General features: G+C 43.9%; 4 protein-coding genes and 1 long non-coding RNA gene across 10 annotated transcripts in view; 1 reads left to right on the top strand and 4 right to left on the bottom strand.

Moving 5' to 3' along the window:
- Positions 1–3347: 3347 nt before the first annotated feature.
- DHH (desert hedgehog signaling molecule) lies at positions 3348–15724 on the bottom strand. The gene is made up of 3 exons (XM_017639793.3): positions 13539–15724; positions 10539–10800; positions 3348–10258 (listed from the first exon to the last, which is right to left on the bottom strand). The coding sequence occupies exons 1-3, from the start codon at positions 13839–13841 to the stop codon at positions 9633–9635; spliced, it is 1191 nt and encodes a 396-aa protein (XP_017495282.1). The 5' UTR covers positions 13842–15724; the 3' UTR covers positions 3348–9632.
- A 98-nt stretch (positions 15725–15822) lies between these two features.
- On the bottom strand, positions 15823–27673 carry LMBR1L (limb development membrane protein 1 like). Of its 5 annotated transcripts, XR_012121508.1 has the most exons (19): positions 27650–27672; positions 27284–27469; positions 24598–24688; positions 23506–23539; positions 22342–22481; positions 22048–22151; positions 21244–21370; positions 20431–20499; positions 20227–20291; positions 19809–19881; positions 19636–19719; positions 19464–19540; positions 18846–18923; positions 18622–18695; positions 18298–18388; positions 18131–18197; positions 16611–16772; positions 16276–16417; positions 15823–15937 (listed from the first exon to the last, which is right to left on the bottom strand). XR_012121508.1 is itself a non-coding variant. In XM_017639872.3 (18 exons), the coding sequence occupies exons 2-18, from the start codon at positions 27353–27355 to the stop codon at positions 16350–16352; spliced, it is 1461 nt and encodes a 486-aa protein (XP_017495361.1). In that variant the 5' UTR covers positions 27356–27469; positions 27650–27673; the 3' UTR covers positions 15823–16349. The 5 variants fall into 5 exon arrangements, 4 of the variants coding, with proteins under 4 accessions (XP_017495361.1, XP_017495342.1, XP_017495354.1 ...); XM_017639872.3 differs by having other exon boundaries at positions 15823–16417; positions 27299–27469; positions 27650–27673; XM_017639853.3 differs by having other exon boundaries at positions 15823–16417.
- Positions 27674–27794: 121 nt separating this feature from the next.
- LOC118967231 (uncharacterized) lies at positions 27795–33345 on the top strand. Of its 2 annotated transcripts, none has more exons than XR_012121509.1 (3): positions 27795–27960; positions 29049–29122; positions 33217–33345. It is a non-coding gene; the product is annotated as an uncharacterized lncRNA (long non-coding RNA). The 2 variants fall into 2 exon arrangements; XR_005054123.2 differs by having other exon boundaries at positions 32912–33345.
- A 4803-nt stretch (positions 33346–38148) lies between these two features.
- LOC108383375 (tubulin alpha-1B chain) lies at positions 38149–41661 on the bottom strand. The gene is made up of 4 exons (XM_036992429.2): positions 41435–41661; positions 39897–40119; positions 39628–39776; positions 38149–39298 (listed from the first exon to the last, which is right to left on the bottom strand). Exons 1-4 carry the CDS (start codon positions 41435–41437, stop codon positions 38318–38320), a joined length of 1356 nt encoding a protein of 451 aa, XP_036848324.1. The 5' UTR covers positions 41438–41661; the 3' UTR covers positions 38149–38317.
- Positions 41662–63310: 21649 nt separating this feature from the next.
- Positions 63311–63602, bottom strand: part of LOC108393018 (tubulin alpha-1A chain) — a 4246-nt gene continuing 3954 nt past the window's right edge. Inside the window, exon 4 of the mRNA XM_036992010.2 lies at positions 63311–63602. This exon is cut by the window's right edge and continues 891 nt beyond it. Within this exon, the coding sequence (XP_036847905.1) occupies positions 63513–63602 (90 nt within the window). The 3' untranslated portion in view covers positions 63311–63512.

Here is a 63602-nt window from a genome sequence, read left to right as displayed (position 1 = left end):
GGAAGGGAGGGACAAGGGGGAAAAAGGGGCATTACGATTAGCAGACATAATGTAAAGGGAGTATGGGGAGGGCTGTGCAACACAGAGAAGACAAGTAGTTATTTTACAGCATCTTACTACGCTGATGGACAGTGACTGTAATGGGGTATGTGGTGGGGACTTGATGATGGGGGGAGTCTAGTAACCATAATGTTGCTCATGTAATTGTAGATTAATGATACAAAAAAAAGTAATGAGTAAAATATTTACTTTGTAAATATCTCAGATATACAAAGATCACCATTATCAGATCCAATAAAGGAAGCAAACTATCCTAATGTTAGGTAAATGGGCTTGGAATAAAATTTCTAGGACAGCATTATATATTGCTGTGTCTCAAACAACTGAGAAAAAAAATTAAAACTCAGAACTCCCAGAAAACTGTTCAGATATCTCTATGAAAAATAAAAACATTTTTACTGTATTTGCATCAGAATTATGGGTTCCACTCTGCAAGTCTGCAGGGTTTCTGGGTTCTCCACACCTTTGGTGGAGAAACAGTTATGGGTTCACCTGCCCACTGACACATCAATTATCTATTGTTGCATAAGAAACTATATAAAAACTTGGTGGTTTAAAGTAATAAACAGTCTATTATTTCTCCTGATTCTGTGCATTGTTTGCACTGGCCATTTCTCTGTTGCCTTTCTTGGACTCACTTATGCAGCTACCAGAGGCTACAGACCCTGTTGGGTGTCCTTCTCCTTCAACTACAACTACAGTTACAGCTCTTTCTGGGTTCTTGTAACCCTTCCCCACCAGCCCCTTCAAATCTAGGGCTTACCATCTGTAATGGCTCCTTACCGGTGCCAGACTCAGGAAGCTTCAGCACCCTTATGGATACTACTCCTTCACCCTGTTCCCACCTTTATGAACAGTCTTTCATTACATTGTCCTTGGTTCCTCCAAGGACTCTGAGTGGTACACCTCCGAATGTTATAGTAGGGAAAATTATCAAGCAAAAGATTAGAAGACAAAATTATATTAAGTCTCACATCACGGTATAGGTAGCTAGAAGCATACAGGAAGAAACCATTCTTCAAAGAAGATAAAGGAACAAAGGAAAGAAGAAAAGAAGAAAGGAAGTTGACTGAGTCTTTCTGGAAGGATCAGAGATTTCATACAATAATTGATAATTGAGATGAGCCCTATGAGAAAGCCAGTACCTAGGAGGGGAAAGATGAGGGCCTGGACCAGAGGAGCTCAGAGAGCGTGGTAAGGACTCACACAAAAGGCATGCTAGACAGGAGTTATGCAGCTGATTGACCTGATTAACAGGGACAAAGTGAAGGAATATGGCAATTCTATCTATAGAATTAGAGGACTTGGGAAGAAGAAGAGGAGTTTTTTAGTAGGGGCATGGGGAATATATTGAGTTAATACATTCATTTTTGACATTTCAGTTTTAGGGCACCTCCCATATGTTCATGTGTCACTAGGCCAATTAAGGATATGTGTCTCTAGGCACTCCACAGTAAAATAACCCGGTTATACATGCAGGCCTCTTCCTTGCATGTTCCTCATGTCTGGTTCTCCCCTCATTCCTGCACTTACTCCCAAGTACTGCTAGTATGGAGTATGACAAACACCAATCCATTTCAGGAAAATGGGAAGTACTTAGCTCCTCTCAGGGAACCTTGCTCAATCCAGGGACCAGCAACTCACAAAATATTTTTATTATAGCCCATCAGAGCGAGAGCATCTTGGTGATCATTTGGTATAGTTATTCTCAAACCTGAGGATGCAAAGAGTCACCTGAAGGGGTTGTTAATATAAAGATCGCTGGGCCCTACGCAGGAGCTTTTGATTCAGTAGGTCTGGATAGGACCCAAGAAACTGCACTTTGAACAAGTTTCCAAGTGAAGGTGATCCTGGTGTTATTGGTCTGAGGACTGCGCTTTGAGAATCGCTGATGATGCATGACTTCTTCCAGACCTGCACACTGGGAAACTTTAGCCTGGAGAATAAATGTGCATCACAGGCAAAACATGGTGGAAAGAGCAGGAACTTGCAAGCAACCAGAGCTGGCTTCAAAGGCTGGCTTATCACTCTGTGATCTCAGGCAGGTTACTTAATTACTCTGAGCCTCAGTTTCTCTTCCATGAGATGAATGGAACAAAATAGCAGTTGTTTGTCATTCTTCCTGAATGCTGGCAGAAAGATGGAGTTCCAGTGTGGACAGTGGCAGCAGCATCAGCTTGCTTTCCAGCATTCAGTGTGGAGGCATCTGTCTGCAAATTGCAGGGTCTAGTGGTTAAGTGGCAGTTTCCACAGCGCCCCCACTGGCTTGGTTCTGTGATTTGAGGCATTGTTTTTGGCTGCATAGCCTCAGAACCTGGGACTCCAGCGCCCCTTATGACCTGATTAAACCCTTCTGGAATCAAATACCTATTTTGCACAACTGTTATGAGATTTAAATAATGTATGTGATATCCCAATTACTCTATTAAGAAATATTTGGGACTCATTAAATTGAAGCCATCATAATAATTATCTTTATTAGTTTGGAAGTGAATTCATAGTTTGGCCCAAAAGGTATGCCCAGAGAAAGGCAGATGCTCTAGCCAGATGGACATCACCAAGAAAGATGATCCAGGGAAGAGCACTCAGCTAGCCAACTTGGGAACTAGACTTGCTCAGTTCACCTCCAAATACTCATGCTAAGAAGCCTCACAATAATATATGAGGGCCTGATCTGGGCCCCACCCCACCAATGTATCCATTGTTTTCCCTTTTCTCCACCCAGGATGCCTGTGTCCTCTTGGTGGTGTCAGACTGTTGCCTGATGAGAAGAAAATTAGGGTGAAAGGAGCATTTCAGCCAGGTCGCAAGGAGGCCTGAAGAATCATCCCTGCCCCACCTGTGACCACATCAGCACCTCCCTCCCCAAGATAATTCTGGGAACTGGTAACAATTCTGAATGACTGAGAAGTTTATTTGCTACATTCCATTTTGGATAGATTATATTATCTGATCAATTACTCTTTCTTGTTCATTTTAGATACATTAATATCAAGCAGATAAAAAGCGGAGAGAAATCTTTTTCTCCTACTTTTCACTCCCTCCTCTATCCATTCAAGCACCAAGTCCTATCAATAGTACAAATATAATTAACTCCTGAAACCATCCTTTCTTTCCATCTCCATTGCCAGTAGCACCCTTATCTACACTACTGCATAATCCTTTTTGCTTCTTGCTTTCCTCCCAGGACCCACTAACTCCCTTCTAATTCGTTCTCCACTTCGCAGCTAGAGTGATCTTTTTAAAACCCAAATTTGATCAGGATGCTCCTCTAAGCTAAAATCTAATTAAGTTAATTTAATCCATTAAGACCATTGCCATTTTCTCTAGAAAAATGTCAAAAATCTTTAGCATAATACAATGCCTGTCAGCCTTTTCAGGGGGTTAACAAATAATTGCTGAAGGGAGGTAGTCAAGTCTCTGGACCTGGGAGGAATTGCCTTGTCCTTTTGTGTCTTAATTTGCCTTGTTTAAATCTCAGAGCACCTCCTTACTTCCAACTTCTTGGAAGCATCTCATTGTAGCCTCTGGCATTTCTAACTAAGTGATTTCCTCAAGGTCACACAGCTGGTGCACAAGCACCGAAGAGAATATACAGCTCTATTGTTCTCAACTATAGGATCACAGTTCAGTGAGACGCAATCACAGTTTAAAAGTGACAGCCACCTGTAGGATGTTTGCTCCTCCTGCAACACTCCCACCAAGCTTCCAGGCCTTGGTACAGTCTTGCAAAGATAACAGAAATCCACCTCCTCACCCGCTGAATAAGCTCCTTCAGCTTTAGACAATTCTAATGGTTATGAAAATCAAACATTTCAAAGAATAACCATCCTAGACAGTTTATCAGAGGATGAAAAGGGTGAGGGAAAGGAAGATACATGACAGAGAAAGATCCATACCCTCCCTCCTGTGGTGGTCCTAAAGGGTTTTGGGCCAGCTGCCTCCAAGAGAAGAGAAAGGTGAGTGACTTTGTCTCCAGTTTAGCCAGTGAGATCCAAGTTATCTAGTCTCAAAGATTCTACGAGATACTATGGACTAGCCAGCAGCTAGAACAAGGAAAGGATGTGTGTGGAGGAAATGGGATTAATCCTAGCTCAAATGTTGGGTGGAGTCCCAGCTGCTGCAGCTGCTGAGGGCTTAACCAGCTGTTCCCTGGGCAGCTGCAATGTTCATCCCAGACGTGGCTTTCAGGGTGGCAGCTCCAGCTCAGCTCAGGGCAATCAGCTCCAAGCTAAGCCAACGCTCTGCTGAAAGAATCACTGGAAAGCAAAAGAAAATAGCAGAAAAAGTCCCAGTTCCAAGGTCTTCTGTTTGGACACCATGTGGTTTGCAATCAGACAACTGTTCTTAGGTTATGTGGTTCCAAGGAGAGAAGCTGAGAGATGGTTTGTGTTTGGGTTTCAGAGACAGCAAAGTCAGGGCTGGAGGTAGCTCCCTCAGTTCTGTTCTTATCCCAACCTGTCCTTCTCCAATTTCCCTTCAGTGGCCCCTACCATCTGTTCCCGTAACACACTCTATGTGGGGATGGCCTCATTGGCTACTTGTGATAAGAACTACCATCACTCACATGCTCCGGTGTGGACCAACCTACTTAGGAATAAAGACGACCCCCCCAAACCCCATACAATTGCCAAATTCCTATTTAAAATGCAAGTTTGATTTTCCCCCTTACCTGCTTCAAATCCTACAGTTGCTTTCGTTTAGGACAAAATTGAAAATCCTTAAAGTGGATCATGTCTCCCTCTCGCTCTATATACTGTACTTGTCAACAGTCCTCAGATTCATCTTACTCCTGCTGCCAACTCCAGGCCTTTGTACATGCTGCTTCCCCTGCTTGTACTCTCACCCATCTCTCAGGCCTCAGATTATACATCACTTCTCATCTCCTTCACCACCTTCAACAACCTTGCAACCACTTATATCTGTCTTACCAGGTGAATGGTAAGAGCCATAGCCGACTTTGTCCTGTCCCCATGGTACAGCAAAATATTTGGCATATAGCAGGTACTCAGTAAAACCTTATTGAAGATATAGCTCCTTCATGGGAGATGTTCATTTGCATGCATCAACTAAGTTATGTATAAAGAAAATAACAGGGAAAGGAGAGTTTGAATGTGCTAGTTGGTCACAAAAATCCCCCTCAGGGAAATACCCTGACCAGCCATAGTCTTTTTCCCATAGACAGCTGCTTCAGTCTCCCAGCCAAAGAAGGAAGCATTCTCCAATACAAAAGCACAGTCAGGTATAAATATGTCAAGGCAGCAAGTCAGAAATGCCAATTTCCAAGCAGAGTTGATTGTTTTCATTAAGTAAAGACCCATCTTCACATCGGCTTCTTACTTCAAACATTTCTGGGAACTTGTATTAGTCTACTGGGGCCATAACAAAATACCATAGATTGGGTGGCTTAGACATCAAACATTTATTTTCCCACAGTTTTGGAGCTAGAAAATCCAGGATAAAGGTTCTGGACAATTTGGTTTCTGGGGAGAGCTCTCTTCCTGGACTACAGGCAGCTACCTTCTCATTATGTTCTCACATGGCCTTTCCTTGTTGCATGTTAAGCAAACTCCCTGATTTCTCCTCTTACAAGGACACTAATCCTGTCAGATCAGGACTTCACTCTTAAGACCTCATTTGATCTTAATTACTTACTTAGAGGCCCCATCTCCCAGTACAGCCACATGGGCATCAGGGTTTCAACATAAGAATGGGAGTGAGGAGAATGGGGACACATCAAACATAACATAACAAATCTCAATCTCCCCTCTCCTCTACTCCAGAAAAAGCTAAGACTTTTCTCTTGCTTTCTGTGTTGGTACACCAGCCTGCTGTGGATTCCTGCCAAAAACCTGAACCTATATATACATGTTTCCTTAACTAGTGGCTAGGTAGCTTTAGTTAGGGAAGACAACCTCCCAGGCTGGAGGAAGAGCCAATGAAAATGAGAGAAACAACTGTCAGAAAGCTAGGACTTATTAGTGACTCAATGAAGGGAATGAGGAAGAGTCAAAAATAGCATAAGGTAAGACCTCATAGGATGTGACCCTATCCATCAGGATAGTTTTATTTCTTGTTTTCTTGCTCCAGTTATACCTCCTGTTAGCGGTGGTAACTTGGGCAAGTGACTTAGACCTCTTTTTGCCTTAGTCGCTTCATCTGTAATAGAATCTCATAAGGTTATTGCAAGAATTAAATGAGAATGCGTGTAAAGTGCTAGAACATGGCCTGGCAATGTAGCAAGCTCTCAGGAAACATTAGCTACATACAGTTAGATCTGCTCATCTCTTGCTCTAACCAGCCAGCACATCTTCATTCCAAATTCCAAGTTCATCTTGTTACTTCTGCCTGGAATGCCCATTCTGGTCTCAGCCACCTACACATGGTTTATCAACATATTCAGGCCCTACTTTCTCCACAAAGCCTCTCAGTACTCATATGACATTTACCATCCATGCAACTCACCCTGATTAAGTAACTATGTTGCTATGGCAGTTAACCATTGTATACCTTTATGTCTACTCCTCCCTGAAAGAAGTTGTTTCTAAATCTTGTTTTTTTTTTTCAGTGCCTCATACAGTGCTACACTGTAGATGTTCAGTAAATCCTGCTTGAAGAAAGGAAGGGGGTAAAAAAAAGTCTAGATTCTGAGTGATAAAAAAGTAATCAGAACCTTGAAGCAGTGGGCTCTCAACTCTGGTTTCCCCAGTGCTCAGAGAGGTCTTGCCAGGATTATCACAAAATGCTCTGGAAATTGTCAAAATAAGATAACTTTTAATTATACTTTAGTTCTAAAGCAAACCCAAATCTGTCACCCAGCACCTTTTGAAGAAAGGAATGTTATGAAATCAAACAATTGTAGGGACAACACAACCCTCCAAAAGTCTGGGAACCATTGATAATGATTCTAGTGGAGTAGACATTCTGCTGACAGACAGCAGAATGCAGCAAAGTCGACGAGGAATGGGTGCAGAGCAAACATTTACTAAGTGCTATTCCACATTGGGCACATACACTGACGTTACCAACAATGCTGTCAAGGTGGTATCATTATCTCTGGGTCTGCCTGACTTTCAGGCCACGCCCTTTCCCTAATCCTCATTGCCTATTTTGTTGATGAGAAGAGGCATGCAATTGGAGATGTTGTGTGACCAAGTGAATATGCCCTCCTGGCCAGCTTCCTAGAAATGATGCTCTTTGTTGCTTAAAGGCAGATAGTGGATTTTTTTTTAGGTAGCCGGGACCGGGAGGGCCTCAAGGGGACAAGGATAATGAGGGATGAAAGGTGGGCCTCAGGCCTAGGAAGACTACAGGATATAGTTTAAGGGAAACCAATCAGTTCTCCTTGTCCTCAAATATCACCGTGCCCAATTTATCAAAGTGCTAGGAATCAGCACCTTATGATCTTACGGTTCAGGCCGTATTTTCAGCAGACCTTTAACATATATGCATTATCTGGGATGGGTAGAAAAACAAAGAACTCTCAAAGAAGGAAGACTAGTTCATCAGTTCAGTTATTACCTGGAGTTCAGTTATTATAAGACACGACAGGAGGGCATCATGGATGAACAGAGGGAGACAAGGACAGGTTTAGAAAGAAAGTAGGAAAGGTCCACAGCTTGGAGGGTGTTTCTGAGATCAGGAAAGGAGCAGGAAGGTGGCAATAGGCACCTTCTGTGGGCTGGGGGAAATGGTAGGTGGCAGGACACTAAAGGTAAACTTAGCTTGCTTCTGAATGTTGCCTTTATCAAGCACTCCCTGGAACCCTAAGTATGCTTTCACCTCCAGACACTGAACTCAAACCCACAAGGGTGAGGGAGTTGAGGGGGCAACTTGGATGCATACAGAAGTCTGGACTACTTCAGGTCACAGCTATACCCCCACATTGCTTCCAGGAGCCAAAGAGCTGACCCAGGGACAAAGGATGCAAAAGTGCCAGTTTCAAAGGGCTCTCCTGACGAGAGGCAAGTGTGCTCCTCACCAGCCCCAACACCTGTGGCTCGCATAGTAGGTTCACAAGCCCTACCCTCCATCTCCAGACTAGTGAGATAAGGCTTCTCTGTGTGTATAGATTTAGTCTACCTATCCACGTAGAGTATAGCTCTCTCTTTCCTTTAGTCTGGGAGAGAACCCATTCCAAAGGCCACTAGAGGGCAGTGTATAGCAGAGACCCTGAGGGCTGTGATAGCACAGCTGTTCAGGGAAGGGCGCGCTCCTGGTGGTACCACCAATGCTCACCATCCGCCAGGCCCTGGACGCCCCTCTGTCAGTGCAGTCCAACTTCCTTGGAGCTTCCATTCCTAACTCAGGGGCACCTGCCTGCCTGGATTCCTAGTGTCTACTATGTTGGACCCCAGAGATTCCAGAGCCCTGATAATGCTAGAATGGGACAGTGAAGGAAGCCAGTAGAAACAACAATCAGGATAGAAGATCAGGAAGGGGGCTGTGGTTGTAATACCGATATGCCCTTGCCTGGAGAGCCTATTCCCCCACTTCCTTCCATAAACCTCCCATATAGGGCTGAAGCATTCTCTGTGCACAGCAGCTTCAGGAGGGGAGAGGTTCCAACCTTATGTTCCAGCTCTTTCTCTTGACCAAGAGTGTGTGGGGACTATCAATTATCAATTAGCTAGGAATTCCCATCAGTCGTCAACTTGTCCAGTGACATCCCAGAAAAAAACATTGGCCCCATCTAGACCCTGACACCAGGATGGGGTGGCGGCTAGAATGATTCATTTCATGGACTTGACAGAGGGACCAGGACTTCAGGCTAACAATTGGGGTCCAGAATTCTTTCAGTATCAGTAGGCACAATGGCCTCAGCCTCCACTAGAACCCTATAAGCAGAGAAAAGGTTCACACAGGCCATCTCCCTCCTTAAGACAACCTGGCTCCTCCAACAGCCGGCATACAACTCTACTGATGGAATGCTGAATGCTGGTCCTTGCTGGGTGGCAGGAGGGACCAGTAACCTAGAAAAGAGCATGACTCTTCAGGTCGAGGTTGCTGAGCTATTGGGACACTCGCCTGAGATGTGGAAGCAGGCAGGAAGGCCTGCGGGGGAAGGAGGGAGGAGTGGTAAGTAAGGTATTGACCTCGGGGTTGGTCCCCTTTCTCTCTCCCTCTGGAGATGAATCACCCTCTGAATAGAGATATTTTCCAATAAGCTCCTGGATGCCGTCCCTTTATTAGCCCACCTGTAGGATAATGTCAGATGTCAGATTGACTGGCTGCATCAGACAGTGTTAACGCCGGGCCCCCGCCCCTCATCTTGCCAGGCATGGCAAGCAGATCATTATATTACAATTTATAAATAGAAAATAAAATAATCAGGTGGGGCTGAGGCTCTGGGGAAGAAGAGACAAAATAGTCCTAGTCAAAGGAGTATCCACCATCAACCGACTTAGGACCTGGGATCACCTCTTCTCAGGTAGTCACCCTGTCGCCTCCATTTTTCTCCCCATCCCTCCTTCCCTTCCGAACAGCATCGCCTGCTGCCCAGTCTCCAGGTCTCAGCCCGCACACTCCCTTTTCGGTGGATGCCTCAAGGTTTCTATGCCTGCCTGCAATGCTCAGCCCAGCAGCTCCTCCGCCAGGCGATAGAGGAACCGAGAGTACCAATGCATGCCAGTCGGCTGGACGGCCCCGCCCGGAAGCAGCGCCCCTAGCGCGTGCAGCAGGCGCAAGGGAGCAAAGGCTCGGTGTGCCCACTGATGACTCTCCAGAACCGCGTAGCAGGAGGCCAGGACGTCGTTGACCAGCAACGTCCCGTGCGCTGTGAGCGGCGCGAACACGCCGACGGCTTCCTCCCGTGCTACGCGGGCCACGCGAGCCGGTTGAAGCGCGTCCCCGCCGGGCGCCAGCACCGAGTCCCCCGCCCGCAGCCTGCGCGCAAACACCGGTGCGAAGTCGCCTGGCGCGGGCGCCGGCCCTCGAGCGGCGAACACCAGGTGCCACGGTGTGAGCAACAGCTTGCGCGGGGGCCGCTCGGTCTCTACAGCCACGAAAGAGGCCCGGCGCTGCAAGTCCCGGTCCAGGAAGAGCAGCACCGGCGTGGGCACCACCCGGCCCGCCGCGTCTGCTGCCAGCACCCAGTCTCCGCGATGCAGTTCGTGCAGCCCCTTCCGCTCGCCGCTCTGCAGGCGCACCGTAGCATTTCCCGGAAAGCAGCCTCCTGCCCTGACCGCCAGTGAGTTATCTGCAGGGAGCAAACAGTGAGAGGATTGAAACCAAGACCAGTGGTTGCGTCACATTGGTATAGAGTCTTAAAGATGTGAGTCAAGCCCAGCGCAGACCTCACCAGTCCCGAGATAAGTAATTTCCCACGGATCTGGCCCCAACTTGGGCAAAAATGAGAAGATGGTTTACAAAACTAACACCCATTTGGTCTTCCCTAGGTCTCAACAGAGACCGTGCAGCTTCAGTTTCCCGGAGGGAGCCCCCTATGAGCGGACCTCACCACACCCCCCCTACTATACCGGCTTTGACCGACACGTGGACGTGGTTGCGCGACTCATAGTAGACCCAGTCGAAGCCGGCTTCCACTGCCAGGCGCGCCAGCAACCCATACTTATTGCGGTCGCGGTCGGACGTTGTGATATCCAAAGCACGACCTTCGTAGTGGAGTGAGTCCTGAGCATGGTGGCCGTCTTCGTCCCAGCCCTCGGTCACCCGTAGGCGCACTCCAGGCCACATGTTCATCACCGCAATGGCCAGAGCGTTCACCCGCTCTTTACAACGCTGGCGGGGAATAAAGGAGTCAGTCTCCTCACTACCGCTATCATCATCGTGGGGCAAAAGGGACCTGAACGAGAGGGTCAATTCTTTTGTTTTCCCAGCCCCACTCCACCCACTCCCAGCTTTCGAATGTCTTGGGGAAATGAGAATCTGAATAGGTGTCAAACAGTGTGCAGATGAGTCGCCAATGTCACTCTCTTTCCAGAGCATCCTTTGGGAACTGTGGGGTCACCTCGGAAGTTGAGATGGGGCTCCTACACCTAGCTCTTTCTCCATTTTTTAAGTACGTTCCTCTTCCCTACTCATTCTGGGACCTCGGATCAGTTTGGGAGAGGGCGATGGAAGCTTGGTTAGGGAGGGGTTGAGCAGCCTGCCTCCCAGAGAAGAGCCCCAGTTTGAGCCTGGCCCCCACCCCAAGCCCCAGCTGCCCTCCCTTTGCCTGATTCATCTTTTGTTTTGTTGCCTTCCCTGGCACTGGGCATCGCTTCCTTCCTTCCTTCCTCCTCCTCCTTTCGGCTACCAGTATTAACCCCTTCGTGGTGAGAGTGCCCCCCACAGAGGTGCCCAAGAAGAGTCGTGCAGGATCAAGGCTTCTGGAAAAAGGGTTGGGGTGGCGGGGGCTGCGCGAAGTACAATGGCCATTCTCCGGGATGACTTAACCGAACGAGAATCCCGGGCCGAGGCCGGGGACGCGCCCGGGAGAAGCGGACTCAGCAGCTCCATCCACAAAGGCGCTTTTCAGCCGCCCCGGCTCAGGGAGAGGAAAGGGCAGAAAGCCGCGCCCCCCATGCGTGCTCCAGCCCGCTGGGTCCCCTCCCCCAGCGCGGCCAGCCCTCCCTATTCCAGCTCAGGCTCTGCCAGCCCTGGAAGCCCCAATCTCTCCATCTCTATTCTAGATGCAGCCCAGAAAATAGTGGGAGTAGCACCTGCGATTAACTGGAGCTGCCCTAGCGCGGATCTGGGGGGTCCCCTGCAGGGTGGGAGTGGAGAGGAGGAAAAGCAGCCGCGGCTGGAAGCCTGCACCCGGGGGAGTGAGACCAAGGTTATCTCAGCTGCTCCAGTCTGGGAGCCGGAGACCTTGGCGCGCACCATAGGACCGACACGGTGGGAGGAGGTGCAGGGAGGACAGTTACCTTGGGGTGGGGGCCAGTTCTCCCCCCTCCGACTTTTCACCTCAGATTTGATTTTCTCCTATGTATCAGAGGGACACTTTCTCCTATTTATCAGAGGGACACTCTCCCCCTTCTCTTTTTCCCAGTCTTCTACACCTCCGCAGGGTTTGAGAGGAGGGGAGGGGAAGACAGGAAAAGTGGTAACTCCTTCCAACTTTTTGTCGTTTTGTCCCCTGAGGAGGCCCTGAGGCCTTGACCTGCGGGGGCAGCAGTCCAGTGCACAGCCAACTCAATGGAGGCCTTTTGCAGCCAGGGTATGGGAGATAAGCAGGACTGAGGGGGTTCCCAGGCCTGTCAGAGCCCTTCTAGGTCTGTCCCTCGTTCTGCCCCCTCTGCTGCAGGTGGCAGTCAGAGGAGAGGGCCACAGTATTCCATGATCAAGAAGGGAAGGAGCATCTCCTTCCAATCTCTGGATAGGAGAAAGGCTTCAGGGCAGAAACAAGAAGGAATTCTTGATCCCCTGGACAGGTCTTCCTAACAAAGTAACCTGGAAAACTATTGCAATTAATCAGAGGAAATCCGTACTCCTCCCTCTCCCCCTACCTCCCCACTCTGTACACAATTAGGTGGTGTAATGGAAAGTGTATAGGACTGAGAATCAGGAGTCCTGAATTCTGGTCCCAGCCATGGCACTAATTAGTTTTAAGACTTTGATTAAATCGCTTTTCCTACTGGGACCCAGCTTTCAGCTGTAAAATGGGTGGTGGGGGGTGGAGTGGCGGGGTGGAAGAATGTGGTCTCCAAGTTTCCTTCCAGTTCTGACATTTGAGATGACTGGCCAGAGGTGGTCCTTCCCTGCCAAAGCATTGCTCATCTCACCTTAAATTGCTTAGGTGCTAGTCTGCAGCAGATGCTCAATACATGGTAGTTGAATTCATTTTAATTCTTTAATTCCAAGGAAAGCCCCTGAGCTAAGCTGAGTTTGAGGGATGCCAGGAACCCTTTGATTCTCAGATGGGCCCATCTGTTCTTGCCAGTGAGGACTGTTTTTCACCCCTAAGACAATCGGTTAGACTTTAGAACAGCCTGGTCCTGGTTCCAAGACACCTTCCCCATGCCAAAGACCATTCTTGCCTAGCCCCTCCTCAGGTAGATGACCTGGTGACTTAACCCTTGGCCACCCCTTTCCCAGCCCCCTTCAGTCTCTGGCCCACAGAGCTTTACCACAATCAGGTCAGGAGCCAGGCTAAGGGTAGAGCTTTCTGTCTGCTGCCCAGGCAGCTCCTGGCCCCCAGCTCACCCCAGCCCTTCCTGCCTGGCTCAGTAGCTGACCCCCGGTCCACGCCTCAGCCATTTCCCGTCTCGCCTGCCGCCATCCTCCTTTCCCCGCCCTCTCTGTCTCCCAGCTTCACTCTCACTAGTCCCTCCTCCCCCTCCCTGCCTCTCCTTGTTGGGATTCCTCCTGGTCACTCAGTCCAGCCTGCAGAGGCTTTTCTAGGGGTGGGGTGGGGTGGGGAAGGTGTGAGATTAAGGTCTGTATGGATGAAGCCCAGCTCACCCTCCTAGGCTGCCACAGCAAAACAGAGCTGTGGTGGTTCCCTAGCACAGGTAGGTTAAGGCCCTCCTTACCTCCGTCATCAGGCGGTCTGCCCCACTGTTCTCCTCATCCTTGAAGATGATGTCGGGGTTGTAGTTGGGCACCAGGTCCCGGAAGCGCTCGGAGCCTCGTGCCACCCTGCCCTCGGCCGGCCCACTAGCGCCCAGGGTCCGCTCGGGCACACTGGGCACAAATTGTTTGTAGAGTAGCGGCACCAGCTGCTTGCGCACGTAGCGGCGCCGGCCAACGGGTCCCCGGCCCGGCCCGCAGCTCTGGGCCGGCAGCGCCAGAAGTGCTAAGCAGCACAGGGGCACCAGACTGGCCGGCAGCGCCATGGATGCAGCGGACTCGGGTCAGAAGGGAACCTTCTTGTCCTCACCAGCTGGCCCGTCAGTTGGGCATTTCCCCAGGCACCAGAGAGCGCAGCAGGCAGACCTGCCCCCAGGGTGCCCTAGAGCGCCTGTGGCTCTGCGCACCTGGTTGCCGCTAGCTCTGCCTACATGCCCCCGGGGGGTCTGGAACCTGCTACTGACGGGCCATCATAGCAGGGAAGGGGGGGTCGTGGATGAGTGCCAGCCCCGCCTGGCTCCTGCGCTGCCAGAACGCCCGGGCTCCGCCTTAAGTGGCCCCTGGCCCCGCCCTTCTCCCAGGACCGTCCCGCCCCCTCCCACCGGGGCGGGGGCTCTAGCCGATCACCGCTGGTCCATTTCGCGACTTAAGTGTGTCCCATCCTGGAACCCAGGCAGGCACCTGCCTAGGAAACCCTAGTAGCTTTACAGTCCGCTGCTGCCTGGATAAGCATCCCTCTACCTCCAAGCCTTCGCTTGGCACCAAACCACCCTCCTCTGATACTTAAATTGGGTCTTTGCTTTCGCAAAGCTTACCCTGGCAGACCATGTCCTCTGCTATCATCCACGAAGTATGGGTTCCAGTTTCTGCCCAAGACCAGCCAAGTCCTTTGGGCATACAAACCTCTTCCCTGGGCCTCCTCAAACCTCCCCCACTTCCATTTCCCCTCACTGGCAGTAACCAGGACTGGAAGGGGTGGGTACCAGGAGACTATTTTCCCTGGTACCTTTGCAGCCTGCTGGCTGCTTCCCTGGGAATGAGGAACAGAGCTTCATAGTTATAGTCTGGTTTAGGACTTAAAATTTTGTCCCCTCTTTTCCTTGCCAGACACCAACAGCTGCTTCTTTTCAAATGAGTAACTTGTCAATTGGAAGCTGCTGGAGGGCAGAGGGTACTTAAGAGTGATATTCTCTAATAAGCTAATGGTCGCTTCCCTTTACCTCCCATACAGGCACCTCTCTAGCCTTAGCCCTCTCTGAACCCTGTGGGCTCTGCTTCTGGCCATTCAGTTCTCATCTCAGAGTCTTGAGCCTGCAACCCCTCACCCACCAATCTACTATTGTTTAGAAATCACTTTCTCTGAAAAGCCTTCCGCAATGCCTTGACACTGTCCACCCATTACTTTAAGAAAGTCATTAACTGCTATCCATTGTGTATGATATCAGAATTATGACCCTTACGAGACAAACCAATTTATAAGCACAAACTTGTATATTATGTAACTCTGTGGCTAACTTAAGTACCTGGCCAACAAGTATATGTGGCAGTTACACTTTTTCTGTATTCCATGCTCTCCCATTACTCAGCTCCATGGCTAGCAATCACAGCAACTTTGTGTACATTAGATAAAAGCACCCTTTCCTCAAGACATCTGACTGGCATTTGCAATAAAACAGTCATAGTAACTATATATGAGACTATATGATGAATGGTGCTCCCAGATGTGCAACGCACAATTTGCATAACCTTAAACGGAAACTTTGCCCCTACCCCCAACATAGCAGGGGGGCTTGCACGGTATTCTAAGCACTGACAGACTCTGGAAAGGACTTCGGTTCTTCTCTGAGGAAGGAATCACAACTCTTGTCAGTCAGCCTCTTCTTCTTTCACTCTATATCCAATAGCCAAGTCGGAGAGGACAGGGCTGAGGGTATATGTGTATATAAAGGAAGGTTATCCCATTCTTACATCTGTGCCCACTTACTCCCAATAACCAAGGCACAGAAACAAGGCCATGGGCATAAGGAAGTCAGGGGACAGCCAGTTTTAAACAAGGCTAAGGGAGGAGAAGCCTCCCACTGCCTAATTTTACAGCCTAACACCAACCCAAGTCCCCAAAGGACACTTAAGAATGCAGATGGAGGGGAAGGGAAGGGATAGTGGGCAGGACCAACACCTCTGTTTCTGTCAGTTGGTAAACTCAGGATTGGTGGGAGTAAGGCTGTACAAACAGACACAGAGACAGGCCCTTTAAAAAACCCTGGGATTAACTTTATTGCTGACGGCTGTGGCCTCTTCCTCCCTATGCCCTCATTTCTCCTGTAGTCCAAAGCTCCTCCAGGACAGCACAGTGCTTTAGGCTCTGTTGGGCCAGAGGGAAGGGAGACAATCTGCCTCCTAAGTCGGCCCCTGGCTCAGTCCCTCCCCTGTCCCTACCCCACCCTATTGCACATCACATCATGTAAACATGGTTATGGGCATGGCCCGAACAGCAGTGAGGCAGATTGATGTGTAAACAGATTTGGGACCAGGAGCCAGACGCAGTCACCCAGTGCCACCCCATGCTGAGACCCACAGTTAAATCTGGAAAAGCAGGGGAGCCTGGTCCCAAACTCTGGCTCAGATTATGAAACAGTGCAAACGGCTCAGCTCCCCTCTACCACCCAGCCTCGCATATTCCAGGTCCAGAGGTCCACCCACCCCCTGGGCGCTCCTCCAGGCCTGGGCAGCAGATGGCAGTGTCCAGTTTTCTCCCTCCCACCCTCAGCTGAAGGTCACTGATGCTGAGTCTTCCTAGATGCTTGGGGGAAACCAGAGACAGGTAACGGCAGTCTGTCCAGCCCTGGAGAAGAGGAAAGGTGGGCAATCAAAAGTAGGACACCGGTCCAGTCCTCAGGGAAAAGAACCCAGCCACAAAAGGGGAAGATGAGGTATGTTTCAAAGAGGACAGCACGCTATCTCCTCTGCTGGGATGATCACTGTTCCAAAGGGCTCTGCCTCACAACCACCCCACCAGCCTGCCCACTCCCTCTCACCAAAGGCCCGGATCAGCTCTGCCCGTACAGCTGCAGTGAAGGTGTTCACCAGAGAGAGAGTGGTGAGACCCGCAAAGGCTGCATTGTAGAGGAACACGATGTAGAAATTGCCCAGCCAGTTGAAGCGTCCAAAGTCACCCAGCAGGTCAAAGCGAGTGAGCCCTAAAGTATAAAAGGCCAGTTGGGGAGGTGGGCTCCCCAGCCCGCTTCCGGCCCAGAGCCCAGCTTTCTGCTGCCTTCTGGTGGCCACATCTCAACACTACAACCAATGGGTTAGCTTCTCTGCATTTATTGTTCCCGCACCCTAAACTCCGTCTCAGGACCAGTTCAGGGCTGTTGAAGAAGGTGTCAGCAGGTAGGCTCACTTCAACTTTCTGAGAGTTTGGAATCTCCTCCAAAGTGGTCCCCTCTTGCTCCAGATGTCCTGAAAAGTTCCCTGGACCCGTTACTTTTTCCTGGGCCAGGAACCTACAGGCTGGTCACCAAGTGTTTTTTAGTAGACAGAGCAGTGTGGAGGCTAAGAGCTCAGACTATGATCAGGCTGTTTTGGTTCACATCCAAACTCCACCCCTAACTGTGTGATCTGGAGCAAATTCCTCAAATATCTGTGCCTCTGTTTCCTTAACTGTAAAGTAGGGAAAACAATGGGACTGTGAGAAGGAACTGAAGCAACACACATAAAGCACCATATGTGCCAGGCACTATGTGAACAGTTATTGAGCACTTAATAATAATGTCATCAAATAATATAGATCAAAACTCTGGGAACCTCCCCTTAAAAGAAAAAAGTCCCCTAACTGCATCCAATCTAAAGGACCCACAAGCCTAATTTCCTACTGTATCCCCATGGCATAAGTACAAATGGTATGGGGAAAGAATATGAACTGAAGAACTGAAGAGAACTGAAGTAAGTACTAAATCATTTCTGATACATGGACGATGATGATGTGGGAGTATTATTCATATGCTCATACTACCTTGGATGAACTAGTTACACTTGAACATTTTTACCAGGTAATTCTAGATCATAGCTTTAAAGATGGGAGAAGGACAGAGTGTATTTTTTGAGGTTCCAGTGTGTGGGAAAGCACTGGGACTAGGGTTTAGGGGAGAAGGGCTCTAGCCTGCCTTGGCCATGCCTCAAACTAGCTATATAACTCTGGGTAAATCAATTACTTTCTCTGTTTCTCATCTTTAAAATGTGAATGTTTGTGAGATGGTCAAGCCCAAAGGAAGATGTAGGGAAAAGTGGTATTTCTCCACCAAAAAAATGGAAGTAAATGTGGGAGGCTGTGTGGGAATATAGCAAATGGAGAAAGTTGAGCTTTGAAGCAACACTACTCTGAAGCTCAGCAGAGGCATTTCACAGAGCCTCAGTCTCTCCATCTGAGTAATGGGGATAATACCGCCTCATAGGCTTGTTGTGGGAATCAGAAAGAACATGTATATACAGTGCCTTTTTAGCACCAGAAGTTAACTATCAAGAGAAGTCAGTTCCCTTGCCTCCTTTTGCTACTTACCCAGGGTTCGTGAGAAGACGGGAAGTGCTGAGCTTAGGACCAGGAGACAGACACAGTTCCCAATGATCTGGGTGAGAGTAAGGACAGGGGAAGTGAAGGTAGCAGAACTGCCAGCACCTTGTACCATGCATGCCACGGGGAAGTTTCGTCTATTCCCTCCTGGCTACCTGTGTCATGGCTGTGTCGTGCCATCTGGGTTGCAGGCCCCGGAAGAGTGGAGAGCTGTAGAATCCCACAACAGAGGATACCATCAGGTAACTGCCACTGGGTTAGGGAAGAACTGGCCCAGCTCCGGAGGATTAATGCCTCATCTCAAAGAGAACAGACCTCTCCCTGCAGCCCTCCTTTCAAATCAAGTCTTTTCCTTCTTTCTGAACCCCAGGTTGGTGAAGACTTGCCCCCTTCCCCATTACTCCCTCCACAGCTCTGCCAGAGTCCCAGAGGAGATAGGTTCAGCAAACAGAGGCAATGGTGGGTTTCTGAAAGGATACAAGATGAGTACAACCTGAATGATGGCACCAAAGGATCCCAGCTTGGAGAAGGAGACCTGGCCCAGGGAGGCACCCTGAGAGATGGAGTGGTGTCACTGTGGAACACTCCTCACCATCAGCACCACCCAGCACGCAGCCTTCCCTCTGGCCTCAACTTCTGCCCCTTCACCTTGCCCTTCTTAGGCTTTTCCCAAAAAGGACATGGTGGGAGGGCAGCCCACTACCTGCATGCCCCGGGGCATGGCAGCCTCATCGATGAGCAGCTCCAGGATGTGGATGGCCACAATGAGCACAGACAGGCCCTGGGTAAGGCAAGGTCATGGGCTCTAATCCCTGCTCCAGCCCATGTTAAAAGCAGACACTCAATATTTTCTGTTTCTAATTAGCTGTATGGGACCTCCTCAAGGCTGTTGCTAAACAACAGAGCACTTCTGGGGGTTTATAAGATACACCATCTTTTCCAGGTGGAAAAGGATTGCAGAAAGGCTGAATAGAAAAATGAACCTTTCTCCAGACTGGTAAGACTTATTTTCAAGTCCAAGACATGGCAAGTCAGGGAGTTGGACTGGATTTTGACCCTTATTTTCACCCCAGAGAAAAACTTGTATAACTACTCAGTGGCCCTGTGTGGCCTTAGCTAAACTCCTTAACTTCTGTTTCTTCATTTACAGAATGGGGACTGATGTTCTCAGTACAGGGCAGGACATACAGTAGGCACTCAGTGAAAGGCAACTACTATTACTGATGATAATCAGGTCCTTGCACCTCTTCCCTCTTCCTCAGAAGGTCTCAAGTATGCAAAGGCCTGAGACTCCCCAGCCCACCATGGCTGGGATACCTACAGTCAGCACCAGCAAACACAGCATGGCCAGGGGATAACCCAGGTTCCGCTGCCACGCTGAAGCCTTCCGCCGCTTCTCTGTGCAGAGATGGACAGTTGTTAGCAAAGGCCTGGAATGAGGGGCTACTCTCCTTGGGGGAACCCAGGTGTCCCAACCCTAGCAACCCTTATACCCAGAAGGACTCTCTGTGTCTGCAGAGCCAGAACCTGTCTGTGCAGCAGCTCCATGTCCAAAGGCAGCCAGCAGGAGGTGGGATCTGAAGGCAGAGAAGATAGTCCAGCCCCCCGGGTCTTGCAGCCCCTGCCCATGCCATGCCCACCATCCCAGCTGGGAAGAACAACTCACTGCAAATCCTGTGGGTCAGAGCTGCCTCCTCAAAGGCTGAGCAATACAGCTGCTCCTCAAGGTCTTCTAGCAGCTGGGGGCAGAGGCAAAGCGGGGACTGACTGTCAGAAGTCCCCTGATCCCAAGGGCCCTAGGAGAACCCTGCTCACCCCAGGGCTCCATAGTCTCATTCCTTCCCTGAACCTTCATTTACCACCCATGGCCAGCAACTTTATGCAGCCCCTCCCCTGCCTTGTGTTCCACCATTATGTCTGGGGACCAGTTTCAGATGATGGGGGTGATGAATACAGGAGCAGCCAACAATGGCTGTGGTCCTCTGCAAGGTGAGCACTACACAACCAGGGCCTGTTTCACTGTTTGGCTCCAGCGTTGCAGGAAGCTTGCTCTGCAGGATCAAAGGGCAAGGGGCACTACATACCCGGGGCTTGACCAGCAGCTTCCCAGTGACTGAGAACATGCGGGCGAGACCTAGTGGAGTACACACTGTGGGAACAAGAGTCAGTCACTTGCCAGACCTTTCTTTCACCATTTCCCCTATCCACAATTCCATTCCCTCTCCTTCCACCCTGGTTCCTCTGGCTCAAGAACATTTCTCATTCCCTCCAAAACCCTGAACACTCACCCAGGAGCAGCAGGACCCCGAGGAGGGAGATACAGGAGTAGAGGTAGGGGAGGTAGTACTCCCAGAGGTCTGGGATTAAAAAAGAAGTATGTCAGCTAGTCTCTCCTCTAACTAGAGGCTGATGAGCCTCAGAGCAAGGACACAACACAAAAGCCCACAGTGGGTTAGGCAAGTAATGCAAGTGAAGCTGACCCAGAGTCAGAAGAGGGGGTAAACTATAGCACACTGGAGATCTTAAGCCTCTCAAAAAGGCACCACCACTATTCAGTCCATCACTGGGGACTAGTGTGGCCAGATCCTCAACCTTGTCAGGCATAGCCAGAAACCTGGATATTAATGTGATACCTCCCAACTTTAACAGGTCAGCAATTGACATATATATATATATATATATGTGTGTGTATGTGTGTGTGTGTGTGTGTATGTGTTTAGTTGAAATACAGTTCATATACAATACTGTATTGGTTTCAGGTACACAACATAGTGAACTGACAATTATATACATTTTTACAACTATTAAATGCTCACCATGAAAAGTGTACTTACCATCACTCAGCATACAAAGCATACAAAGATATCACATTATTATGTTCCCTATGCTATGCTTTTCATATACATTTTTAAATCACTAAATGAGTTCAATGGGACATTTCTGCCAGTGGGATTTGGCTTGAAGTCCATCACTTAGAAACTTGAGTCTAAGGCAGAGTCCCAACCTTCTCCACCATAGAGGGACACAGTTGTTCCAGGCAGAACATCAGCCAACTGAAGAGTCACCTGGCCTGGAGGGTGGAAGGAAGCTGGCGCTCTCACCATAGAGTGACTCCCTGCTGGTCTTGTCATTGTCCACAATGGCAGACGCTACCCACACCATGCCCAGCACCAGCAGAGTGAGAAGCATCAATATCACCACCGTCTCATAGACCCGGCCCAGGACACCCTACAGGAGGAGGCAGCAGGTGAGGGGAGGAGGGCATGGGGGTCAACACGAGGGCAGCGTGGGGAAGGGAGGAGACAGATGGCACATGGCAGCCAGGCTGGACTGGGTTCCCGGGACAGGGAAGGGCATTTCCCTCTTATTCTACTAAGTCACTCTATCCTCCTACCCCACAGTCTGGAGCCATTCCCTATACTAGATCTTCATTTGCAGCCTCCTCCCCAGATTCCTTCACCATCCTTATTTTGCCCTGGAAGGCTCCCCTCAAGGCCTGCATCACACAAGCTCTTTGCCCTCTGGTTTCCTGTTCAGCTTGGGAAGGCCCAGCAGGGCAGTGGAAGGTAGGAAGAGGGAGAGGGCAGGGTATTTTTGCTGTGTTTCCTCCTGCCTTTGGCATCATCATTTTGGCAGTGGCTGCAACACTAAGACAACAGCTCCTCTGCTGGGTGGCTGCACCTCTCTAGCTTCAACTATCAGTGGGTCCCAGAAACTATTTTTTCCCTTGGATCCCACAGGCTTAGGGGTGATAATGACTTCCTGCTGTTCTAGTGCCTCAAATTCCTTTTGGTTGTCTTAACTCTGACTAAATCTCTGCAAATAGTACCTTCATTAAAATCTTCAGCTGAAGCTCTGATTGGAATTCTGCTTTGTGCCTGAATTGATTAATATACCCCGCTCACCTTTCTGGAGCCAGCGAAGCCCTCAGATTCAGTGAAGAAGTATGCAAAGGGCATGAGAAAGATGAGGGACAGGTTGGAGAAGAGAAAAACAAGGTTCCAGAGGCCTAGAGCAAAAAAGGAAAAGCAGAGCAGGTCAGTAAGGTGGGGGAGGGCTCAACCCATTGGGGACTGAACATGAGGAGGGTGAGTGTCAGGGATGGGTACTGAATGACTGATTCACCCAAGGCTGCTGGTGTCTGCCTGACTCTGTCTGCTCCCTAACCCCACCCCACGCTGCAACTAGGAGCCACACACCATGGATGAGGGAGCCATTGAGCCACTGGATGTAGTAGTTCCGAGGCAGTGAGAGCAGCACCTCATTGCTGAGGATGGAGAACGGCAGGAGCAGGACGGCTCCCAGGGCGACCGCCAGCGTGAAGGTGCAGAGCTCCAGCCTGGGCGGAGGAGAAGTAGTGACCTTGCTTAGCGCAGACACTCACTCTCCTGGGGCCCAAGAAGCCCCATTCCTCCCTGCAGGTACCCTGGCTTTTCCTGGAAGCAGCCATAGCAGGACAAACCTAGGGAAGGCACTGTCTAGTTGGGGCTCTACCTACTGCCCCCACCCCCAGTCCCAGCTCTCTCCTCCAGGGAAACTTTGACACATGGGATGGGCACACTCAGGCATCCATGGGAACCTGGTCACCTGCCATGTCACTTGCCCAGACTGTCCCCAGGAATGTGATCCTCCCACACATGCCTGTAGGGTATGCCAGGCATGATGCCACACTAAGGGGCCTGGCTTCTCTTCTCTGCTCAGTGATGTGGATTTCTGAGCTTGCCTTCCTCAGCCTGAACAGGAGCAGGGTCACCCCATGTGGCTATGCCCTGCACAAGGGCACCATAGCAAAGGGGAAAATGGGGGAGCTCAGAGCCAAAGCCTGTGTCCTGGGCTGTATTAGCTGAAAAGAAGGGACACTTTTATCTAGTTAGTCCATCAAGGGGTCAGGGTTGGCTTCTTTTAATTTGTTGACCCAGAGGGGTCATCTCTCTATTTTTCTCTGCATATGCTAGTGAATACTAATGGCCTGGAGTAAGAGCCATCCTCTCAGAACCAATCATGCCCGGCCCTCGGGACACCACCTTCCCCATCCCCTGCTCTGGTTTTCATCCCCGCCCCACTCCTTTCCTAATGGCCGCTGGGAGGTGAAGCCAAGCTGGGACCATTTCCGGTGACTCAGGCCCCAGCTGACAGCTCCTGGCCAAGAGGCTCCCAGAAGCTCCTGGCTTAACCAGGGAGACAGGAACAGCAGCTTTTCCAAGCATCCCCAGGGTGGCGTAAAGCCAGAAGACAGAAATGGGGTGAAGCAGAAACTCTCTTTTTACTGTGTGACACCCTACTCTCCTCCTGGCTCCAGGGACCTCATTAGATACCAGTTTCTATAGGCTACTAGTACCAGGTGGGTGCTGAGGCATACTTACGCAATCTTGTTGACGGTGGCATCTTCATCATCCACTACGAGACAGAGCCATGGGCAAGAGGCAGGACATCAGTGGATAGCTCTGGGAGCCCTGTGTTTCAGTGTACCCTCCTGCCCCCTCAAAGAAGGACCTGGGCCCAAAGAGGCAGAACTGGACAGGAGGCTCTAGAAGAGCTCACATTATGAACCCCACAACATAGTCTCTGGCCAAGGTGGCATCTTAAAGACCAGTGGTCCCAGGTAGAGAGAGTATAGGCTAGAAACTCCCCCATTTCCATCCCTCCCCATCATCTCTCCCATCACAGGTTCCTCTTTGTAAGCTGAAAGTACAATAAACAACTAGTCTGTGAGGTTGGTTACATCAGTGGCTGGGTGCAGCAAAGTGAAATGAGGGGAGGAAGAGGGGGAGATTCACAGAGAAAGTTCCCAGGGGAATTACACTAAAGAGTAGCTGCCCTTTTGGGTGGGGGCTCATGAAGCCATCCAGAGGGAAGGAAAGGCTAGGGTCAGAACAGGATGATCTGGACAGGCTGGGGCTACCAATACTGAGGCAAGCGTGTCCCCCCAGTCACACAATGCCTACAAGAAGGAAAGCTCCAATCTGAACACATTTAGGCTCTCTGTAAAGAGAAAGGCCACCATCACCATGTCCTGGGGCACCAGTGGTCAGGGAAGTCTCTGGTCTTGGGTGTGGGAGCACTAGGAGAGGAGATGACAGAGCTTGTACCCACTATAACCTTTACCCTGCAGCTGCCCACTTTAGGTTCACAGAGGGCTTTTGCATTAAGCATCTCATTTAGTGCACACAATGTCAATGGACTAGGTAGAGACTGTTAGGCCCAATTTGCAGAGGGTGAAACTGAGGGTCAGAAAAGTTACATGATTTGTCTACTGGCCTTTTTAGTTGCAGACACTTCCATATAGACTTTTCACTATACCACCTTGCCTGTGCTGCAGAAGAAGTGAGGCAGAGACGACAGTCTCCAGAATAGCCACCTCTCCTTTCCCCGCAGGCACTACAGGCCCATTCCCCTGAGGCTGGCCCTATGACAACAGGACACTGGCAGAGGGCTGGCAGAAGGGAGGAACTCACAGGTACCTGTGGTGAACTCAGCAGGCTTCTTGAAGCGGGTTAGGGCGATGTGGCAGAGGATGTAGAGTGTCGCAAACAGAAGTGTTGAGATCTGTGGCAGAGCGTGAGCTAGAATGAGAAGCTCTAGTCCCCAGCACATTCCAGAGTGCCTGTGGCCTTTCTGCTAATTCCATGGGGTCTCTTCCCCAAAATGAGGCCTCATACTTCAAGGGGTTCCACTTTTTCTCCCAGGTACTTCCTTCTGGTCAGAGCCTCAGGGGCCTCTGTGAAGCACTAGGGTCCTCTAAGAAGCATCAGACTATCTAAGAAGCACCGGGGGCTGCCTCATGCACCTGAGGAAACAGCTTCACGGCAAGACCCATGAGGGTTTTCTGGGAGAAAATAGCTTCAGCTGAACCCTGGCTGGTAATTGGGCAGAGAAAACTCCTAGAGATACACATGCACACACAGCTGAAATGGGCCACCAAACCAGAGGGAGTTTAATCCTATCACATTATTAGAAAAGGGAAACAGGTTTGAGGGGAGGAAGGAGATGTCTGCATTGTCCTGGCATTCTACTTCCCTGCTCCCCCACCCCTCCACTGCCACCTTGAAGCAAGCTCCAGGAGAGAATAACTAGGAACCATACTCCTAGACCAAGTCAGAACTTCTACTCTTTATTCAGGGGCTCTGAAAGATCCCATTTGCTCTGGATCAAATCAGATCCTCATTTAATCCCATGCCCCTAAGATTAGGCCTTAATTGGGACCCAACATTTATAATTTCTAGAGCCAGCAGCAGCCCCTTTAAAAGCTGTCAATCCTTGGTCCCTACATCAAGTGACTTACAACTCCAGGACCTCTCAGGTCCTCTCCCATGCCCTTAAGTGGATTGGCCCTCCAGTCATATAATTGACAGTTATGGCAGGACTTGGCAAGGTCACTCTGCACATGCATGCACCCCTACCCTACCCAAAGTAAGCTGCTGTTGCCCAGGGGAGGAGACACTGGTCAGCCTGGCTCCATAATCAGGGAGCCAGAGTCTTGAGGAGAGATGTTATTACATGAAGTGGGGCAAGAAGGCAGGATCAGTCTTGTGGGTTCTCTAGTCCCAAGAGGAGCTGATCCCACAGGGCATCTGCATACAGCTATCTATCCAAGGGTAGAAGAAGTCAGAAACCCCAGAAGAGCCATGGGTCTAAGGTAAAATCGTACCTTTTAACATTAGGGAAGCCAAGTGGAATGAGCCACTCAGACTGTAACTCCAAGTTTTTACTGCTTAGTGCTCTGCCCTGGACTTGCGTAATAGCCAGGAAGGTGGGAGGGCTCAAAAGGTCAGGCTAGAGTTCCACGCAGTTCCAGCAGAGGCTAGGTCATTCTCTAGAGTAGGATGGGAGCCAGGTGGGGGAGGTACGAGAAGCCTGCTGCACTTGGCCAGGACTGATATCCTCAGCTAATGGGACTAAAGACATGGGGGAGACATCCAGGAGGCTGCTTCTCTGTACAAGGTCTCATCCCTCCCTGTTCTTCAGAAATGTGGTCCTCTGGCCCTACACTGTTTCAAGGCCTGGGCATGCGTCCATGTTAGGTGGAACTCCACCATGTGGGACTATCCAGTCAGGAACATACAAGGAAGGTTTCCTGAAAGCAGACCTGGAGTTCCACACATGGCCTGAATATATCCCCTACTTTTTGTCCTCACAGATAAGACCAGACCTAGTTCTGTCATCGCTCACTTTACCCCTCCTCCAGTCTGAGGCTGCCCAGAGCAGACTAGAGCTTAGACTTCTCTTCCTCCAAATCTTTCCCTTTTCCTTTCCACACAGTATTTGCAAGTGAGGATTACTCTGCGGAGCTCCAAGGAAGGACACAGAGGAGGGATGAGAAATGAAAGCAGGCCCTAGGAAGATGGGGTTCGCTAAGCCCACTGGATGCCCACAACCCTGAAGCGAGGAGCCCACTGCTGTGTGGCAGGTTCAGCTGTTGGCTGTATGAAAGAGTAAGGACTGGCAGCTGGGTGTCCACTGGAGCACTGGGGGGAAATACAGGGAAAATCCCTGCATGGTTGGGAAGCTAGGAACCTCAGCTTGCAAGGTTTCTAAAAAACAACTAATACGAGGAAAGAAGGGGAAACGTTAGTTGTTCTCCATCTCAACAGAGTAGAATCCATTCCCAGCAAAAGTGGGAGACCCACCAAAGTCCCCGGTTCCTCTGGCCTGCCAACCCTACACCTCCCTAAGCTTTGTTGCAATCTAGCTCAGTGTTTGGACATTTCATCAAACATCAGTTGGGTTTGAGGGGTAAATGCAAATAAACCCTCCCCGAGTGAAGCCCATCCTCAGATTACCCGACCAAAATCTATAGACTCACCAGACCCTCGCACACACGCACACCCACTCCCAGAACACCGGAGAGTGAGAGACCGGTGGGTGGGCTGGGGGAGGGGCGGGTAGAGCGGAGGAACGGAAACCAACCGGCTTTGTTTATTTCGCAGTTACCCAGCTGATCTGATCTGGGGGGGTTCACCAGTCGGGCACCGGTCCTTCTGGTAGGACCGAGGCCCTCTGTCGCTCACGCCTGTTCCAAGCAGGGTCTGACGGCTTTCTGAGCCCAGGAGGTCGCACTCCGACCCGAATTTCTCCCTCTTCCTCAACACCCGTGCTTCTCCCCCGCTTGGTTCTACCCTCCTGCCCCGGTCGCGCACTCACAATGCACTCACGGACCCGCTCGTGGAATAGCTGCTCTCGCACGGATAGCACTTCGTAGTCAGCTGCTTCCATACTCTGCTCAGCATGACTGGGGCGAGGGTGTCTCCGGGCCCGGGGAGGACGAGCGGGGGATAAAGCCGCCGCCGCCAAGTACCCGGACCCAGCCCAGGAGTCTTGCCTCGCAGCCTGCGACGCAAACTCAAGGTAATCTGGGGCTCAGATTCAGTTGCTGGGACGCCCCGCCCTTAAAGGGGCAAGGCACCAACGCGCCTCGTTTTAAAGGGCCCCGGGGGGGGGGGGCCCTCTGCTCCCTCCCCTTTAAGGTCGGGCCTCCTTTACGTTTCAACGCAAACACCAGCCACCCACCTCGCTACTAGGAAGCGCGGGTCTGGCTTCCATCCAAGAGACTGAGTGATGACACAAGGGGTGGGTGGGTTCCTTCCAGGGAGCGGAACTCATTGGCTCGTAGGGAGCTGCCGCTCAGCACCAGAGGAACACTGATAGACTTGCCCTTGGAAGGAGGCGGGACCTTTGGAGTCTACCGGTGCTCATTTCTAAACTGAGCAACTGTCTTGCTCAGCTCGTGCTGTTGAGAAGAAATTATCCCAGCATTATAGTAGCAACCAAGACTTTAGTTTGGCCTTGGTTAAATGAGCCTTTTGGACCAGGTCAGCCAGGTAGGATGTGAGAGCACCTTGGCGTTCTGAAAGGTACCGCTGGTCAGTAATCCAAGGCCTGTAGCCCCATTTTATGAAAGTCTGTTTACGTTGGGGTTGGGGGGTCCCTCCGCCGCCAGGAGTTTTCAGTCACTTTTGTGGAAGTCCTAGTGCGTGCTTGAGCAAATAGTAAAGAGAACTGGATAGCGAACTACAGAAATATCCTTCTGTAAGTGAGGAAATGCCCACAGAGGATAATTGCTGAGTAGGGCCGAGTCAAACATTAGCTGACCACCTACTATGTGCCACTCATTTTATAGACTTTATCTCATTTTAACATCTTTTTAACCTTCCTCTTAAGGTTGTTGTGATTAGCATTTTAGAGATCAGAAAATAGTGAGAGGTTGTCAGGTGCCCAAAGTCACACAATTAAGGAATGCCAGTTACCTTCCTAAGACCTTGGTATATGTACAGTTTGGGAAGTGCCACGTCCATGGAGTTGAACCCTTTCTCTAATTAGAAAAGTAAAAGGAAATTCAAAAGGAGGGCTGAGTTTTGCAAAACACCCCACTAAACAATAAGAGCCCAATTCTAAATGACTAGACGAGCCCAGTTACTATCTGAGCAAGAGTCGGGGGCCAGAATTTACAACTGAGTTTTGTACCCTTGTAACTTCTCAGGGGCAAGGTACTTACATCTTATTTCTATTTCCCCAGTTATTTGCAGTAGGACCTTGGGAAATAAAAAGCATATACTTTTATGTATGTATATGTACACACATATACATAGCTACACATACTTGTCTTTGGTAATAGCAAGATAATGAGAAACCCTGAAGAGTTGATTTCTCTCTTAGCAGTCAAGCTTGGAGTGAACAGAGCTCCAACAGGGTGAATGGGTAGAGAGGATTACAAAGAGAAGTTAGCTGGCTAGGTCCTTGGCTCTGCTGAAAGGAAAGAAAGGAGAACACAGGGAGGTGGCTTAGGCCTGTTGAGTATGTTTTAGGAATAAACATGCTTTATTTTGTTTGGTGTTTTTAACAGATTTGAATGAACACAAATCAGGAATTGAAACCTTAAAAATTTACATTTCTATCTCTTACATAAAAGATCCGGCAAAGCTGGGCAACATGGACCTATGATTCTATGGAATACTCCTGTATTCCACAGCCCCTATCACATGGGTAAGCACTTAAGCCTCAAGAATTTTTCCATGTACGTTGTGTACGTTGTCTGCCCAGCTGTGCATTTGAATTTATGCCCTGTGAATTAGCACCTCTCTGCTGCTTCAGCTTGGCTCTATCCTCGACTTGACCTTTGGTCAGTTCCTAGTAGACCCTTGCCAAGTTCCTTCCTTCCTCAGGGCTCTGCCTTGCTGTTTCCTCTGCCCTAAAGAGCTCTCCCCTTCTGCTGCTCCTTCCCCAACTTTTGGCTGGTTGCTAGCTCCTTCACATTTGAGCTTAAATGTTACATGCTCAGAGTCTCTTCCCACTACTGTATCTAAATTTATTTTTGTCATATTATTTATTACAAGTTGCCATTATTTCATATGTTTGTATTTGCTTGTGTCCCCCGGATAGGCTCCTGATAGGAGAAAATCATATATGTTTTGAATGCAGTTAAATCCTTTGCCTTTAGCCTGATGCCTAATACATGTGGCACTCAAAACAATTACAAATGTAGTAAGAAAAAATGGCAGGCATTGTTAATAATCAGAAGAGCTGGGTTCTGGTTCAAGCACTCTCATCCTGGGCTACATTTGCTTTCATTTACAAAACTAGAAGACCCTTCAGATTATATTCAAATCTGTGAATTTAATGTTCAGTCCTTTGCAGTTTATAAAGTGCTGTGACATCACTTGAGCCACAGACTATTACATCTGATCTTACACAATTGGTTAACATAGATTCTGTTTATACATATGCATATGACTGAAGTGAAATTTAAAAGGCAAAATATCAATAAACACATGAATTCAAAATTTCATAGTATAAGACAAGCTCAACTCAAAACAGACTCCAGACTCTATGGAAAGTAGTTTTGACCCTTGTTGCTCAATCTGATTTATTTGCTCATAAGATCTTGTTTACAGATCCTTTGGAAGCACAATAACTTTCTTTCCAATACGTTTACAATTAGTGAAATCTTCTCTCTTTAATGAATTACCACTTAGAACACTACATAAAAAGACATTTCATAGCCTCTTTTTTAAAATTGAAGCATCGCTGATATATAGTCTTATATTGGTTTCAAATGTACAACACAGTGGTTCAACAATTACCCATATTATTAAATCCTCACCCCCTCTAGTGCAGTTAGAATCTATCAAAATAGAAAGATGTTACAGAATCACTGACTATATTCTACATGCTGTACTACCATCCCTGTGACCAGCTTATACTGTGATTGCGAATTATTGTACCCCTTTATCTCCCTTCCTCTCTCCCTTTTGGTAACCACCAGTCACTTTTCACTGTAATAGTCTACTGCTATTTTGTTCCTTCTGTTTTGCTTTATTTTTGTATTTCACGAATAAGTGGAATCATATGGTATTTGTCTTTCTCTGCCCGGCTTATTTCACTGAGCATGATACCCTCTAGGTCCATCCATGCTGTTGCAAATGGCAGTATTTCTTTTCTTTTCTTTATTATTTTATTTTGGTATCATTAATCTACAATTACATGAGGAACATTATGTTTACTAGACTCCCCCCATCACCAAGTTCCCCCCACATACCCCATTGCAGTCACTGTCCATCAGTGTAGTAAGATGCTGTAGAATCACTACTTGTCTTCTCTGTGCTGTACAGCCCTCCCTGTGCCCCACACACACATTATACATGCTAATCATAATGCCCCCTTTCTTTCCTGCCCCCCCGACCCGTTGTCCCTCCCTTCCCACCCATCCTCCCCAGTCCCTTTCCCTTGGTAACTGTGAGTCCATTCTTGGGTTCTGTGAGTCTGCTGCTGTTTTGCTCCTTCAGTTTTTTCTTTGTTCTTATACTCCACAGATGAGTGAAATCATATGATACTTGTCTTTCTCCACCTGGCTTATTTCACTGAGCATAATACTCTCTAGCTCCATGCATGTTGTTGCAAATGGTAGGATTTGTTTTCTTCTTATGGCTGAATAATATTCCATTGTGTATATGTACCACATCTTCTTTATCCATTCATCTGTTGATGGACACTTAGGTTGTTTCCATATCTTGGCTATCGCAAATAATGCGGCAATAAACATAGAGGTGCATATATCCTTTTGAATCAGGGATTTTATTTTCTTTGGGTAAATCCCTAGGAGTAAAATTAATGGATCAAATGGTATTTCTATTTTTAGTTTTTGAAGAACCTTCATACTGCTTTCCACAGTGGTTACACCAATTTACAGTCCTACCAACAGTGTAGGAGGGTTCCCATTTCTCTGCATCCTTGCCAACATTTGTTTTTTCTTGTGTTCTGGGTAGTGGCCATTCTAACTGGTATGAGGTGATATCTCATTGTGGTTTTGATTTGCATTTCCCTGATGATTAGCCATGTGGAGCATCTTTTCATGTGCCTGTTGGCCATTTGTATTTCTTCTTTGGAGAAATGTCTGTTTAGGTTCTCTGCCCATTTTTTAATTAGGTTATTTGTTTTTTGGTGCTGAGGCATGAGTTCTTTATATATTTTGGATGTTAACCCCTTATCAAATGAGTAATTTGCAAATATATTCTCCCATACTATAGGTTGCCTTTTTGTTCTGCTGATGGTATCTTTTGCTGTACAGAAGCTTCTTAGTTTGATGCAGTCCCACTTGTTCATTTTTGATTTTGCTTCCCTTTGCCCAAAGAGATGTGTCCAGAAACAAACTCTTTTTAAACTTACAAAATTGCCTTTGTCCAAATTCTATCTATTTCCAAGGCTCAACCGAAAGTCTTTTCTTCCATCCTTTCTTGAAGGGATTTTCACCACCACCTCTGAATTCTCAAAGCAACATCCAGCTGTATAGTTCAGTGAATAATTAGGCATGTCTGCATTGTTTTGTAACATTCGTTGTCTTGAGCTGTTATTTAAATCTTTTGTGTTGTTTAACTTTACCTCCATTTTTGTCTCTTCTCCTTTCTCCTTCCCTTCAAGGGTTAGAAACTTGTATTTGGCTTCTAATTCACCCTTTTCCTTCCAATCCCAATACCTAACCCAGTGTAGTTCTTACAGTAAACACTCAAACAATATCTGTCTATTAGATCTGCCATTCTTAGCATGGAAAGGGCCACCTTGACTATGTGGAGTCAATTTCATCATCTTCAAATAACACAGGAAAAGGAACTAATCCAGATTGAGCCTCCACATTTAAGTGCTAAACATTAACAGGTACTTTACATAGATTATCCAGTGTCACCAGGACCCTACAAAATTGTTTTATTTTATAGATGAGGAATGAGTTCTAAGAGATTAAGTAACTTTACAAGGCCTACAATAATGAATGGTGGTGCTAGGATTTGAACTCTGCCTGTCTGACTCCAAAGCCTCCCTTTTCCCCAATATTCTGCTGTTGCTTCTTAGTGATAGATGCCCTACTTCTGTGTTCCCTTCATTACTATACTGCTTAGATCAGTGTAATAGAAAGTTAAAACTTGAACTTCAATATGAACTCAAGGCCCTGGCACCCTCCCATCGGTATCTAAAGGGCTCACTGCTCTGCTCCTTCAGGTGAGGTCACCTTTGAGCTTCCAAATGATGGAAACTTACTGCTGAACAGCACCTTGAGAGGAGCAGACAGGAGACCCAGGGCACCCACTCTCAGAGGTGACTGGGACAGGAGAGGGACAAAGAGGGGAATTAGGAGACATTGCCCTTTTCTTTAAGTGAAGATTTCAGAACCTTTCCATTTTGGAAAGATTGCGGGTTATTTTCATTCTCTTTTTGCTTGCCTACATGTCTTCATTTTCCCAAAGAAAAACAGTAAGTGCAAATTCTTGCTTTGACCGCCTTCAGGGTCATTTATTCTCTGGACTTACTGGATCTTCAGGATGAATTCATCCAGCTGAAGAAAGTACCACAGGCCATGCTATGGACCGAATGTTTCCATTCCTACAGAATTTGTATGTTAGTCAATCATAGCTCAATTTAAAAAATATTCATATGTTAAACCCTAACCCACAATGTGATGGTTTTAGGAGGTGAGGACTTTGGGAGGTAATTAGGTTTAGGTGAGGTCATGAGTTAAACTCTCATGATGGGATTAGTGTCCTTATAAACACAGGAAGAAACTACAGCATAATCTTTCTCTACCATGTGAGAACACAGCAAGAAGATGGCTGTCTGCAGGCCAGGAAGAGGACTCTCACCAGACACCAAATCTGCCTGCACCTTGATCTTGGATTTTCCAGCCTTCCCATGTAACTGAGACATAAATGTTTGTTTTTTAAGATATCTCTATGTTATTTGTTATAACAGCCCAAAGTAAAAAGACAGACTGTAAACCTTCTTCCTTCTCTCTGATGAAAATTGGACCAATTCCTAGGAATGAATGAGCAACTTAAGATTGCCCTGTTGTCTAGGGTGCCAGAGAAGCCAGAAAACCAGAGGTTCCCTTTCAGCAAGGCCTCCCTGGGTCTGATCACTTTTTGTTGTTGTTGGCAGGGGTGGGTGGGGAAGGGTTTAAGAAACATGCTTTGAGAGATTCTGTTCCTTTGTTCCTACCAACTTTCAACCTCTCCAAAAATAATTGAGAGAATAGTCCTAATGAAGGAATGTCTTAAGGTAGCAGGAAAACATGTGCAATGCTAGACTCTGGTAATGGAGAGAGATCTTTGAAGTCTTCAGTTCTACCTGTTTGCCCTTCACAACATGGATGGTGTAGTGGTCCATTGTTGATGCTAGCTAATTATTAGAACATGAGCTGTCACATTCTTCCCTGTACTTTGTGGCACCCTCTGGAGTTTTGAGGAGTAAGTCTGCTGCCATTTCTGGACAGCAGCTCTTCATTGGATTTCTCTTTTCTCATTTAAACATCCTTAGTTCTCCAGGTTTCTCTCTCCAGGTCCCCTTAACCACCCTGTTAGCCCTTGGAGGAACTCTCTTGCCTGTCCATATCCTTTGTAAGTTGCCCAGAACAAATAGTTTGCATAATAAGGCAACCAGTGAAGGGGGTGGTGGGAAAGCTCACCTGCCTAGCTTTGTACACTGTTGAATAGAAGGTATACCTAATGTAATAACACGAGCCTGTTCTAGTAGCTAGGTCATACCTTGGCTCTTGGCACACATTCACTTGGGCCAGTGTGAGTCAGCAGAAGTTCCTGTATGCTACTATCATGAGACACTAGAGCTGGGCCAGAGAGGGACTGAGGGATCTTATTTATGAAGAATCTTTAGAACAGAGCAGCAACTTTTCCTTCCACCTCCATTTGATGTCACTATCCACCCTGTAGTGTCTTCCTGAGGCATCTTAAATCTTTGGGCCTGGGAAAAGAGGAAAAGTGGAAGGCAGTGGAGGGGCAGTCGTCTCTAGCTTTCAGAATTAGGATGGGTGGGGAAGGGAATTTATTTTGGTTTACAGACCAGGTGGTAGAGAGGAAGAAGCTGGCTCTTTTGTAACACAATGATGCCAATATCTACATAGTGATGTCTAGATCATCAGGGTTATTGACTTTGTATCAATAGTGAATTGAGTTCAGATTGATCTGCCAATATGCTCCTCCCTTACTATGTGTTGACCCCAAGGCCCTATTTTTATACTTATTCCACCCTGGAAAGCACCTTAGAGGCAGGAGCTGTCAAGAGATCCTCCGGCATGGGGTTTTCTGTGGCTGCCTGATTCACAATGATCTAGTCTGAGGCCCAGCTGTCTCCAGGAATGGACAGAACAAAAAGTGACAAGCATGTGAATGCCAGGGTTGCCAGGTCAGTCGTTTCCTGTGTGTTGTGTATCTTTTAGGCTCAGCTCCAAGGTGACAGTGAGGGCAGAATTCACAAATCTGAGCTTGGCTCTTGGCAGGAAACTCCTTGTTAGTGGTGCCATCTGCAGGGCATTAGGGAATTTGCTAGGAATATGATGGGATTGGAGGGGAAAATGGCATTACTTTCCTCCTTACCTCAAACCTCTTAATCTGAACATGCAGCCCTGGTACCCCATAAAGCTGAAAGACTCCTAGTCTCTCTGGTCTTTTGGCAGGCAATATTTAAGGCACCTGGTCCTACAACGTGGAAACACAGGGCAGTGGTATCACCTACCGATTAAATCTGTCATCTGTACAAAATGAGACACTGCGATCCTCCCATTTTAATGTCCCCTCAAGAAGGTTAAGAATGCTGGGTTGTGAAAACATTTAAGCATTCCAGTGTTAAAAAAAAAAGAAGTGAATGGGTATAAATAGAAAGTGTTGACAAAGTTGATAACCATTATTATCATTATCACCAACCTTGCCATCTCTAGGTAGAACCTTTGGGGGCTTTACTTATTTCTATTTGTTTTTGAAATAAATGGCTCATTTTTCCTTGGCAATGGCTCTTGGATCCAGCTGAGCAGAGCTGTCAAATCAAGTCCCAGAGTGACTTACCCTTCACCTTCCAAGCTTGGACACCCATCTGTAAACTCACAAATCCTTCCAGATGTGAATGTCCTATTTGCCAACCCCCTCTGAGAAAGGCGGGATGGAAATCTGTAGTGCAAAAGGGAAAATGGACCCAGAAGGTTAAGAGAACCTGACTAGTGATAGAACAATAAGTTTCTGAACCTGTTTCCTGGGTGTCTCTACCCTGAGACTCAACTTCTCTCGCACTACTTAAAGAGATCTGCGCCTGGGAAGGGAGTGAATACATTTCACAACTCTAGGGTTTAATGTTTATATTAAATCGAACATAAAAATCCGGCCTACGAGGGAAATAAATAATCATTGTTTCATTTCCATTTGAGCATTCTGTGGGACATAAGCACTACCACGCTACTGGAGTAGAGATAGGTTAGACTGCCGTGTCCCCCTAAAGGAATGCTTGACGGCATTTCCTGTCTGCCTTGGTGTCATTATGGCCACCTCCACCGCCATGTCCCACACTTAGTATCTCATGTCACCAAAGGCTTTGATACTTTTAATTACTAGTTGTCATCTTGACATTTGTTTAGGAACAGAGGAGACAGAGGGATGTACTGAATTTGAGCAGCAAGTTGGATCAGTAACCAAATAATTATGGCATAAAGAGGATTGGATAGTTCAGGAGTGTAGATAGGTGTCTGTTCTAGCTGAAAAGGCAAACATACTGAAATTGGAGTTTGAACTGTAGAAAATGGAAGACCTCTTCATTCTAAACTACAGGTTTCCTCCCTTTTTAAAAGTGGAATATTTCAATCATACAGGGAGGAAAAAGATTATATAATGTATTGTTCTATTTGATAGAAACATGAAAACTTAGGTTTTTGTATATAACTCCCACTGGTTCTTGCCTCCTGTCATCCTGGAGGTTGCTCCCATTTGGATAGGGCTGATGTGTGATGAATAGGATATTGTAGAAATGATAGTGTTTGGCTTTCGAGGTTAGGTCATAGACACTGAGGTTTCCAACTTGCCCTCTCTCGGATCATTTACTCTGGGGGAAGCTTGACCCACGTCATGAGGACACTCAGGCAGCCCTATGAAGTCCAGAGACCACCTGTCAACAGTCAGCACCAACTTGCAAGCATTTGAGTGAACCACCTTGGAAGTGAATCCTCCAGCCCCAATCAAGCATTCAGATAACTACAGCCACAGTTCTATTTAATATAAAATAAAGTTGTTTAACTGCAACTTAATGAGAAACCCGGAGACAGAACTATCCAGTTAAGCTGCTCCTGAATTCTTTACCCTCAGAAACTGCATGAGGTAGTACAAATGCATGGTTTTAAGCCAGTTTTTGGGCAATTTGTTATGTGATAGCTTAATAAAATTGCAAACACCTATCACCGAAGCTTGTCATCTTACCATTTTGCCTGTTTACTACAAATATTCCTTTCTTAAAAACACAGTATTCATCACCTCCCCCCCACCCCCCGCCACCAAACAAACACAAACCAAGATAGTTGAAATCCTGGCTCTCTCTACCCTGTTTTGTGCCTCAGAACTCTGAAAAAGCACCATGGCACACTGTACATTGAATGTACACTTCTGATTTGCCAACTAGGACAACTTCCGGATGCCCAAGGTTTTCTCTGCATTGGTCAGCTGCTCCTTCCCAGCCTCTGGCCTACCTATCTTTCCCTCTTGCTTTGCAGGAGAGAGGGACGTTTCAGAGGGTCTTCAGACACCAAGTTGTTCTTCCTCTGTGAGTCAACACTAACTCAAAGTGGTCAATCCCCATTTGGTTGCTAACTCAATTCCCTTCAGTGGTTAAACTCTTGGCATTTGCACTCTCCTGGGAGATGTGGTGGCTATACTTGTGTTGCTGTGCGCAGCCTGTAGTGCCACCCAAGAGCTTTTTCTGAAATACCTGACAATTTCCTTCAGGAGCTGAGAATTATTTTGCAGATTTACAGGATTTGTGGGCTAGGAAAAAGAAAACTGGGAAATCGGTACTCCCTACTCTTAAAGGCATCACCATCTTCAATAGACTTTAAACCCTAATTTGAAATGCCTATTTCCTGAAGGCTAAACCCTGTATTAGAATGTTCATGTGCCTCTACAGTCCCTCAGATGTAGCTGCATTCTTCAATGTATACTAATGCCAAGAGGCATAAATTGTAAACGCTTAAACTAACACTTACAAATGTTGCCACTCCATCTCCTTGTAAAGCAGTGCTGACAAATGCCTAGTTTATCTGGTTTTCTCCTGTAGTATTTACTGACCACCAGAACTCAATACTGCAACTTTCTCCTCCCATTATAAGGCTAGTAAGTTTGTGTATCATGTTCAAATATCCCTCTAGCCAGGTATTTTCCTATTTAAGGGTCATTTCGAGATTTTGTTACATTGATGTTAACAGGTCCCTTTAAACAGCAGTCATCTAAATGCAGAGCATTCCAAAACTCATTAGCAATTACCCAATAATCTCAAGAGCTAGTGAGTACACTGGCTGAAGTGGTATTGACAGGCTAGTGTCAGAATTTAGCTCTCCTTTCCAAACCAGTATGTTCCCTTTTCCAGATAGCTTGACAGTTGGAATCCCTGATACCACCATGTTGCTGAGACTAACCTCCAGGTGTAAAATGAGTGGTAGTACATCTTGAATTGGAGAAATAAATTTAGAAAAACCACATCAAACCTTCTTGCTTAAAGCCTTTACTTTTGACACGATGGAACTCTTAGATACACATGGAAAAGACATGATCACATTTAAAGGGGAAGACAATCTAATCAGATTAACACCTGTCAGTTAATGCTGAAGCTGAAGTTCTGAGTGATAACATGCTGCAGGGGTGAAAGGAATGGTAATTAGTATTCCTCTCCTTCTTCCTCACCCTCTCCTTCAACAGAATCCACACCAACCTCCTCATAATCCTTCTCGAGGGCAGCCATGTCCTCCCGGGCCTCAGAAAACTCCCCTTCCTCCATGCCCTCACCCACGTACCAGTGAACAAAGGCACGCTTGGCATACATCAGGTCAAACTTGTGGTCCAGGCGAGCCCAGGCCTCAGCAATGGCTGTGGTGTTGCTCAGCATGCACACAGCTCGCTGTACTTTGGCCAGGTCCCCACCAGGCACTACAGTGGGAGGCTGGTAATTAATGCCAACTTTGAAGCCAGTGGGGCACCAGTCCACAAACTGGATGCTGCGCTTGGTCTTGATGGTGGCAATGGCAGCATTGACATCTTTGGGAACCACATCGCCACGGTACAACAGGCAGCAAGCCATGTATTTACCATGGCGAGGGTCGCATTTCACCATCTGGTTGGCTGGCTCAAAGCAAGCATTGGTGATCTCTGCTACAGAAAGCTGTTCGTGGTAGGCTTTCTCAGCAGAGATGACTGGGGCGTAAGTGGCCAGAGGGAAGTGGATGCGGGGATAGGGCACCAGGTTGGTCTGGAATTCTGTCAGATCAACATTCAAGGCTCCATCAAATCTGAGGGAGGCAGTGATGGAGGACACAATCTGGCTAATAAGGCGGTTCAGGTTAGTGTAGGTGGGGCGCTCAATATCCAGGTTTCTACGACAGATGTCATAGATGGCCTCATTGTCTACCATGAAGGCGCAATCAGAGTGCTCCAGGGTGGTGTGGGTGGTGAGGATGGAGTTGTAGGGCTCAACTACAGCTGTGGAAACCTGGGGGGCTGGGTAAATGGAGAACTCCAGCTTGGACTTCTTGCCATAATCGACAGAGAGACGTTCCATCAGCAGGGAGGTGAACCCAGAACCAGTTCCCCCACCAAAGCTGTGGAAAACCAAGAAGCCCTGAAGGCCTGTGCACTGGTCCGCCTGTTAGAAATGAGGAATAGAGAAAACAGTTACTGCTTTTTGTGATACAATCATAGTAAATATATTTTCACTTTTCATACAGTTGCAAAGATACCTGACTTTGACAAAAAACACTTTTTGAAAACACAGACCTTCCTGGAATTACTCAGCATTTCTTAATTATATCTTAATTTTTATGAAATGACACCGAATGGTTCATATTTTGAAAAACTAAAAAGGAACAATTCACCTGACTCATTTTATTACATTTCAATTCTGTGTTTGAAAAGAACATATTTCAAATGTCTTCCTTGGGCTCAGTAATTGACTTTATTCTTATGATAACATACCAGCTTCCGAATTCGGTCCAAGACAAGGTCGATGATCTCCTTGCCAATAGTGTAGTGCCCCCGGGCATAGTTATTGGCAGCATCTTCCTTGCCTGTGATGAGCTGCTCAGGGTGGAAGAGCTGGCGGTAGGTGCCAGTGCGAACTTCATCTGGAAAAGGAGAGCACAGTGGCCCCGTCACTGACAGTCTGCAGAGCCTGAGAGGCCCCAGGGTGCCAAGGGAACCCCCAGGGCAGGCATCCTGTGCCAGACCCCTGGGACCTCACTCACCAATGACGGTAGGTTCCAGGTCGACAAACACTGCCCTGGGCACATGCTTGCCCGCGCCCGTCTCACTGAAGAAGGTGTTGAAGGAGTCATCTCCTCCCCCAATGGTCTTGTCACTTGGCATTTGGCCATCGGGCTGGATGCCGTGTTCCAGGCAGTAGAGCTCCCAGCAGGCGTTGCCGATCTGGACGCCAGCCTGGCCAACGTGGATGGAGATGCACTCACGCTGCAAGAAAGAAGACAGAATAGGAATTAGTCTAGAAGTGACAGTGAAGCAGAACAAAATGCTAATGGAATCAATCTAACAAATTTCCTCTTTTAAAAAGAATTGACATGTAATATTCCTTTTTTGCTAGGAGAGAACTGCTGTACTCTTTGATCTACAGTGCTTTTAGTGAACTTTCCCACTCTGTATTAGGAAGGCCTCTTTCGATCAAGAGGGCTTAGTCACAGCTTTCTCCTTTGGAGGACCAAGATATGGAAGGAGGCCATGCATCCAGAGCTCAGGCCTCATAATACCATTTTAGACTAGGTGGCCAGATTTCCGGGCAGCCAGCAGCACAGGAAGCACGTGGCCAAGGCTGTGCAGAAAAATCGTCTAGCTGCAGGGACGAGGCGGGGCTCTGCGGCACAGGATGAATGAGCAATTCAGGGTGTGCGCGCCCGCGCCCCTCTGCGGCCGGCGGGGCCGCGCAGCTGCACAGGCACGCAGCAGCCACGTTTGCAGAAGGGCTGCCGAGGGCAACCACCCTCTGCTCTCGAGGCGGGGGCTCAGCCCAGCACCTCCACATCTGCCAGGGCACAGCAGGGGATTACTGGCGGCCCAGATTTGGACTAAGATCCGATTTCCAAATCCCTCACCGCCGGCACCTGCTCCCACACATATTCCTAACCCAACAGCGAGGCCAAGGAAGGGCAGATGTCTACAGGCTGTTGGGAGCCTATTGTCCTAATACACTAACTTAATGCAGCACACTGACAGGAGACCTCCACAATTTTAATGCTTTCATTTCGAAACTCGGGGCAGGAGACGCCCTGCGGCCATAGACCCGCAGTGCGCAGGCGCAGACTGAAACGGCGGTCTCCAGCCGCTCTCTGGCGGGAAGATAACGGTCGCGCGTGCGCCTTTGTGTCTGATCCTTCCCGCCTCCGCTTTTCTCCTAGAGGAGGAAGTGAAGGCGGGGAGAGGCCGCGCGCGTGCCCGCCAAAGGCGGGGTGAGGAAAGGGGGATGGGAAGGCGCGGGAAAACTGTAGGGTTTGGGGGCGCCGCGCCTCGAGTTTAAGGGCTAAGTGAGAGCCCCACCCACGATGGAGGGGAGCCGGTGCCCTGCCACCCCTTCCCATAGGCCCAGAAGAAAACGTAGCGGCCCCAATGCCGTGTCCGGCCTCATCCGTTCTCTCTACTCCCACCCTCGCCTGGCTTTCTGCCCTCCAAATGGCTAGCGCTGGTCCTAGCCCTCTCTAGTTAAGAGTCCCTTCCGCGAACCCCCTGCTTGCTTCCTCTGGTTCTCCAGAACGAGGGCGGCACGCGGCCCACTCACCATGGTGGCTCTGGATTAGCAGGCGCTCGAGACAGGAGCAGACACCGAGTCTCGGTTACGGTCCCCGACAAGCTAAGAGTCGAGGTAAGTAACACACTGGGGAAGGGGGCGCCGCTGGAGCCACTTAAGTAGCGGTCCGGGGAGGGGCGGGCAGGCAAAGGCGGGACCACGGCCGTGGGCCTCTCCCCCGGTGCGGCGCGCCCATTCGGCTCCCGGCTTGGCAGCCGCAGAGGCGGGCTCCCGCCCCAGAAGCCCCTCCCCGCACCGGCCTTGCGGGGCGGAGTCTGCCGCACTTCGGGCAGCGAGCTCTGGTGCTGCAGTCTGCGGCGCATGGCCGCCAGGGCCTGGGCGGGGTGGTGGGGGTACTGCGGGTGGGCGCAGTTTCGGAACAAGCTAACATGGGGTTGGGAAAGGCGGCCTTTCTTAATTTGGATGAGCCCTAAGACTTGATAAGTCCACACAGTTTTAAAGATGAAGCACCATGAAATGCAGAAACTTGTATAGTTCGGATACATCAGCTGATTATTTTCATGTTGCCACAGTCAGTGAGTTTTGCCTTTTTCTTTTCTCAGTTCCTTTAAAAGCAGTGAATTTTACAGGTAGTGCGCATCAGTACTTACCTGGTAATGTGGAGGACGCAAGGTTTACAAAACAATAGTTTTATTTGGTTTACTGTAATATCTTGTTCTTTAAACGAAAGATACCTGAAGTTGGAAGCAAATAGTTATGACAGTCATTAGGAGAGTACTCCCTAAGCATTGAATATCAAAGCTATTAAAAGGGCAGAGTAGGCCTCATTTAGACCTAAACCACCAACTTTATGGAACAGCTCTAGGAGCTTTTACAGTAGATTTAAAGATGCATTTGAGAAACTGAATTGAAGAAGTGGGGACAGAAGTCTGCGTAGGGAGGAAATTAACACAGAAGGATATTAGGAAGTGGGGATTCCTTAAGTTAGAGTTTTGTAAAACTACATAATACTGATTGCTTTCTGTTATGTCAAGATTTACCAATTGGTTATAGTTTAGTGCCAGGAGGTCCAGATTATGTTGGGTAAACTTTTTTTTTCTATATTCAGGAGAAATCTACAAGACCATAAACTACATTCTAACCCTTGGAAATGCGTATGATGGTTAGTTAAGGCTAAGGTGTGGCTTTAAAATGGTACTAGCAGAAATCTAGTGCTCTTACTACACCTTTCAAAATGTCCTCCCAGTGACACTGTATTAATAACAAAAGAGATACAGATATATATATATATCTGTAATTTCCGCTCTTTTTTTATTTTGGTATCATTAATACACAATTACATGAGCAACATTGTGGTTACTACACTCCCCCCATTATCAAGTCCCCACTACATACCCCATTACAGTCACTGTCCATCAGCATAGTTCATTTATTTCTAATTAAATATTTTTTGTAGTCCTGTAAAAAGTTTTCTACTCAATCCAAATTTGCACACATTTCCCAAATTGGGTTATAAAGGGACAAGAATATAATTGAATAGCGCCTCACTTACTCTTAAAAGGAGATAGAAAATAATTAGCTTTAGCTTGACTTGATCAGAAGAGCAAACATTAGGAGACACTGCTGAACTCCATTTTGCTGTCTGCTCTGGAAGAAAGCCATTTGACAGCAGGCACCTCCCTCCTTCTAGCTCTTTGCAGAACCTTAGAGCTTTCACTGCAGAGATTTGCTCCTGTGGGCCTATATATCTCACCACATACCCTCCTAAAACCATTAGCTTTGCTATCCTTGTTATCTATGAATTCCCCTGCTGTGAATGAGGAAATATTTGAGGGTTTTTTTTTTTAAGGTCCTAAAAGGAACCTTTAAATATAATCTAGTCTGGTATCTATGCCAGAAAAATGTTGAATAATGCTATGTTAATTTTGCTACCTCTTGTTCCTGAGAAGAAGTGCTGACTTTTTTTTCCCTTTTTTACCCATACTAAACTTACATGGGTCTATTTCTTTATATCATCTATGATGTATACACTTTATCTGTATTTAACAACTAAATTGTTTTCTATGGTTGGAATATAAACACAGTATTATCCACCCATCTTAATATTTTAACTGATTATATATGTCTTTCTTTTGTTGAACTGTTTCAAGGCTTATAACTATTTGCTTTGAGGCTTAGAGGTAGAAAACCTTTTGTTACTATTTGAGCCTCTCCCATCTTTGCTAGTTAATATAGTGGCCATTTGCTACTGTTCTAAGAAGTCAGTAACATTTTTGATAGTTCCATATGGTGGTTTCACAAAATATTTTGTTGATTTAACCAGCTCTACAAGGAAAGACACAAAACCAAATAACAAACAATATACCAAGCATCAACTGTTGTCAAACATTTGGTCTTTTATTCTTATTTATTAAAGCATTATAAATTTATATATGCCATTTTGTGTTCTGTTTTCCACAGATAGATGGTATTGGGGAAAGAAAGTGCACTTTGATTTCAGATGGTATTAGATTCTGTTCTAACTTTGACAGTTAATAGTGGAATAACTTTAGACCCTTAATTATCTTTCTCCACCTTTATTTATGAATGGGAATCAATATTAGTTTGAATCATCTTTTTCTCATACCGTCACATTCAGTACCATTAGTAAATTCTTTCACCTTTATCTTCAAAATATGCCCATCACATTTTATCTGTATCACCTTATTTCATGTTTATAGAATGTCGGTTACTTTGTCTATATATCTAGTTACTTGTTTAAAATTTCCAATAAGATTGCAAACCCCATGTCTTTTGTGGTAGTCAATCTTTTTGCCCTTCCAAAACCACCTTCTTCTATTCTCTTTCTTTGCCATAAGAACATTTTTATTTTTATTTATTTTATTTTATTTTTTGGTAAGGATATTCATGTGCTCAATCCCAGGCGACAAACCAAGGGAAGTCTGTTTCCTTTTGCCAGATACTTACTCTCTCAGTCTCTTTATAATTGGATCCAGTTCTGGCCAATGGAATATAAAGGGAAGTCAGCTAGGATGTTTCTGGGAATGGTTTTCCTCGGTGATCAAAAGAGATTGTACCCTTGAGAAAGCCTTTTTGTTTCACTCATTTCCCTTGCTTTCTGCTTTTGGCAATTGCTTTTGGAAATGTTCTATGAAGGTATTGATGCCTGGAGCCAACTTAAGACCTTGAGGGCTCTTAATGTAAAGAGAGTCAGATACCAATTTAGTGCTCTGACACAAGCTGCTGAGCCAACCTTAAACCACTTATGTCCAGATTTATTATTACATAGTAGGTGCTTAATATGTAATTTGTTGTTCATTGTTGAAGTGGTGATTGGTTGGACTCAGTGTGAGAGAAACTGAGGAATAAGTAAATTTTCAGTTTCTTGGTTTAAGTAACTGCTTGAATGGTAGTGGTTTTCACTGAAGTCAGAAAACTGAAGGCAGAAGTGGATGGGAACTGAAGAAGGGACACAGAAAAAGCGAACAGTTTCAGCTTTTGACACGTTTTGAGGTTTAATTGTCTGTGGTATGTATACCTGGAGATGTCCATTAGTCATATATGCAGATATGGAGAGAGGGGAGAGATATGGATTTGTGAGTCTTCAGCAAAATAATAATTAAACTGTGGGGATGGATGAGACCACTCAGGGGGAATGTGTAGAGTGCAGAGAGTGGTGGCCTTAGTAGAGGATTTGGCATTAGTATGGAGTCTGAAGAATGATCATATTTAAAGTAGAGAAAGGAGCCTGTAAGAGGAGTCTGAGAAGAAATGCTCAGAGATGGAGAACGAGGGTCTTACAACTCCAAGGAGAATGAGTTTCAAGAAGTGGTACAATGTCAAATACTGCAGTGAGATTAAGTAGGGTAAAGACTGGAAAGTGTCCACTGTACAGAGAAAACACTATGGCTTCTATTTTCATTTATTTATTGGACAAATATTTATTGAGTGCCTACAATGGCAGTTACTTCTTTAAACTCAAATAGCAACATAGTTATAACAATGAATAAAATATGTCCTTGCCCTCATGGAGTTTATATTCTAGTGAAAGAGAAAGAAAATGACCCTATAGGAAACAGATATGAAATATAATGTTAGGGATCAGCATGGAAACTGGATGAGATCACCTAGGAAGAAAGGGTGTAGATTAGATGTCCAAGGACTGATTCCTGGGGCACTTAAACTTTTAAATATTAGGAAGAGGATCCACTAGTTGAAAATGAGTAGAACCAACTAATGGTGTGGAGCTGCCACCCTAGCCCTGGATTGCCTACTTTATTTAAATTGCAATGATCTTCTTCTTTCTTTTTTTTGAGGTGTGTGTGTCTGTTTTTTGTAGCTGATTATAATGCATGACTGATATGGTGTGTGACCTTGTGATACTTTTCTTCTGATTTTTTGACTTCTCTGTATATTCTGGATATCTTTCCATATCCATACCTGGAGAGTATCCTCATTTTTATTTTTAATCTACAGAGTATTCTATTGTTATAGGTATATCATGGTTTCATTAATATTTTGAAAGCACTGGGTTTTGCAAGAAATGGGTTTTGTTAAAGTTTTGTGGGTTCTAAGGAGCCATTATAACAGAACTTGATATTTACAGTTCATACCAGGTTCCACAGAATTGTGAAGAATGCATGATGATGAAAAAAATCATTATCTCTCCAAAAAGAAATAAGGAATTCAACCAACAATCATGTAGTGGTAAATCTAAGACAGAGTGATTAAGGTTTATCTGCCTGTGGCTCCTGAGACAAGATCCAGCATTCTCATATCTTACTCCACTGGGCCTCGGCCCTGGCAGTTGAGATGAGGATAGATCAACCAGTTCAGGAGATGTTCTAAGCAGAGAAGTCTTGTATTTCACTTTCTAACATACAGCCTGGAGAACTGCAAGACTCTTTTTTTCTTTTTTGACTTTTTATTTATTTCATTTTATCAAAGGTACATCACAGTGGTTCAACAGTCCCCCTCCTCTTTTCCCCAGCCCCCGCCCTCTCTCCTCCACGTTGGTAACCATTAGTCACTTCTCAGTGTCCATGAGTCTAATGCTGTTTTTTTTCCTTCTGTTTTGCTTTGTTTTTAAATTCCACAAATAAGTGAAATCATATGGTATTTGTCTTTTTCCACCTTGCTTATTTCACTGAGCATAATATCCTCTAGATCCATGCATGTTGTTGCAAATGGCAGGATTTCTTTCTTTTTATAGCTGAACAATATTCCATGTGTATATGTACCACATCTTCTTTATCCATTCATCTATTGATGGACGCTTAGGTTGGAGAACTTCGAGACTCTTAAAGAAGCCCAACATCAAACCACCTACTGCCTGAGCAGTAGAGTAGCCATGGCTGAGGGAAGTGCCTAGGCAGGTAAGACCAAAAGCAGCCTTACAAATTTCTCCCCCCATTCCCCAACATGATGGGCAAAGCAGTTGAGATCTCCCATAGACCCAAGGGGATGTGGAAGTTCTGAGAAGGCTGGCAACCTGAAAGAGACTTGGAACTACTGTAAGAAGGGACACAGTCTAGAGGCCAAGGCAGGAACCCTAGATATTAGCAAAAAAACAAGTGAAGACAGGTTGGGTCAACTACAACTCAGCAGAGGCTGGCAAGGACAAAAGACAGTTCAGGGATCAGATTCCCTTCCTCCAATTTGAGAATAATACCCAAGCTCCTCTAGGAACTTAGATCAACTTAGAGAAAATAAAAGAAGGGGAAGGTAGAAGAGCTTAAATATGAGTTTTGACTAAACATTTACTCAAGTGAGACTATTTTAAACAAGAAGTAACTGATTTACCTTGAAGTAGTGTTTAAGTTTTCTTCCTTTGCTGGGGGTTTGTGAGATGATGAATTTCAGTTATAGAGAAAGAAAATCCAAAGGAACAACAGATTTTTCTTTATTTGGGGAAAAGAAAATGGTAATTTCAATACTGAATGGTAATATTTGTGGTTATTTAAAGAAAAATCTTTTTTCTGCTTTTCCATATTTAACAAAGTTTCTTTAATCCAGATGCATTACTTTATAATTAAAGTTAATATAAAAAAGTCAACATAAAGTAAAATGGTAGATTAAGACATATTTATGAGGTAGAAGTATTTATTTTTGCCCTGTCCTACTTTGTAAAAAAAATAATAGCTTTATTGAGATAATTCACATTCCATAAATTCCACCCCTGTAAAGTATACAATTCGTTGTTTTTTAGCATATTTATTTAGCATATAGCTATTCAACCATCACTGCTCTGTAACTAGAGATTTCTGTCACCCCAAAAGAAACTCGGTACCCATTATCAGTCATCCCTCATTCACCCTTCCCCCCAGCCCTTGCCAACCACTTACCATCTTTCTGTTTCCCTGGATATTCCCTGGATCTGTTCTGAACATTTCATATAAATAGAATCATATAAGATGTGGCTCTTTTTACTTAGCATAATGTTTTCAAGGTTCATCTATATTGTAGCATGTATCAGTACTTCATCTCTCTTTATTGCCAAACAATACTCCATTATATGTATATACAACCTTTTCTTTATCCATTCATCGGTTGATGGACATTTGGGTTGTTTCCTCTTTTTGGCTATAATGAATAGTGCTGTTATGAACATTTATGTACACATTTTTGTGTGGCCGTGTGTTTTTATTACTCTTGGCTATATATCTAAGAGGAACTGCATCATGTGGTAATTCTACATTTAACATTTTGAGGAACTGTTAAGCTGTTTTCCAAAGTGGCTACACCATTTTGTAATCCCACTAGCAATGTTTGAGTGTTTCAGTTTTTCCATATCCTCACATACCACTTGTATATTGTCTTTTTGATTATGAATACCTGCTGGATATACACTTGTATACTGTCTTTTTGATTATGGATATCTGCTGGATGTGAGGTGATATTTCTTGTATTTTGATTTGCATTTCCCTGGTGGTTAATGATGTTGCACGTTTTTCATGTGCCTATTGACCACTTGTATATCTTTTTTGGAGAAATGTTTATTCAAAACCTTTGCCCATTTTTGAGTTTTAACTTTTATTATCGAGTTGTGATATTTCTTTATATATTCTAGATACAAGTTCTTTGATATATGACTTGCAGATATTTTCTCCCATCCCATGTTTTTTCTCTTCACTTTTTTTTTATTACGGTATCATTGATACACATTCCTATGAAGGTTTCACAAGAAAAACAATGTGGTTGCTACATTCACCCATATTATTGAGTCCCCCCCCATACCCCATTGCAGTCACTGTCCATCAATGTAGTAAGATGCCACAGAGTCCCTGTTTATCTTCTCTGAGCTATACTGTCTTCCCCATAAACCCCCATACACCGTGTGAACTAATCATAATACCCCGCAATCCCCTTCCCCCTCCCTCCCCACCCATTGTTCCCCAACCCTCCCCCTTGGTAACCGCTAGTCCCTTCTTGGAGTCTGCAAGTCTGCTGCTATTTTGTTCCTTCAGCTTTGCTTCGTTGTTATACTCCACAAATGAGGGAAATCATTTGGTATTTGTCTTTCTCTGTCTGACTTATTTCACTGAGCATAATACCCTCTAGCTTCATACATGTTGTTGCAAATGGTAGGATTTATTTCTTTTTATGGCTGAATAGTATTCCATTATGTATATCTACCACCTCTTCTTTATCCATTCATCTACTGATGGACACTTAGGTTGCTTCCATGTCTTGGCTATTGTAAATAGTGCTGCGATAAACATAGAAGTGCATACGTCTTTTTGAATCTGAGATCTTGCTTTCTTTGCATAAATTCCTAGAAGTGGAATTCCTGGGTCAAATGGTATTTCTATGTTTAGTATTTTAAGGAGCCTCCATATTACTTTCCATAATGGTTGAACTAGTTTACGTTCCCACCAGCAGTGTAAGAAGGTTCCCTTTCTCCACATAATTGCCAGCATTTGTTGTTCCTAGTCTTTTCAATGTTGGCCATCCTAAGTGGTGTGAGGTGATATCTCCTTGTGGTTTTAATTTGCATTTCCCTGATAATTAGCAATGTGGAGCATCTTTTCACGTGCCTGTTGGCCATCAAAGTTTCCTCTTTGGAAAATTGTCTGTTCATGTCCTCCAACAATTTTTTAATCAGGTTATTTGCTTTTTGAGTGTTGAGGCATGTGAGTTCTTTATATATTTTGGGTGTCAACCCCTTGTCAGATAAGTTGTTTATAAATATATTCTCCCATACTGTAGGATGCCTTTTTGTTCCACTGATGGTGTCCTTTGCTGTACAGAAGATTTTAGCTTGATGTAGTTCCATTTGTTCACTTCTGCTTTTGTTTCCCTTGCCCAAGGAGATGTGTTCAAGAAAAAGTTGCTCATGTTTATATTCAAGAGATTTTTTAATGTTTATTTATTTATTTAATTTTGGTATCATTAATATACACTTACATGAGCAACATTGTGGTTACTAGATTCCCTTCATTATCAAGTCCCCACCACATACCCCATTACAGTCACTGTCCATCAGCCTAGTAAGATGCTATAGAATCACTACTCATTTTCTCTGTGCTGTACTGCCTTCCCCGTGCCCCCCCACATTATGTGTGCTAATCGTAATGCCCCTTTTTCCCCTTATCCCTCCCTTCGCACCCATCCTCCCCAGTCCCTTTCCCTTTGGTAACTGTTAGTCCATTCTTGGGTTCTGTGAGTCTGCTGCTGTTTCGTTCCTTCAGTTTTTGCTTTGTTCTTATACTCCACAGATGATTGAAATCATTTGATACTTGTCTTTCTCCACCTGTCTTATTTCACTGAGCATAATACCCTCTAGCTCTATCCATGATGTTGCAAATGGTAGGATTTGTTTTCTTCTTATGGCTGAATAATATTCCATTGTGTATATCTACCACATCTTCTTTATCCATTCATCTACTGATGGACACTTAGGTTGCTTCCATTTCTTGGCTATTGTAAATAGTGCTGCAATAAACATAGGGGTGCATATGTCGTTTTGAAACTGGGATCCTACATTCTTAGGGTAAATTCCTATGAGTGGAATTCCTGGATCAAATGGTATTTCTATTTTGAGATTTTTGAGGAACCTCCATATTGCTTTCCACAATGGTTGAACTAATTTACATTCCCACAAGCAGTGTAGGAGGTTTCCCCTTTCTCCACATTCTTGCCAACATTTGTTGTTGTCTGTCTTTTGGATGGTGGCCATCCTATCTGGTGGGAGGTGATGTCTCACTGTGGTTTTAATTTGCATTTCTCTGATGATTAGAGATGTTGAGCATTTTTTCATGTTCCTGTTGGCCATCTGAATTTCTTCTTTGGAGAAGTGTCTGTTCAGATTGTCTGCCCATTTTTTAATTGGATTATTTGCTTTTTGTTTGTTGAGGTGCATTAGCTCTTTATATATTTTGGATGTCAACCCCTTATCGGATAAGTCATTTATGAATATATTCTCCCATAGTGTAGGATGTCTTTTTGTTCTGCTGATGGTGTCCTTTGCTGTACAGAAGCTTTTTGGTTTGATATAGTCCCACTTGTTCATTTTTGCTTTTGTTTCCCTTGCCCAGGGAGATATGCTCATGAAGAAGTTGCTCATGTTTATGTCCAAGTAATTTTTGCCTATGTTTTTTCTTAGAATTTTGTGGTTTCATGACTTACATTCAGGTCTTTGATCCATTTTCAGTTTACTTTTGTGTATGGGGTTAGACAATGATCCAGTTTCATTCTCTTAAATGTAGCTGTCCAGTTTTGCCAACACCAGCTGTTGAAGAGGCTGTGATTTCCCCATTGTATATCCATGGCTCCTTTATCATATATTAATTAACCATATATGCTTGGGTTAATATCTGGAGTCTCTATTCTTTTCCACTGGTCTATGGGTCTGTTCTTGTGCCAGTACCAAATTGTCTTGATTACTGTTACTTTTTGTGTACTTTTTATTGAGATATATTTGTGGTAATTCATCATGGTAGCTCTAGGAAACTAATACAATCATTAAAATTTTTTATCCCTACAATTTCTATTTTATTCTTTTCTAATCTGCTTGGTCATCTTTTATTTTATTATTTCCTATTTCTTCAAGATATGTTCAATTTATCTTTTATATTTTGAAATGTAGCATGCAAAGTTATTGCATAATATGGTGGGCTAGATATTCTGCCCAATATCCATTCCAATGTCCAGAATCTTTGCTGATCTATTTCTGTTTTATGTTCTTTATACTGGTTCATGCCTGGTTTCAATATCCAGATAATTCCAGTATCCAGAATCTTTGCTGATCTATTTCTGTTTTATGTTCTTTTTACTGGTTCATGCCTGATTTCTTTGCATTGTAAAACTCTGTGTGTATGTGTGTGTGTGTGTGTGTGTGTGTGTGTGTGTGTGTGTATTTCTGTCAGATGCCTGGGGCACTACCAATTTAAGATAATTTAAGACTAAACTCATGACTTTGGGACTTTTGGAATACCTGAGTTGTGTGAATTAGAGTTGCAACTGTGTGCAAGATTTGGTTGTTACAGACATTTCTCAGGTATTCTTTTTTGATTGTTTGTTTCCCCTCTTTCCCCAAGGCAATTTTCACTGGAATCCCCTGGGAGAGGGGTTTGGGGTAGATTTACTTCTGGCTCACCTCTGTACTGAAAGTTCAGTTCTTTGGAGTCCCAACTTTATGAGCAGATCCTTCTTTTATTGTACTTCTCACTTTGGATGGACCATGTGTTTTATATTCTATTTTAGCACCTATAAGACTATAGAGAAAGTGGCTTCAGTGTTGCAGTTCCCTCTGGCTTAAAGATTCCTTACTATATTATCAGCTTTTTAATGCGTTTTAGAAAATAGTTTTATCATTTTTTCCCAGCATTTTTAGTTTTTATTGGAAGGCACAACAGAATATCTAGCCCACCATATTATTAGATACCCGTTTTATCTTTTAACAGTGGATGATGGCAGGTATCAAATTATTGTGTTTTTAGATTCCATTAGATGTAACAGAATGGTATAAGTTTTACTTTAAAATATCAAAGTTTATAATATGCTTACAGTTACATTCTTTTTAACCATTTAAACTTACCTTGAAAAATTTTAGATAACTTAAAAGTGTCTGAAAAAGTTATGTAGTTTTCAAAAAAATTCAGATGGCACACAAGCAAAATTGTGAAGACCCCTGATTTAGATAAATGGCCACATAACTTGTATAAGAAGAATATATACCCATCTAGTCTCGTGGCTTTAAATATTATCAATATATTGATGACTACCAAATTTATATCTCTCACCTAGACCTTTCCCCTAGTTCCCAAAGCACATATCCAGCTGCCTATGATTAGGTGCCTAATAAGTATCCTAAATTTATTATGTTCAAAACAGAATTCTTGAATTTGATCCCCTCTCTACACTCACATGGACACAACCTGCTCTTTTCCTCTCTTAGTGTTCTTCGATAAATGGTACCTTGGTTTACCCAATTGCTCAGGCCAAAGACCTCTGAGTTATCCTTGACTCCTTTCTTTTTAAAATATCTATCATCTAATGCATCAGCAAATCCTGTCATCTCTACCTAAAAAAAATATATCCTGAATTGTCTGTCATCTCTCTCTCAGGCACAAAAACAGGCTACTCACTGCTCTCCCTGTTTCAATTCTTGCAGTCTACTTTTAAGGATGATTTTTTAAAAATATGACTTTGATCATGCCTACTCTGGAGGCTTCTTTTCATTCTTAGAATAATATCCAAATTTTTTTAAATGTATCACTGATATGCAATCTTATGAAGGTTTCACATGAGCAACATTGTAGTCTCAACATTCACCCATATTATCAAGACCCCCCACCCTTTGCAATCACTGTCCATCAGCACAGTAAGATGCTAGAGTCATTACTTGTCTTCTCCATGCTGTAATGCCTTTCCTGTGACCTACCTATATGGTGAGTGCTAATTATAATGCCCCTTAATCCCCTTCTCCCTCCTTGCACTCCTGCCCTCCCCCACACCTTCCCTTTGGTAACTGCTAAGTCCCTTCTTAAAGTCTGTGAATCTACTGCTGTTTTGTTCCTTCAGTTTTGCTTTGTTGTTATACTCCACAAATGAGTGAAATCATTTAGAATAATATCCAAATTCTTAACACTGTCTAAAAGATTCTACATGGTCTGACTCCTGGCTACCTCTCTGGCTTCATCTTATGTCATTTTCCCCCTCACTTATTCCACTTCAGTTACGTGGTCTTCTTGCTGTACCTTGAACACAGTAAGCATGCTACTTTGCCTCAAGGCTCTCTCCACTTGCTCCCTTTGCCTAGTTTGGTCTTTCCCCAGATATCTACTCTCTCATTTCCGTAAAGTTTATCTTTCCATATTATCACCTCAAAGAGACCTTGGCCATTCTTTATAAAATAGCACCTTCCATTCTTTCCTTTCCCCCTTTACCTGCTTCCTTTTTCCTCTTAGCATATTTATTGTTTATTTGCTTATTTTCTTTCTCCCCACAGGAATGTAAGTTCTAAGAGGGGAGGATCTTATCTGTTTTATTCACTGCCTTAGCCCCAGAGTCTTATGTAGTAGATGTTGAATATGAATTGAATGTATAAATGCATATCCGCAAATGTCTGCCATTGGGCTGTTATGTATTTGGTGTTAAAAAGATGTGTGATAGAGAAAACAAAGAAAAACCAATAAAAAACCGATAAAAATGTCAGTCACATTATCTAACGTAATTGCACACAGGTATTAACTTTAGTAACTCAGAAATAATAGCAGTTGCATTGAGTCGGTAGTAAATAATGCTGATTTTACCTCTGGTGTTTTTGAAAGGTGGACAAGCTGTTGAAAATGGACGAGAAGCTGATAATTTTGAAGTGTTCATTCAAGTTAAATTGCCATTAATAAAAATTTTAAACAATGTGTTTTATATATGAAGGAAGAAAATAAATATTTAGGCTAATATCAACAAAACAAGAAATAATAAGTGTTGGTGAGGATATGGAGGAAAGGCAACCCTTGTATACTACTGGTGGGATTGCAAATTGGTACAGGCGCTATAGAAAGCAGTATAGAGGTTTCTCAAAAAACTGAAAATAGAAATACCATACAATCCAGCAATTACACTACTGGGAATCTACCCAAAGAAAAACAAAATCATTAACTTGAAAAGATATATGCACCGCAAACCCCTATGTTTATTGCAGTATTATTTACAATAGCTATAGATATGGAAAGCAACTAAAGATATGGAAGCAACCAAAATATCCATCAGTAGATGGATGAATGGCTAAAGAGGATGTGGTATACCTATACAATGGAATATTATTCAGTCAAAAAAGAAAGGTTGCCATTTGCAACAACATGGATGGACCTAGAAGGTATTACACTAAGTGAAATATATCAGAGAAAAATGAATACCATGTGGAATCTGAAACACAAAACAAACAGAAATAGACTCTTAAACACAAAGAGCAGATGATTGGTTACCATGGGAATGGGGGGAGGATGGGTGAAATAGGTGAAGGGGACAAAGACGTACACACTTCAAATTATGAGATACTTTAGTTACAGGGATGGAAGTATAGCATAGGGAATATAGCCCATAATATTGTAATACTTTGTATGGTAACTACACTTATGGTGAACATTTAGTAATATGTATAATTGATGAATCACTAAGTTCATCTGAAGCCAATATAATATTGTATATGAACTATATTTCAATTAAAAAACCAATGTTCTATATAGTTTTTGGGGGCAATCATCTAAGATCTTTCTTTAAAATTAATGAGATCTATATCTCTTTGACTATACTAGTAGCTTCAATACCCCTAAACATATAAATTGGGAGATATAAAATACATACAGCTGAAGCCATATAAGTTACGAAGAATGTTGGCATATATTTAACCAACCCAAATATGATTTTGTAGGGGAAGCAGACAAATAGAGATTACACTGGGGCTGTATATCAATTTAGTGAATACTGCCATCTTAAAAATATTGTTTCCAATCCTTATACATGGAATGTATTTCCATTTATTTAGATCATCTTTAATTTCTTTCAACAACTTTCTGTAGTTATTCCATGATTTTAACTACTATATATATGTGTGTGTATATATCTATATACACACACACACACACACACACACACAACATTAGGAAGAAAATTATGCTGTGTTTAAATTTCCCATCTAGCAGAACTTCAGTTTCAGAATATTAAGTAAGGATTGTTTAAAAGTTAACTCTTTCTTAAAAAATTACAAACATACCTTGTCCCCATTTAACCTATTCTACAGAGGGTGTATTAATGCTGTTCTCTATTGCAGCTGTAGAATAAGATGTTCTACTTAATAATAAACCCAAGGGAGAAAAACCCCTGAATCTTACCATAGATGTTAAAAGCCATCCCAGTGGAAACAAGCACATTGGATCCCTGATGAGTATAGAGAATATGTTGTGCAGCACAATAGTGTTTTTCAGTAGAGTTAAGACCAAGCAAAAATAAGAGACCCAGCCTACCATCATGGGATAGAGATTTGGTGGTTCTGAAACAAAAAAATATACGATGGAGCAGAAAATTTAAATTTAAGGACTCACTAAAGTTCAAAAAGTTTTCAAGATTCCATGTTACAAATCTTCAAAATCTTGAAAAAAAGGAGACTTTAGTTGTAATTATTACTTTTTTTCTAACAATAAATAATATTGCAGTTAAAATCATGGAATAACTAAAAAATATTGTTGAAAGAAGTTGAAGATGAGCTAAATAAATGGATAGATATTTCATGTGTAAGGGTTGGAAAACTTAATATTTATAAGATGGCAATATTCCCAAATTGATGTATAGATGCAGTGTAATCCCTATCAAAGTCTCCAGCTGGCTTCTTTTCAGAAATTAACAAACTTATCCTAAAATTCATATGAAAATTCAATGGATCTAGAGTAACCAAAATAATCTTGAAAAAGAACAAAACTAGAGGATTCATGATTCCTGATTTCAAAACTTTCTGCAAAGCTGCAGTAATCAAGACTGTGTGGAACTGGCATAAGAACAGATATAGTAGATCAATGGACAAACCCATAGCTAACATCATACTCAATGGCAAAAAGCTGAAAGCTTTTCCACTAAGATCAGGAACAAGACAAGGATGTCCTCTCCCCACTTTTATACATAGTACTGGAGGTCCTAGCCATAGCAGCCCATAGCAGATAAAGGGACAAAAGGAATCCAAATTGGTAAGGAAGAAGTTAAACTGTCACTATTTGCAGAGGACATGATATTATTTTATATAGAATACCCTAAAGACTCCACCAAAAAACTGTTAGAACTAATAACTGGATTCAGCAAAGGTGCAGGATATAAAATTAATACACAGAAATCTGTTGTGTTCCTATATGCTAACAACAAACTAGCAGAAAGAGAAATCAGGAAAACAATTCCATTTACAATTGCATCAAAAAGAATAAAATACCTAGGAATAAACCTAACTAAGTTGGTGAAAGACCTATACTATGAAAACTACAAGACACTCATAAGAGAAATTAAGACACAAATAAATAGAAATACATCCTATGCTCATAGATCAAAAGAATTAATATCAAAATTACCAAATGACCAACCTTCCCAAGCAATTTACAGATTCAATGCAATCCCTATCAAAATGCCAACAGCATTTTTCAATAAACTAGGGCAAATAATCCTAAAATTCACATGGAACTACAAAAGATCCCAAACAGCCAAAGCAACCCTGAGAAAGAACAAAGTTGAAGGTATTACAGTCCCTGACTTCAAGTTGTACTACAAAGCTACAGTAATCAAAACAGTATGGTACTGGCACAAGAACAGACTCATAGATCAATGGAACAGAATAGAGAGCCAAGATATAAACCCATGCATATATGGTCAATTAATATACAATAAAGGAGCCCTAAATAGACAATGGGAAAAAGACAGTCTCTTCAATACTGGTGTTGGCAAAAATGGACAGCTACATGCAAGAGAATGAAACTGGATTACTGTCTAAACAAAAGTAAACTCAAAATGAATCAAAGACTTAAATGTAAGACATGAAACCATAAAACTCTTAGAAGAAAATATATGCAAAAATCTCTTGAACATAAACATGAGTAGTTTTTTCCTGAACACATCTCCTCGGGCAAGGGAAACAAATAAAAAATGAACAAGTGGGACTACCTCAAACTAAAAAGCTTCTGTATAGCAAAGGACACCATCTGCAGAACAAAAAAGGCAACCTACAGTATGGGAGAATATGTTTGTAAACAATTTATCTGATAAAGAGTTAACAGCCAACATACATAAAGAGCTCATATGCCTCGACACCCAAAAAACAAATAACCTGATTAAATAGTGGGCAGAGGTCCTGAACAGACATTTCTCCAAAGAAGAAATACAAATGGCCAACAGACACATGAAAAGATGCTCCACATCACTAATCATCAGGGAAATGCATATCAAAACCACCATGAGATATCACCTCACACCAGTCAGAATGGCCACTGTCCAAGAGACAAGAAATAACAAGTGTTGGCAAGGATGTAGAGAAATGGGAACCCTCCTGCATTGTTGGTGGGAGTGTCAATTGGTGCAGCCACTATGGAAAGCAGTATGGAGGTTCCTCAAAAAACTAGAAATAGAAATATTAGTCAACCCAGTAATTCTACTTCTTGGAATTTACCTGAAGAAAACAAAATCCCTGATTCAAAAAGATATATGCACCCATATGTTTATTGCTGCATTATTTGCAATAGCCAAGATATGGAAGCAACCTAAATGTCTGTAAATGGATGAATGGATAAAGAAGTGGTACATGTACAAAATGGAATATTATTCAGCCATAAAAAATCCTACCATTTGCAACAACATGGATGGATCTACAGGGTATTATGCTCAGTGAAATAAGCTAGATGGAGAAAGATAAATGCCATATGATTTCACTTATTTGTGGAATATAAAAACAAAGCAGAACAGAAGGAACAAAACAGCATTAGATTCATAGACAGTGAGAAGTGACTGGTGGTTACCATGGGGAGGGTTTGGGGTGTGTGGGTGGAAAGGTAGAGGGAGTTAAAGGGGCACAAAAATTCTCAATCATAATGTAGGTTGTTCACATGGATAGCAGTACAGTATGAATAACATAGCCAATGATTCTGTAACATCTTCCTATATTGATAGATAGTAGCTATACTAGGGAGGGGTTAGGATTTAATAATATGGGTAACTGTTGAATCGCTGTGCTGTGTACTTGAAACTAATATAAGATTGCATATCAATAAAAAAAGAAAGAATAGAAAGATAATTGAGTCATTCCTTCATTTAAAAAATCAACAGAAAATAAGTGTTTTCAAGGATATGGAGAAATTGGAACCATTGCACACTGTTGGTGGGAATGTAAAATGGTGTAGTCACTATAGAGAACAGTATGGCAGTTCCTCAAAAAAATTAAACATAGAATTACCGTAAGATCCAGCAATTCTGTTTCTGGTACATACCCAAAAGAATTGAAAGAAGGGTCTGGAAGAGGTGTTTATTCACAGTAGCTGTTAGGTGGAAGCAGCCTTAATGTCCATCTATGAATAAATGGATAAACAAATGTAGTATACATACAATAGAATATTATTTAGCCTTAAAAAGGAAGGAAATTCTGACACATGCTACAACATGGATGAGCCTTGAAGATATTATGCTAAGTGAAATAAGCTAGTCACAAAAAAACAAATATCATCTGATTCTGTTATTTGACGTACCTAGAATAATCAAATTCAGAGAGAGGAAGTAGAATGGTGGTTGCCAGAGGCTAAGGGAGTGGAATGGGGAGTTGTTTGATGGGCATAAACTTTTAGTTTTGCAATATTAAAAGTTTCTGGAGATTGGTTGCATGGAGATGGGAATGCACTTAACACTTTGGAACTGTACACTTAAAAAATGGTTAAGATGGCAAATTTTATATTATGTGTATTTTACCACAATTAAAAATAAAGCAAAATATATATATAAGTAAACAAAGCACAGTGTTTTAACATATAATTCTAATCTTTAAAATGTCTCTTTACAGGTTTATAAAATTAATTTTATATTTATTTGTTGCACTGTATTTTGTGTTGAAAGCAGTTTTTAACTGAGAAAATATAATACCAAATGACTTAAAATCTCATTCTTGAAGTTTTGTGAACTGTTTCAAAATGCTTAGTTATCTTCAATTGGCTTTTGTTTATGTTCTATTTAGTATCCATTTATTTATTCATTTTTTCCAGGTTTTTTTTGTTCTGTTTTACTTTGGATAATTTTTATTGTTGTATATCTTCAATTCATTAATCTTTTCTCCTGCAATGTCTGATCTATTGTTAATCCCATTCAATATATTTTCTTATCTCAAATATTTTTTCATCTCTAGAATTTTGATTTGTATTTCCTCCGTATCTTTACTTAAATTCATCTACTTTCTTGAATATATGCAATATAACTAACTTTTAACGTTTTATATACTAATAATGTAAATGAATTATTTATTTTATTCTAATATAGTTTCAAAATAACAGAAGTCAATCTTATTACTAGTGAAATGATTACTGAAAACTGTTTATTTTTTAGTCCCTTTTTTCTTTAGGATATATCTCACTATGTATGTACAATCAAATTACTGTGTTTTAAAGTCATGGGAAATAATTCCCCATTCTGTAGTTAGGCCACAAGCTACTTGGTTAGATCCATTTGCATTTAATTAGATTGATATTGATTTTAATTTTTAGATATATTTTTTTACCTTGATTTGACTATTATAATATGTAATATATTTACATGTTTTTAATAGTCAAATGATACAACAGATACAGTCAAAGTTTGGTTAGATCATGTTCTCTCCCCCTACAGGTTTGTTTTGTTTTTTTGGTTCTTGGTTTATGCTTCCATTATTTGTTTTTGTAATTGTGGTAAAATATACATAGAATTTACCATTTTAATCCCTTTTAAGCATGCAATTCATGGTATTAAGTACATTCGCAATGCTGTACAACCATCACAATTCATCTCCAGAACTTTTTCTTCAATCCAAACTGAAACTCTGTATCTGTTAAGCAATAACTTCCCATTATATCCTTTCCCCCAGCCCTTGGTAACCCCTATTCTACTTTCCGTCTATGAATTTTACTATTCTAGGTACCTTATGTAAGTAGGATCCACCCATATTTGTTCTTTTGTGTCTGGCTTATTTCACTTAGCTTAATGTTTTCAAAGTTTACCAATGTTGTAGCATGTGTCAGAATTTAATTTCTTTTTAACGCTGAATAATATTCCATTGTATGTATATACCACATTTTGTTTATTCATTCATCAGTCAATGACTTCAGCATTGCATTCCCATTTTGGCTATTGTGAATAATGCTGCAATGAGCGTAGGTACACAAAAATCTGTGTGAGTCCCTGTAATTCCCAAGAAATAGAACTGCTGGATCATATGGTAGTTTTACATTTCATTTTTTTAGTGACTGCTGTACTATTTTCCATTGTTTTTAAAACAACACAACAAATACTATAAGCTCATGGATTTTAACATTTTAAATATGTTGCAGTCGCTATTTTCAATGCTCACATGGACCATCACTGAGTCCCTTCCACTTAACTCCTGTATGTTTTTGATGTGACTTTGTTTTTTGATATTTTCTTTGCTTTCTGGAATGAGAAAGTATGTGAGACTGAGCTTCTATACATTTCCTACTTCAGGTTTGGAACCAACTTTTCTCTAAAATATTCTGGTTCCATCTAGTGGGAAGTGGTTATTTAGAGGCGACCATCAGTATATTAGGGATACTCACTGCTACATTGATCCAAGGCCTTGCAAAGCCACAAAATGTTTTCATTCATAACAGAAAATAAATAAAAAATTCATGCTGCTATTTACAGTTAAAATTAGGATTATAGGGCTTTAAATTTCATACTCGTCTTTTATCCTATACTTTATTCAACCAGTAATTATTGTACAGCTACCATATCCCTTATACTTTGCTAGGTGTTGGAAATGTACATTAAAAATCTTACATTTGATCTAGTTTCCATTTTTTTTTTCTGAATGAGTGAGGTCTTTTTTGTTCATCAGATTACATTGACTTCTAGTTTAAACTGCTGAGCAATATTGGATTGCCTTTAAAATTAGTTGATCTTGGTTTATTTCTTTATTTTATTTTTTTATTTTGATATCATTAATATACAATTACATGAGCAACATTGTGGTTACTAGATTACCCCCATTATCAAGTCCCCACCACATACCCCATTACAGTCACTGTCCATCAGCGTACTAAGATGCTATAGTCACTACTTGTTTTGTCTGTTATACTGCCTTCCCTGTGCCCTCCCTACATTTTGTATACTAATCATAATGCCCCTTATTCCCCTTCTCCCGCCCTTCCCACCCATCCTCCCCAGTCCCTTTCCCTTTGGCAACTCTTAGTCCATTCTTGGGTTCTGTGAGTCTGCTGCTGTTTTGTTCCTTCAGTTTTTGCTTTGTTCTTATACTCCACATATGGGTGAAATCATTTGGTGCTTGTGCTTGTCTTTCTCCACCTGGCTTATTTCACTGAGCATAATACCCTCTAGCTTCATCCATGTTGTTGCAAATGGTAGGATGTTTTCTTTTTATGACTGAGTAATATTCCATTGTGTATATGTACAACTTCTTTATCCATTTGTCTACTGATGGACACTTAGGTTGCTTCCATTTCTTGGCTATTATAAATAGTGCAGTGATAAACATAGGGGTGCATGTCTTTTTCAAACTGGGCTGCTGCATTCGGAATTCTGGGTCAAATGGTATTTCTATTTTGAGTTTTCTGAGCAACCTCCATACTGCTTTTCACAATGGTTGAACTAGTTTACATTCCCACCAGCAGTGTAGGAGGGTTCCCCTTTCTCATCCTTGCCAGCATGTTGTTCCTAGTCTTTTCTATGTTGGCCACTTAACCTGGTGTGAGGTGATATCTCACTGTGGTTTTAATTTGCATTTCCCTGATAATTACCCTTGTGGAGCATCTTTTCATGTGCCTGTCTTGGTTTCTTATTTTGCATTATTTCCATTAACTTACATTGAACTTAAGACTCCTGTAACTGTAATACTGTTATATCCCTTAGCTGACAGTGTCAAAGGAAAAATAAACTAAATAGGTTATTAATACCAAAACATCATTTCATCACCACTGGGTATTGTTCCAGAACAAAATGTCTTAGCACAATACAATTTTCTGCCCTTGGGTCCTTAACTTTTTGGTCATTGGACTGGCAGCTAAACTCTACTGTTGGAAAATCCCTTGGTCCAAAGCTTTCTGTGTTGGTGCTGATGCCTGCAATTGCGCTATTAAGAGTTTTGTTCTTTGAAGTTATTGGCCCATATTAAAATAAGAATACCCTTAGAGGATTAAAATTCAGAAACATAATTAACATATTAGAGTGAATGAATTTCTGAGGATTTTCCTTTCAGCTGAAAATATCTTTGGAAAGAATAAAGACCTAAGGCTAGCATGGGGGCAATTGCTTGGAAAGCAGACTTTGGGAACCTGGGGCAGAAGCACATGATGGCACAAGACACATGCCAAGAAGAGAAGGGGGCATGAAAATAAGCTTCTAAGACCTGATGAGGCATTTGGAATATTCACCATTTTATGTTAGTTTTATGAGACTCAGCAGGTAACCAGATCTTTGGCTGTATTTTAGCAAATAACAATTCTAAAAAGTACTAGTAACTATTACAATAGTCAAAACTTAATATAGCAAGGATGTTACCTAATAGTCTTTAGACATACATTTTGTATTTTATAAATAAGTTTTTTTATACTAAGACAGTTTAAAATAAAAATGTCACTTCATAGTAAAGGTATAAACCACAGTCAACAGTTATTCTTTCTCAATACATGAGAATTTTCTGACATCCAAACAGAAAACTCAAGACTAAAATCATTTAAGACAGGGAATACTTTATTCACACCCTCCAGAGAAATGGACAATTTGGGTCTGTAACAAAGCATCGTTTTAAAGCATGTCAGTAATTGTATATGAGAGTATATACTGCTACATACAAATTAACAGATCAGACCACACTTTTCAATGTTTGAAACAGAATAAGCTTCCCTATAAAAGCAGCACCTTTGTGACATCTTTAGTATTCCTCTCCTTCTTCCTCACCCTCTCCTTCAACAGAATCCACACCAACCTCCTCATAATCCTTCTCGAGGGCAGCCATGTCCTC

Source organism: Manis javanica, chromosome 10, assembly GCF_040802235.1.
Source record: "Manis javanica isolate MJ-LG chromosome 10, MJ_LKY, whole genome shotgun sequence".
NCBI lineage: Eukaryota > Metazoa > Chordata > Mammalia > Pholidota > Manidae > Manis > Manis javanica.
Note: the sequence above shows the minus strand (reverse complement) of the source record. Positions and strands in the feature narration are given on the sequence as shown.

Bases quoted from the DNA above. Each gene is read 5' to 3' on its own strand.
- DHH (XM_017639793.3), bottom strand. From the start codon at position 13,841: ATGGCGCTGCCGGCCAGTCTGGTGCCCCTGTGCTGCTTAGCACTTCTG. The intron at 10,801-13,538 runs GTAAGGAGGGCC...ATTCCCCGCCAG, and splicing joins CAGACCGCCTGATGACGGAG to CGTTGTAAAGAGCGGGTGAA. The intron at 10,259-10,538 runs GTATAGTAGGGG...TGCTCCCTGCAG, and splicing joins CCACGTGTCGGTCAAAGCCG to ATAACTCACTGGCGGTCAGG.
- LMBR1L (XM_017639853.3), bottom strand. From the start codon at position 27,355: ATGGAAGCAGCTGACTACGAAGTGCTATCCGTGCGAGAGCAGCTATTC. The intron at 18,389-18,621 runs GTATCCTTTCAG...ACCCAGTGGCAG, and splicing joins ATTCAGGTTGTACTCATCTT to TTACCTGATGGTATCCTCTG. The intron at 16,773-18,130 runs GTAAGTAGCAAA...TTTATACTTTAG, and splicing joins CGTCTTCTCACGAACCCTGG to GGCTCACTCGCTTTGACCTG.
- LOC108383375 (XM_036992429.2), bottom strand. The intron at 39,777-39,896 runs GTGAGTGAGGTC...CTCCTTTTCCAG, and splicing joins CCTGGAACCTACCGTCATTG to ATGAAGTTCGCACTGGCACC. The intron at 39,299-39,627 runs GTATGTTATCAT...CATTTCTAACAG, and splicing joins TGGACCGAATTCGGAAGCTG to GCGGACCAGTGCACAGGCCT.